We start from the raw sequence: 70,831 nt of genomic DNA on the forward strand, positions 1-70,831 counted from the left end.
AACCAAAGCCATATCTACAGTATGTCTCTCACGAACCTCAACACACATAGACCCAGCTGTCTCTTGTCACCGCCTTTACAGTATTGCCTCCACGGCAGCCTCCATGCTCCATCTTCAAAAGCCAATAAAACCCCACCTGCCCCTAAATGACCTCCTCTTCGTCATCAATGCAAGGACCGGAGAGTCTTCCACTTTATTCACCCAATCGAAACCATGCGATGAACTCCAGGTAGATCCTAATGGGATATTCAAGTTCGCTGTCGACATAGATCTTGAGTCTTCACTGAAAAAAGAAGCGATACGGGAGATATATAAAAGTCACATGGAACATTGTGTTGAGAGGTTGGAAAGCTGAATTTCATATGATGGAATCTTGTAGTGGAAAGGCCAGCCTTGTTCCAGAGGCAGAAGACTTGTTTTCCAAGGAGCTTCCATTGCCGGGGTGTTGCTCAAACATGGTCACCGCAAGCAGCCTTGTTGCTGAGATAAAGTTGGGATTTTGCAGGGAGAATTATATTGATGAGGAGGAGGGTATAAAGGATGACGGCAAGTTCAAGAGAGGAAAGTTGAGTTTGGCCATCATGAATACAAAACATTGGAGGTACCTAAGCATGGATGATGCTCTGAGACATTTGCTACACTTTTTGCTGCCTTGCATGCTTAAGTCGTTCTCATCTCTTTTCTGATCACTTCTGGGAAGCTTGCATGGTGGCTCCTCTGATCAAAATTCTTGCAGTTCTTTTTTTTTATTCATTTTAGTTTTACAAGTCTGGCATTGCATGTGTTGCCTGTGATACAATGATTAATGTCTGTTTTCTTCATCAATCAGCATTGGTTTTTTACTGTTTAATATCTTTGACGATGCTGTTTTCCCACCAATAACATCTTTGTTAGGCTCTCAAAATAATAAAAAAGAAGAAGAAAAAGGACATCTCTGACACCACAGAAAACAAGCCCTTCTGTCCCCATCGAATTCAGATATGATATAACTCCAAATAAGTCCCTTCAACTCCTGCATGAATTGCAAAAGCAACTCCAGTCATGCCAGTAAGCTCACCAGGAACCGGTGCGTGCGTGCGTGATCAGCTGGTATAAAGTATGGACAAAGCAGATACAGGCCCTGTTTTGATGAAATCCAATCTTGTTGGTGCATAACTTTGTTGCGAATAATTCAAACAAGCAGACAATCTTCAAGAAACAGAAAGACTGTCACCATCCAACAATATTGGATGTGTACTAGAGTGATCTTGGACTTATTTGGAGGTGTCAACTGTCAGAACTCCGAGATGTCTCTTGTAGCTAGGACAATGCTGTTAGATCACATGACATGATCTCAGAAATATTCAATGCCACAGAGGCACAGAGGACTTATGCGAAGATCGTTACATGGTTTTCTGTACGAGAAGACTCGAAGCGGTAACACACAGCTATCGTAACTGCTATGCGTAAACAAACAGGCTTCTATAAACAGACAAAACTAAACAGAACATTGGCTTGCCAAATGGAATGCATGCTGTGGCAAAGGGAGCAAATAATGATAACTACGGGCAAGAAAAGTGATTCAAAAGTAATTTTGAAAAAAATAAAATAAAAATTATTTTTAATTAATATTTTGATAATTTTTTATTATTTTGTTGTGCTAATGTCAAAAATAATATTTAAAAAATAAAAAATATATTATTTTAATGTATTTTCAAGTAAAAAGTATTTTGAAAAACAACTGCTACTACGTTCCCAAATACCTTTAAAATAAGTAATTTTAATCTTTTATATTGTAAACAAAAAGAAAATTACATATGTACATAAAAGAAAATAAAATGTCTTGTTTGTGTTTTTTTATTAAAAAAATAATTTTCCCTTTTTTCAGTTTTCTAAATGGAGAAATATTGCATTTAAACAATAAGTTTTGTTTTTTTAAAAAAATTCAGAAAATTCGAATATTTCTATGATAGGCTTCCATTTTTATAGAGAAAATGTGGTGGAAATGACCAAATGAGTGGCAAGGATCTATGCTGGTGTGAATTGATCATAACAAATAAATAGCTTAATTGAAAATCTTGATAGATTAGAGCTTCAATTGAGACTTGTAAAATAGTTTATGGATTCAATTGTAGTTTACATTTATTAAAAAAAACATTATTAAAATCACATAAACTCATCCACAAACAACTCCGTACAAGTTCTTATGCACTCAGCTCTTCATTTATAAAATCCACAAATGTACTAAATTGTAAAAAGAATCATAGTCAATGCACTTGATTGTAAATTTTATATATATATATATATATATATATATATATATTATTGCTCTCCACCGACTCAAGCGACCCACCATCCTTCAAAGCCCAAAGGCCCATTGCCCCAATAACGCAAGTACCCCGAAACCCTAGAGGAAGAAAGTCCCATGGGATAAATACCACATAAACACGCCCTGGCCTAATCCTTTCGCCGACAGCAGCTCTCGAGGAAGAAGCCGAGATGGTTTCCCTCAAACTCCAAAAGCGGCTTGCAGCTAGTGTCCTAAAGTGTGGCAAAGGAAAAGTTTGGCTTGACCCGAATGAAGGCAATGAGATCTCCATGGCTAATTCACGTAATGAAAACGGAAACCCTTCTTTCTTTCAGCATTTTGTTTTTTTTTTTTGTTTTTCTTGGTGAGTTTTGTTTAGTTTTTTATGGGGTGGTCTCAGTTTTTTAGGTTATTTGATGTTGAAATGAATCTTAAAAATTAAGATGAATTTAGAATTTTTTTTCTTTTTATTTTCTGAGGTTTTATTTTGTGGTTTTTTTGTTGGTATGAAATTGAAATGGAATCTATTATTTGCTTGTGTTTTTGAAGACCCTTCTATGCAAGAAAATCTGGGTTCAAGCTGAATTTATTTATGGAAATTGAAATATGTATCAGTGTTTGGTTTGATTTGATTTTTGAAGTCTTTTTTGGCTTTATTTTACTTCTTGTAGATCAGGGTTTTGCTGTTTATTTTTTATTAGTTTTTTGTTTCTGTTTATTTCAGTTTGATGTGTTATGTGAAATTGCATTCTATTGAAATGGATAATCAAAATCGAATGGAATTGATTCCAATTCTTGAAAATATTTGTAAGTAGCCCTTGATTTTTGTTGTTTGTTCAGTTGTTGAATTTGTGTTTGTGGTTTTGTAATAATACAGGCCAGAACATAAGGAAGCTTGTGAAGGATGGTTTCATTATCAGAAAGCCAACTAAGATTCACTCTCGGTCCCGCGCTCGACGCATGAAGGAAGCTAAGAGAAAGGGACGTCACTCTGGCTATGGTACTTAACTATTTTTCTTTGTTCAATTAGATTTGCTAGGATACTTGTACTCGAGCTTGTTATTCTCATTATTGTTGATTATAAAAGTATAAACAGGTTATTTTCTTTCATGTATTGTTTTGTGTGTAGGAGCTTGCATTAACTCAGTTTGTTTGAAACCAATCAGGTAAGCGCAAGGGAACCAGGGAAGCTAGGCTGCCAACAAAGGTCCTCTGGATGAGGAGGATGCGTGTTTTAAGGCGTCTTCTTCGCAAGTATCGCGAGTCAAAGAAGATTGACAAGCACATGTACCATGACATGTACATGAAGGTGAAGGGTAATGTGTTCAAGAACAAGAGAGTTCTAATGGAAAGCATCCACAAATCAAAGGCAGAGAAGGCTAGGGAGAAGACTTTGTCCGATCAATTTGAGGCTAAGCGGGCAAAGAACAAGGCTAGCAGGGAGAGGAAATTTGCTAGGAGGGAAGAACGATTAGCCATGGTAAGATATATAGTGCTTTGATGATGATGAATGAGTGAATTCATTGTTGATTTTCTTGATCAAATGATTCTTGATGGTTGAGGTTGTGGAATTGCTCAGCTCTGACATGTTATAAATATGTTTAAAGCTTTGAAACGTTTAAATTCCCTGATATAGGCCGAGTAATAGATAGCAATGGCAAACACCCCAGGTTGTAAATTAAGATGAATCTTTAGACCCTTGCTCTCCCTTTTGTGCCCATGTCTATTACTGTATGCCTCATGCCTGGTTTGGTTCTTTGGTGTCCTTACAGTCACAGAACTTGGCATTAATGATGTTCTCTGTGTCAAATGAGATTAGATTCTGTCTACTTTCTGCCTAAGTTCATAGATATCAGGTTATTCTTTATAACATGTGATGTTGACATTGTTCATTGCAATTTTGTACAGGGACCTGGGGCAGAAAAGCCAGTAGCTGCACCACCCGCTGCTGTTTCTCAACCAGCAGAGTAAGCACATATATGACATGAATACACACTTCGACTAAAGTAAGTTGTTTTAATCCAATATGTTGACTGTTCCTTTTCTTGCTTTGTTTACAGGGGAACTAAGAAGTCCAAGAAGTGATCCTAAGCTCCAAGGATTCTGAACTTTTGCTTAGTGTCTGGTCTTGTTTGTTGCTTTAGAAGATGTTATTTTATATCATAGATGGATGGAAGTTCAAAATATTGGCACTTGACACAATATGTAGCTCCTGTTTTTGTTTATTAGTAATCTATTGCTCTGTTCTTACAAGGATTGTAGTCTCTTTCAGCTCCGTTGAGCTTTTTCCATTCTACACCCCGCTAGCATGTTGATTTCTTTGAGGCCTATGTTTTTTCCATTTATTTCTTCGTTTGATGATACCAGTCGTGTAGTCGTTCTTGCTTTCACTAGGACTTGCCCCGGTAAATGCGATCTTCGAGAAAAAGTATCCATGTTTGGACTCTTGAGTGTCAGAAACTGTCTTACACTTGACTGGTGTTCATGTGAAAAAACATCGCTTTATGGAAACTCTATATGTTCCGCGAAACTGGAGAAAGATAAGCTCCTGATAGACCTCAAGCTTGTGAATGCGTGACTGAGATTTGCAGGTGCCCTTTCCCTTCCCCTTTTGCAGAGAGAGTTCCTAAGCTAGGCTGCAATACCCCTCCACCAATCTTTGATTAAAGGTGCTCCTAGTTTTGTATAACCTTGACATTTGGCCCAGTTGGCTAGTGGGTGTTCTCTGTGGATCAAAACGCTAAGATTAAGTTTTGAGAATGTAAGTTATTCGGCAAGGATGGGTTGTAATGCATGCAAGCTGGTCAATATCATTTTAATTGTTTATTAAAAAGAGCTTAAAGAAATTCATTATTGGATGCATCATAACTTCACCTAATCTAATGATTAAGCATTGCTTGTGGGTAGTTCTCTTTTGATTTAATGATAAGCATGTTCTTATACCAAATTTATGTCAATAGAAACTGAGTTTTTTTATCCGGTTTTTTTTACAAGTTCTTACAGGTGATTTTAAAAACATACTTTCTTGTATGATAATAACCTTTTGAATATTATGAGCGATTTTTTTTAATTCATTTTGTGATGCATTCAATAATTGTTTTTAATGCCAACTTCAAAATTAGAATAATAAAAAAAAAAACAATAGAGTTTATTATAGTTCTATTGATTCGAGGAAGTTTTTTAATTTGATTTTATTTGATGAATTAATTCAGTGACCATTAAAACCTAAGCCAAGTTCGATGTTGAATTAGGTAGGTATTAATCTGACTAATCTGACACAAGTAACCTAAAATTAGTTAACAAGATCAAAACTAAGATGAGATCTAGTTTAATATTTTTAAAATAGTCAAAATAATATCATAACCAAGCAGGTTTACTAGATAGATAAAACAATGGGCTGTGCAAGCTTTAAAACCAGGACAAAACTAGAAAGGCCTTATAATTGTTTTGAAAAATTCTTCAAAACATTTAAATTTGCACAAACTAATCCATGTGGGCTTTGCCTTTGCAGTGAAGAAAAAGCCAGGAACATTCTAGAAAAAAAAAACACGAGCACAAACTGAAAAAGTCAACCTCATCAGCTCAGAGCTAGCATCCTAGCACTATAAGAGAAGTAGGTTCTGTTCCTTATAGTTCCAAAATCAGACATCATGGCAGGAGTAGAGATGTTCCCTAAAGAATATGGTTACGTAGTTTTTGTTCTTGTTGCTTATTGCTTTCTCAATTTCTGGATGGGATTCCAAGTTGGTTCAGCTCGCAAGAAATACAAGGTCCCTTATCCAACCCTTTATGCCATTGAATCAGAAAACAAAGATGCCAAGCTCTTCAATTGTGTTCAGGTCCTCTTTCCCCTCCCTCCCTGCCTTTTCTTTTCTTGTTTTTGTTTGGTTTGGTTTGGTTTGGTTTGGTTTCTTGAAAGTGGATTTTGATTTATTTATTTTTTGGTTTTTTGGTGCAGAGAGGACATCAGAATTCCCTGGAAATGATGCCAGTGTTCTTTTTGCTGATGGTGTTAGGAGGGATAAGGCATCCTTGTGTTTGTGCTGCCCTTGGTTCTCTTTTCCTTGTGACTCGGTATTTCTATTTCACTGGCTATGCTACTGGAGATCCCAAAAACCGTCTTAATATTGGGTTTGTTCCCTTTCTCTCCCTCCCTCTCTATGACTGTTTGCCATATATTCTGTCTTGTTCGAGAAATCAGATACGGCAGAACATGATTTTGATCAATTTCATTCTGTTCATAACATATGTTGAAGCATATAAATGTGCAAATCACATTGACATTTGACATATAGGATTTGCGTTAAGTTTTGAATTTCATCAACTTCAGTCAGTCTATGCATGACTCGCGCACATAATCATGTGAATTTTATGTCACATATGTGTAGGATTAACAAGGGAATGGCTAGTATGAGCACCTATGTGCTATGTTTAAGCTATTGATTGTGTTGAAAATTCACTTTTTTGGAAGCCACTCGTGCACACTCTCTTGGTTTTGAAGTGTTGATCCGATGGCTGAAACATAGATGCTCACAAGTGCTCGTACCAGCCATTCCTGATTAACTATAATGTCGGTTGCAACTGTGGACATTCTTATTAAGGTAGATTCACGGGGGGAAACCCCTAATACCGTAATGGTAGTGATTTTGTTTTTCCTGGTGCACAGGAAATATGGATTCTTGGCTGTGTTGGGGCTTGTCGGGTGCACCATTTCATTTGGCATCAGTCTTCTTCGAGGATAGTCCTTTTTCTGCTCTTCACCTGGCTTGAGCCTTTGCTTTCCTGTAATTTCCATGTCCCATCTACACTTTTGTAGTGTTTTGTGTTAAATAAGCTGTACTTTCCCTGAACATTAATGGCGATGGGGCCTCCCTTGGTTTCTCAAATCTTTTGTTGCTGGTGCTGTATTATTCGGTAGCTGATAGCTCCGATATTTATTTATCCTCCACCACCTCATCGCCAGGAAATGCGTCAGATTGTTGTTGAATTGGTCCACGTCAATAGTTTATGATTTTAGGAGAGATCCAGTTAAGTTGACCTAATCAGTTTACAGTATAATATTGATCATGCTTTGAAAATGCAGCAAGAGTTGGTGATAGATTGCAACTCTCTGATTTTTTTTTACTGAAATCTTTCTGATTTGAATGTGATTTGGGGTCTGATTGTTAAGTTTATGCAATCAAACCTGTAGAATTAGATGACTTGATTCAACTTCGTCTTTAACAATTCTTCCACCTGCTATCTAACTGCATTTGATTGGATTTTTAATAACCTGGTTCAAATTCAATGGTCAATATTAAGAATTTTTTAAATAAATAAAAATATATTATTTTAGAAAAAAAAAATTCACTTGAATGGACTTGATATCGGATAATTTAGTGATTCATACATTTTTCCAAGTTAGTCTCTAGGCTTGTGTAAATTGGTTTTCTAGAAATTATTTTTAAATTTTTATATATTTATTTATCACTAGAAAAATTCATCAACAGAAAAGGTTTTTCAGTTAAATGAAAAATTAGTTTAGTTTTCATGAAAATAGTTTTTTTTTTTTAGCGGAAAACGGTTTTTAGAAGTTGTGAAAAATTTAGAAATGTCTTGTTATTTATTGATTATATTAAATTTGGTCTTTAATTTTTTTATTGCTATATATTTTGTTTTGAATTTTTTTTTCAATTTCTTCCCTTAAAATTTGATTTAATTTGATTTTTATATAAACTTTGTCTCTCATTCTTTTTATTGTTATTTGATATTCTCTTATTATTTTTTTTAATTAAAAATTTTTATCTATCATATTTAGTCGATATTTATTTGATTGCAGTTTATATTTATTTAAAATAATTTATAAAATTATAATATTTTTAATTTTATCATCTTTCAACTTTTTTATTTGTTATTTTTAATTGTTATTTATTTTATTTAAAATAATTTATAAAATTATATTTTTTTTAATTTTATATTTTAAATTTTTTATCTATCAGATTTAGTCTTTATTCTCTTAATAAATTTTAAAAAATAAAAATATTAATAAGTTATTTTTTATTTTATTTTTCATGACTTAGCCAACATTGAAAAGTTTTTTTAATTTATTTTTCAAATTATTAAACATAAAAAAAAACAATTTATTTTCCAAAATGAATCTAATTCTTGGCAAACAAACGGTCTCCATCCTATTTGAAAAGGTATGGTTTAAATTAATCAATGGGCTACAGAAGACTGTTGTGGATAGAACTTGCACATTCCATCGTTGTGGGTTTGATGTAAACAAAATTCCTAGTGATTCAACTCTTACTAAAGTAGCAAATATCCATAAAAATTCCAACCGCCAATCACTTCAGTAGAGGCTACTTATATTATTGTAGAAAGTAGATTGGTATAGGATTTGTCAACGTTTTTTTTCCCTTCAATATATGATTTTTTTCTTTTCATTTTTTTTCTTATTATGAATTTTTTAAAAAAATTATTACTTAATATTGAGATGATTGAGAATTTAGTTTTGTAATTTTTTTTCCTTTTATTTTATCTTTCTATAAGGTTACGTGGTTTGTGGGTTTGTCGAGGTAACCCAAATTGTCCCAGTTTATAGTCTATTTTTTTCTCATATTGTTAGAAAAATAGTTTAAAAAAAAACCATATTATTAAATTTTGTGAAGTAACAAAAATTAAAGGATGTGAGGGAAACCACTATTCACCTAACACTTATTCTACTGTGAATTACAATAGTAACTCACAGTGTTTTGCTTTCTTTTTTTTTTTTTGAATTTTTGCTTTCAAATCTATTTTGTCAATTTTATCTTTGAGATTATTGAGAATTTAACTTCATAATTTTTTTTTATTTTACTTTTATATGAAGTTAGTGTGGTTTATAGGTTTGTTAAGGTAACTCAGATTGTCCCGGTTTACGAGTTTAGTGAGTTGTTTTTTTTAATTGAACTTGATTTTTTTATAGTTTATTTTTTTACATATAATTAAAAAAATAGTTTTAGAGAATAGTCATGTTATTAAAATTTATAAAACAACAAAAATTAAAAGGGTGAGAAAACCATTGTTCACTTACACACTTTGCATTGTGAATGACAATAGTAATCCACAGTATTCTGCTTTTTTTTTTCTTTTTTTCTTTTTGAATTTTTATTATGATTTTTTATTTCAAATTTGTTTTTGTCAATTTCATCTTTTAATATTAGGATGGTTGAGAATTTGACTTCATAATTTGTTTCTTTCTATTTTACATTTCTATAAGGTTAGTATGGTTTGCGGGTTTGTTAGGGTAACTTGGGTCACCCTAGTTTACAAGTTTGGTGGAGTGTTTTTTTAATTGAACTTGATTTTTTTATCGTCTATTTTTTTCTCATATAGTTAAAAAAAAAGTTCCAGACAAAAATTATGTTATTAAACTTTATAAAATCCATAGACCTATTCACAAGTTTGGTTGGTTGACTTGGTTCGCAGGTTGGCAAATTTAACTTTTTTTAAATTAGTTTTTTATTCATCCTTAGATACTAGGTTGATTGAGAGTTTAGTTTTATAATTGGTTTCGTTCCGCTTTTAATGAGGTTATCACGATCTAAAAAAAATCTCGGTATTGAGTTGGTGTTTGATTTCGTAATTATCTATTTTTGTTATCATATAGTTAAATAAAAAATAGTTTTGAAAAAAAATTATAATCCCAATGGAGTCCATAACCTAGTTCACATGTTTGACATACTAGCTCGGCTTACCCGATTCACATATTTAACGACTTTACCCACTGATAAGATATGTTTTTTTTTTGTCATTTAATTGTTTTTAATCTATTCTTTTTTCATTTCATCATTTAATATTGGATTAGTTAGGAAATGGATTGCATTATTGATTTTTGTTTGCTTTATTGGGGCAATTGTCTCAAATAAATGTCAATTTTTATGTTGGTGTTTAATTTTGTGAGCATCTATTTTTGTCATATGAGTTAAATAAAAAAATAATTAAACCCAATAGAGTCCATGACCCAGGTCACCAGGGTGCCGAGGTCAATCTAATATGTCATTGTTTCAATATTGTTTTAAAAAATATCATCTTGAAGTTTTTTTAAAAATTAAGTCATATTTTTATCGATCATCAAGATTGTATTTATACCTATGAAATCGATCGATTTAAGTTGAACTAGTTCTCACATGGAATTAGTTTAATTAAAAATTTAAGTTAGACAAGGAATTGAGTCATGAGGTTTTAAAATTAACCCACTTGATCAAATTTAAAAATATTTTTAACATAAATTTCACTTAATATTTTTTTATATTTAAAAACAATTCAATCTGCGAGAAACCACGGCTCAATCTGCTAATTGTGCCCTAAAGCCTGTAACGAAACCTTGCCGGAGATTGCCATTGCCACATCTCTGCTCCCTTCTGCGAGCACATCAAGCAAGGTCTATGTTAGATGATTTTACAAGTCGTTAACATTTGTTAATGTTCATGAGTTATAATTCGACTGATATTAGTATTCTTTCTCTCCTGGAAAAATTTAATCCAAATCTTTCTTCTGTACTATATTGCTTGTAAGGGTAAAAAAACCGATTAAAATTAATTAAAACTCATCAAAATTGATCACGAATACAGTACATTTACCAACGGTAATTAAATTGAGGTGAAATTCATAAAACACGTTCATTGTGATATGCGGTGATGCATGATAGTGTTAGATGATGGTTTGGTACAATTCTATAATTAATCTAATTAGCCTACACTCTTATATACATTCAATTGATTTCATTTACGAAAATATCCTGGTTTTTAAGCTTTGATTCCGATATAAATACGGTAAAAACCATGCATTTCAACCCGAAGACGAGGACCTCCTTCCAAATAAAAACAGAAATGGGTTGAACCTCTATAAATTAAAGTTTATAAATTAAAGTTTATAAAACAGGGTTACCAATGCCACGATCAAATCACATATTCAACATACTAATCCGAATGGGCTCGGGTCAAGTTTTTCCACCCTTTATTGTCGTCAGCTTTTTTTCCACTTTATTTATTGTTGCTATATTTTTTATTCATGTTATTAAATTAAATAAGTTTATCAAATCTAATCGAGTCAATAAATCAAGTTTAAGATTTTATTTTCTTTTTAGGAACATTTTCATCATATCAGCATTTTTTTCATGCCGGGAAAAAAAAAAAGATGAACTCAATCATGGAGTAGCATGGATCACCAGTTTTTTTGAAGCTATTATTTGTTTATGGGTGTTTAAAGCGTACTCGAAATACACTAGACAGTGAGCCTAGCCCACTCCAAAGGCCAGTCAAATTACCTTATCTGAGTTGCGGATCCTTTTTTCTAGGAGAAACGTGGCTTGATATCATCCTTTGATGTTTTTTCCCGTCAAATAAATCAACTTTATATGTTAAAATCAGATTATACCAGTTGTGTGTGCAAAATAGAAAATCACTTATTGCCTTTTTTTTTATTTAGAAATAAATTAAAATAATATTTTTTTATTTTTTTAAATTATTTTTAACATCAATACATCAAAAAAAATTAAATTAAATAAAAATAATTAAAATTTTAAAAAACCTGATTTCAACCATGTTTTGAAACAGCTAAAAATCTAAATTTTACTGCTAAAATTAAAGTTTTATTAGTGTTTCGAATAAAAAAACAAATATAAATATGTTTGATTGGTATAGATAAACATTTTTTTTACTGTCTTCTATCTCTTAACAACAGTTAAATATTTCCTAAAAACCATTATTTTAAAAAAATTATCAAGCGAAACTAGACGTTCCTTCCTCTGTTATTTTTCGTGGTTACTATTTTTTGTTCAACTGAGTTGTTCTGTTTTTAAAATTATGGTTGTGATTGTTTTTTAAAATATTTTTTATTTAAAAATATATTAAAATAATTTTTTTATTTTTTAAAAACACTAAAAAAATTATTAATTTTAAAAAAATAATTTAATCTTTTAAAAAATATAAAAATAAACAGAGCTTTCACGACAATAATACCATCAGTAAAAGTAGGTAGGTAGATTCTTACACCCAAACAGTACCCTCCATCCTTTTTTGAGTGGGCCCCTCAGGGCCCAGCCAATCCAATGGAGGGCAGCTTTTTCATTTTTTTTTTCTTTAACCCCTTCAACTCCTCCCCAGTCTCCCCTCCACTACGATTAGAGATGGTCAAGGTGTGGAGGGGCAGCTTGCGCAATCACCCTTTGAATCTCCCTTGATGACGTTTGTAATTGCGTTTTAATTATTTTATATTTTTAAATTATTTTATATATTTTCAAATTAAAAACACTTACTATATATTTTTAAACATGCTAACATTGTGCAAATATCCCCTCTATCAACTTTCATGAATCACCGACCATATCTATGAACACATTTTACTTGGTAGTGGCGTTGAGTAACCATTATGCATCCATGAAGTATAATACCGTTTGGATTCTCATCGTAAAAAAAAACAAAAGGAGAGGCTAAAATAGTCATTATCTTGCATGCCATAAACTTTGGTTAAAATCATCCATTACCCTTCATTGCAATCCTCGAACCCCGGTTCGGATACTATTTCAAACGATTCGGATTATCAATCAATTATTTTTATTAAAAGAAAAGGTTTTGTGTTGTTTTGTTTTCTTTACCATTTTTTTTATGTTGATATCATGAATTTTAAACTGGATTTGTTCAGGTTAATCATATCACTAAAAATTTAATTACAACAACCAAATTTTACTAAGTTAATATCTTATTCGATATAATTAAGAACTTAACCTGAGTTATATTTTAGATTTTGAAATCAATAACTAAAATAGATAGTAATGGATGGATAAAATCCTTAATCAAAAACCCTACATTAAACTTTTGAAGAAAAAAAAGACAACCCTATCTATTTTCTTCCCCTCAAACAAACCTCAACATCCTATTACTACTTGTTTTTGTTAATTATACTTGAAAATGCCATCATCAAGCATTCAACTATTTCATTAATTCAATTCCTAGTTGTAACTCCAGGAGAATACTATTGCCTTGAAGTTCATATCTCACATCCCCTTACTTCTATTCTATAGCGTGTGCTTGGTATTGTAATGTAGTATGTGCTTAGTATTATAACAAAGAGTAATTTTCAAAAGAGGTCTTTTGCTTAAAAATATATTAAAATGATTTTTTTCAATTTAAAATGATCAAAAAATACTAAAAAAAAATATTAATTTGATGTTTTTTAAAATGAAAACACACCAAAAAACACAAGCTACTGCACTCCTAAACACTCACGTAACTTGCTTTTTAATTGAAAATGTATCAAAATGATTTTTTTTATATTTTTAAGATTAGAACATCAACATCATTGAAAATCACCTAAAAACATTGATATGATGTAAAAAATACTTTGAAAATAAAAAGCTACCACAATAACAAATACAACCATACTCAAGATAGTTGTTAAAATAATTAAAATAATCCCATATAATAGCTAAGATAAAGAGTCACCCAATTATTATTATTATTTTTTGTTAAAATGAAGTTTTTCTTTCTTTTATTATTATTTTTTTAAAAAAGTTATTAATATTAACCCGGTAAAGTTTAGTCATGTTAACCCAAAAGTTAACCGCGTTTAATCATATTAATATTATTTTTTATTTAAATTAAAATATAATCTAAATTAGATTTCAAATCAAAGTTTTCTCGGATGGAATTTAATACCTATCCTTATAACAATAGAAAAGCACAGCATGGTAAAACTAACCCTAATTACCTCCCTAAAAATTCCTACACAATAGACTATCCCACGTTGGACCACAGATGTAGAAATACAAAACACACTCGTAATTGTACCAATTTGGACCGTCCAAAAGATTGTACGTAGCAATGCTATGCCATGCATCATCAAACATAGCAAAAAAAATTGTGATGGATGGAACCCTAAACATCGCCCATGCCTAGCATTTCTCATCACAGTAAAAAAGGTTGTAAAAGTAAAAATAAGTGACCCAAAACTAGTAAAAAAAAAATTGAATTATTGCACGAGAGATGGGTCCCTCTCCCCCACTCTACACCTCTCTCTACATATATCACTCTAGAGGTTGGATTGTTTAATATTTAATTCTATTTTAAAAAGAATTCAAAAAAGAATTTTTTTTTTAAATAATCCGCACCCTCTGTCAAAGACCACTTAAGGATGGTGGCACATGCCTGCTGTCATATCATTCACACAAAAGCATCAATGGCCTAGATCTTCCATGTACGAATACATTAACGGTCAAGATCTAACTCACTCTCTCTTTCTCTTACAAGGCTCTCTCTCTTTCTCTCTCTACTGTCCTCAGGTCCAGCTTTGTCGGGTCCCCTTATAAGGCAAAAGACACTGACCTCACTCACTGCATTTTCTCTCTCTTTTCTCTCCTGTAAACAGTACTGTAAGTTGGGTAACTTGGGTGAAAGATTTGAGCTTGAAAGCCGAAACCCACTTTGGTATGGTCATTTTCATTTTCTTGGAAGTGAGGTGATAGTGAAAGTTTCTTTCTTTTCCGGGGTCTTGATTTGTGTCATGAAATTGCTGAAATGCTATGAAAGTTTTGATCTTTTTGTCAAGAAAGTGAAGGAGAAGATCTAAATGGATCAGCGGTTGGTTTTGTTACTTTTTTTGGGGTTTCGTGTTTAGGGTTTTGGAGGAGAAGAAATGAGAGAAAGGATAGGTGGGGTTAGTGAGAGTGAGAAGAGGAGTGGTGGTGTGTTTTTGCTGGATTGGAAGATGATTATTATTATCAGTATGGTAGCTGTTAGTGAGGGTTTTATATAGTAATTAATTAGTTAGACTATCTGTGTTTAGCAGTATTAATTACTATATTTTGTTATAAATAAGTGTATTTATCTAATAAAATTTTTAAAAAAGGTGGGATATGAAGCTTTCAACATCAGGGTTGGGCGGTCAGCAAGCTGGTCAAGAAGGTATATATATCTTATCAATCTTCATTTTGCTTATTAATTTTACTACTATTATGTATGTCATTTTCAGGCTCTTGTTTAGTTTCTTAGAGCTTTAAATGTCTTCAAGTTTATCCTTGAAAATTTATGATTGAATGTAAAGGAATTGTTTTGCTTACTATGTTTTGTGTATTATGATTATGATGATGGTGGGGTGATAGGGGAGAAGAAATGTTTGAATTCAGAGTTGTGGCATGCTTGTGCTGGGCCACTGGTGTCCCTACCAACTGCGGGGAGCAGAGTGGTCTACTTCCCTCAGGGTCATAGTGAGCAGGTGTTCTTCTTTTTCTCGTTGTCTATCTTCATTATGACTCTAATTTCTAGTTCTAAAAGTAATGCTTGTCTATTTGTTGTTTGTTATATATGCACATTTTGGTGGAGATTGAAAAGAAATGAACTTTTTATAGGTAGCTGCAACTACTAACAAAGAAGTTGATGCTCACATCCCAAATTATCCCAGTTTGCCACCCCAGTTGATATGCCAGCTCCACAATGTCACCATGCATGTGGGTTCGATTTGTTTAATTTAATCAGTAAAATCTCTTACATTTTCCTTACTTTGAAGTGGTTTTTGTTTTTCTAAATATCCAGTTATGATAATTTCAGGCAGATGTTGAAACGGATGAAGTTTATGCCCAAATGACATTACAGCCTTTGACACCGGTAACAACTTATAAAAACTTCAAGTATCGAGTTCATTTGTTTATTAAATTTCTTTTTAGCATGAGAATAATTGTTGGCTGTGTATATTTAGTTGTTGCCTAATCACGTTTTGTTATCATTGCACGAATAGCAAGAGCAAAAGGAGACTTTTCTTCCAATGGACTTGGGAATGCCAAGCAAGCAGCCCACAAATTATTTTTGCAAGACATTGACTGCAAGTGATACTAGTACACATGGAGGCTTCTCTGTTCCTCGTCGTGCTGCTGAGAAAGTCTTTCCTCCACTGGTAGTCTCTTTCTTGGCTTCTGTTGCTTCAAATATTTATGCAATGTTAATGACTTTCAATATGCCTATTTACTTGCCATGCAGGATTTCACCCAGCAGCCTCCAGCTCAGGAACTTATCGCCAGGGATCTCCATGATGTTGAGTGGAAGTTTAGGCACATTTTCCGAGGTAAGCTGTGGAATTTTTTATCATTACTTTGATAAGTTTGTAATTGTAGTTAGGATGTAATGGTTGGATTTTAGGTTGATGATGCTTTATTGTTATTGCTTTGTGCCACCTAGCATTTTCAATCATAATACCATTGCTTTAACCTACAACACAACTGGAGAAAAATAGGCAATCTGCATTTTTCCATTACAATAACTTTGTTTAGTAGCAGTGTGCGCTGTCTTACTCTGCATTTTGATGCAATTGACTCTGAAGCCATTATGAACATTTTGGAAAACTTTTCTGAGCTATTCGTGAGCACCTGAGAATTAATTCTAATCTTGATCAACTTTGCAATATGTTAGTTTTATCATTTATATTGATCACATGCCTCTCACCCTTCTATCGAAAAAAAAAAAATCTTTCGTTGATGTCTGATTTGTATCGAGTGGGTTTCTCTTATCCATGTAGTTGAAGTTCACAGATGTTAGTTGTCCCTTAAGATTTGGACCATCCTGCAGTTTAGCTAGTGTCTTTATGAAGGAGATGCCTAGATATTTTTTCCCTCATTTAGGACTTCTTAATTAGGTTGTTGGAATATTAATAAGAACTGGTCAGATATTTTGTTAGAATATCTGTTTAGTGGAATGCTCATCATGACTCAAATGAGTGGCCAACTTTTTTCATTGCTCTTCTTAATGTGTGAAAGAAATGCTAAATGAACAAAAAGCAAAACTGATTATATATATTTGGAGTATGTTGGTATGATAGAAGCATCCTTTTTGATGCATTAGATGTGGGATATACAAGAGCCATATTGATAGGCATGATATTGGGGCTCAATCAAGTCAGTTATCGTTGAGTACATGGCTGTAATTTATTCTGCCCCTTTCATGCAAGTTTTACTTGAATACTAGGAACTATACCTAGCACATGGGAACCAATTAAACGCTACTAAGTATATAATTTGTTTGAATTTTCATCATAGCTTGGTAATCTAACAACTGTTACAATGTTGTACCTAATTGCGGATTACTTTCCAATGAAAGTAGTTTGCAATTAAAAGCTAAAGAGGATGGCAGTTGTATTTGTGTAAAGGATATTTACATGGGGTTAATTATATCAGCACACATAGAAAAACTTATTGACTCTAATTATGCATGATTAATACACAAAATTACATTACTATTATGGTTAGTAAATACCATGTAAACATGGATAAATTATTGTTAAAGAATTATGGTTAGGAATAGTAATTAAAGTTAACTATAATAGTTGAAGTTGAAGGATTATAGTTAATGAACTATTTGTCCATTTATGTGGAAATTTGCTTATAAATAGCCATGACAAGTTCCTCTATGCGCATTTATTAACGGGAAAGATCATAAGACACATACATTGGTAAATTTATAAAGGGTTTAAATGCAATAAATAATGAGAAAAAAACAGAGTTTATATGGAAAACCCCTTGTAAAAGTAGGAAGAAAAGTCTCAAGAGAGGAATGTTATTAATAAAAGGATAAAATTAGAATTTAGAAGTATTACAAAGATACCAAAAACATGAAAACTCAAAAGTTATACTTGAATGCCTGCTAAAGAAGTCTCAGCAGAAAATGCAATGACTGAATATGATGAAAAAACACTCTTTCCATCTTATAAAATGGGAGACTAGACTTTATTCTCCAAGAACCTTCAAGTGTTTGTGTGGATTATAAGCCCAACACTGGGGAAGTAATTATTATGAAGTATAGAAGTAGGCAGGATAATCGACATACAATAATTCATTCTCTAGAAACCAACCAGGGTTAAAATCATCCATGTATGCATCTTGTAGAGTGGTGTAAGCCACCACTGCTACAGTGTAAAGTACCTCCAGTTGAAGCACATCACCTCTTAGATGGAGAAATGCTTTGCTCTAACTGGCAGTATTTTTTATTGTAGTTGTGGTGGGCCTGGTGGCTTACAAGCCAAGCCCACCCTACAATAGTTATAAAAATTCATGAAGGCTACACTTTCCTGCTGGTAACATTTGTACTCCCATTGTCTCTGTATAACCACTGCTAATGAGTTGATGCTGTAGTGTAGAATGGGATGTTCTTCTATCATGTCACTAATGATTTTTGTGCAGGCTTACAGTTTTAATTCCTTCCTCATCTTGCAGGACAGCCCAAACGGCATCTACTTACAACGGGTTGGAGTGTGTTTGTAAGTGCTAAAAGACTTGTTGCTGGAGATTCTGTTCTTTTTATCTGGTACGTAATCATTTTTCTTTCTCTCCATAAATTTTCAGTCAATACAGCTAATCTTGTTTCCTTCCATTAGGAATGAGAAAAACCAACTTCTTTTGGGAATTCGCCGGGCCACTCGACCACAAACTGTAATGCCATCGTCTGTGTTATCTAGTGACAGCATGCACATTGGTCTCCTAGCTGCTGCAGCTCATGCTGCTGCAACTAATAGCTGTTTTACAGTGTTCTATAACCCAAGGTGGCAAACATGTTTGCAAGTTTTTTTCAATTCCTGCTTTAGGTTTTCATCTGACATGTATTCTTTTTGCAGGGCTAGTCCATCTGAGTTTGTTATACCTCTATCCAAATACATTAAAGCAGTATTTCACACACGCATTTCAGTTGGAATGCGCTTCCGGATGCTTTTTGAGACTGAAGAATCAAGTGTCCGTAGGTATTATCGTAGTTGATAGATTAGTGTTATTTATATTCTACCGCCAAGGTCTTTCAACCCACATAATTGGTTATATTCTGTGAAGTCTCCCTCATGATTGATGTATTCTTCTGCAATTCCATGGTATTGAATCATATAACTGTCATATTATATCTTTTGTCGGTTTGGTAATTAGCTACAGCTGAACATAACCCTTGGGGAAGCATAAATGTTCATGATGTAGAGGTAGCATTCTTGTGTGATAATGCTGAGGGTTAGATGGCATGCACGAGTATCATCCCTTTTGAGCCACAACTAGAATCTTAAGGTATGGCAGCCACAAATCTATAAGTATCAATGTACAAGTCATTGTCTGCTAGGTTGAAACTGTAGGAAATGCCAAGTCATCACAACACAATTGGCCCTGTGTGTGATTTGGGTTGACGAGCAAGTTCTTGGTTCTGATAGCGGACAACCAAAAGCAGTCATAATGCATGCCATGTATCCCTCAACATTAAGATGATGCCAAGGAACTGCTGCTTCTACATCACTCATTTTATCTTGCCGAACTGCCATGTACGTGTGTGCAGCTATGTTTATGTGGAAGGCTTGTCTTATCCAGGTACATGGGTACGATAACTGGCATAAGTGATCTGGATCCTGTTCGCTGGCCTAATTCGCACTGGCGATCTGTCAAGGTAATATATTTAATGTGTCAGACCCTGGATCCATAATACCAGACATGTTTGTGCCATTATATTCCATACAATGTTATGTAGTTGCTCAATGCATCTCTTCATTTTCAGCTTGACAGGTGTAGGATCTCTCTTTCAGGTGTTTGTACACATCACACACACATAGAGAGAGCTCTTTTACCTGTCTTTACTTTCTTTTCAACCAAATTTAAATAACCAATTTATATTGCCTGTTTTTACATATTTGGTGCTGCACGCATATTGCAATGTAGTTTATTGTCCCATTAAATACTTAGCTTTTCTGACAGTAGGGTGGAGTTTTGTCACTTGGTCTCTGCTGGAGGTGCATGCTGTCACCTTCCAAATAAAGCAATCTGTCTTTTATGGTTTAAAATAGTATATAATACTCACCAGTCCTGTTGGAAGTACAGATGTAGACTATTTTTATGCATACACAATTATCGTAATTTGCTGAGCTTCTTATCCAAAGAAAGAAAGGTTTACTTGCTTTGAGCAAGACTAGCAAACTATTGTCAAAAGTTCTTTGGTGAGAACGCCCTCTCCTTCACATGTATGTGCATGTTTTACACCTGTATGTATACAATCCCTTTTTGATGGCCAAGTGATTCTACTTTGCCAACCAGATAGCACAAGGCATAGCCTGTGGCTGTTTTACCTAGAACTTATGAAGCACCTTTATATTCATATTTCTTTAACTTCGTGCTTAATCTTTACATGTAGGTTGGCTGGGATGAGTCAACAGCAGGTGAGAGGCAGCCAAGGGTGTCATTATGGGAGATTGAGCCTTTAACAACTTTCCCCATGTATCCATCACTATTTCCCCTCCGACTGAAACGGCCTTGGCATCCTGGGTCACCATCTTTGCTTGGTACATTCTCTTTATTTTATGGTCCTATTTTATGTTTTTCCAACAAAGCTAGTTGGATTTTAGTTTATACCAAGGATCTGAACTTAACAAAGTCTGCTTGTTATGGATGTGAAGTAATAATTGAATAACAGGGGAAGAAGATTGACTAGCCTCTTAGAGCAGAGAACATTTAGAAAAGCATTAGATGCAAGGAAAAGAAATGAATATCATACCTTCCCTCATAAATCTCCATCCAAGTTATTATTAAATGGCCTTCTGAAGTAATTGCTGATAATGAATCTACATGTGTTGGCCAAACTGCAGATTATATAAGAGACTTGCAATGGTTGGAGCTGGGAGTTTAAGTGGTTGTCTTATGCATGATAGTTGGGCAGTTGGAGTGATGTAGGATGGGAATATAAAACAAATCGAAACAGCAAAAAACAGGAATATAACGGCTAAAATTTTAAGTGGTTGTCTTATGCATGATAGTTGCAATAGTTGGAGCTGGGAGTTTAAGTGGTTGTCTTATGCATGATAGTTGGGCAGTTGGAGTGATGTAGGATGGGAATATAAAACAAATTGAAACAGCAAAAAACAGGAATATAACGGCTAAAATTCGAAGAAAATTGGTGGAACAAGAGATATACGTTAGTTACATAACTAATAGAGAATCCAAATAACAAAGGAAAGACCAAAAACAGTAAGGAAAACTAAACAATCAGCTTCTGCTTCATGGATAAAAATAAATAAAAATAAAGCTTGGTAAATTGAATATTATTCTCAATAGGTGGATTTTTGAGATGCACAAGTGTATGATCTGGATTGCCAAAATGGATGACCCAATATGTGGCTTACATGCTGCATGCAGTGGTTTTGCCATCCCAGATCACAAATGTATTATATGTATTTCCAAAACTGAAAATCCATTCCATTGCTTGAGTGAGAAGTGCTTGGGAAAAAGTAATGTGCATACTAATTTGAGACTTTACAAGTTTTCCTTGGGAGTTCTAATGATCTACTTTAAAAACTTTTAGAAGAAATCCTTTGTGGAATGGAAATTCAATGCTTATCGAAAATGAATTTGCTAGGAGGCGGAATCTCACTGACAAGGAATGTGGTTTTCTACATATAAAGCACAGTTATGTGAATTGTATCCCATTTGTGTTAAACTTGTTGCATTTTCCATATGTTAAATCATAGCTAGCCTAAAGTTATAGGATGCATGGATAATATGCTCAAGCTTAACATATAAACTACTCTAATTCGAATAGTAAAACTGAAACTGCTTGTATTGGATGATTTTTGTGTAGCATAGTCATCTGAAATCTAGTCCGAGACTCCAAGGTCTTGTGTAGGTCTAAAATCAACTGCTTGTAGTTTTCTGCTTGTGCGGGTCTAAAGTTGACAGCTCTCTCTCTCTCTCTCATTTTCATTTTTTGGTTAACCTCTTCATTTTCAGACAGCAGAGATGAAGCGAGCAATGGCTTAATGTGGCTAAGGGGTGGAAGTGGAGAACCAGGTCTTCCATCTCTGAATTTTCAAGCTAATATGCTCCCCTGGATGCAGCAGAGGCTAGATCCAACTATGCTGGGAAATGATCATAATCAGCGGTACCAGGCCATGTTAGCAGCTGGTATGCAAAACCTGGGAAGTGGAGATCCCTTGAGGCAGCAATTCATGCAGCTTCAGCAACCTTTTCAATACCTCCAACAGTCGAGCAGCCATAATCCACTGTTGCAGCTGCAGCAGCAGCAGCAACAGCAAGCAATTCAACAATCCATCCCTCATAATATCCTGCAAGCGCAAAACCAAATTTCAACAGAAAGCTTACCCCGTCACCTCCTACAGCAGCAACTCAACAACCAGCCAGGTGATCAGGCTCAGCAACACCAACATATCTATCATGATGGACTTCAGATTCAAACTGATCAACTCCAGAGACAACAGTCAAATTTGCCTTCTCCATCATTTTCAAAAACAGAATACATGGACTCAAGCTCAAAGTTCTCAGCAACTAATACCCCAATGCAAAACATGCTGGGTTCTCTGTGTAGTGAAGGGAGTGTCAATCTTTTGGACTTCTCCAGAGCTGGTCAATCTACACTAACCGAACAGTTACCCCAACAGTCCTGGGTCCCAAAGTATGCACATCAAGAGGTCAATGCTTTTGCTAATTCAATTTCACTCCCACGGACATACCCTGAGAAAGATCCCTCAATGGAAGCTGAAAATTGTAGTTCTGATGCCCAGAATCCGACTCTTTTTGGTGCAAATATTGATTCATCTGGACTCTTACTACCTACAACGGTGCCCAGATATTCTACTTCATCAATTGATGCTGATGTCTCCTCAATGCCATTAGGGGATTCTGGGTTTCAGAATTCTCTGTATGGTTGTGTGCAAGACTCTTCTGAGTTATTGTCAAATGCAGGACAAATGGACCCGCCAACCCCAAGTGGAACATTTGTCAAGGTATAAGCCAACAGTAATTTGCTTGTCTTATCGCCACTCCTGGTTGTTCAGATGTCCTGAGTAATATATCCTTATTTTTGTTCCAGGTCTATAAATCAGGGTCGGTTGGGCGCTCATTGGACATCTCCCGGTTCAGCAGCTATCATGAGCTGCGAGGAGAACTGGCTCAGATGTTCGGAATTGAGGGGAAATTGGAAAACCCTCATAGATCAGGCTGGCAGCTTGTATTTGTCGACAGGGAGAATGATGTACTTCTCCTTGGAGATGACCCCTGGGAGTAAGTACCAAGTTTCCCTTATTTGAGAATTCCCATAATTTAGCCACTTTTTTCAACCTAACACTGTTATCGTCACCATCACCTGCAGGTTATTTGTGAACAATGTTTGGTATATCAAGATACTCTCTCCGGAGGATGTATTAAAATTGGGAGAGCAGGGTGTAGAACCCTCTGGCCCAAATGCAGTGCACAGGATGAGTGGTGGTGTGGCTTAAGACCCTGCCCCCGGCTCCCCGAAACTCAGTGATCTAGAGCTGCATGGCATTCTTCATTCCACGTAGTTCATCAAATCCTCACTCCCTAGAGTTGAGATAAACTTGAACGAAATCCCATCTCCTCCAACGTGTGCACCTCTCCCGCTTTCTTTATATGTCTCCTACGTTATTATATATTACTTTGCCTAGACTAACTAGTTATTCTGAAGAATTTGACTTTTATCATGGATTAGATACATCTAAGTTCACTAGTGAGCCAAAAGAATTAGAATGTGGCAGAATGGTTCTAGGTATGTAAACTTGAATGAGCAATCATGCCATCCATGCTATTAAAATATTACACTGTGTCTGGTATTTTTATGATTATTATTCACTCAAATATTACACTGCATACCAAAGTCTAGGTTACATTGTGACATCGAAAAGCTACTTCATGCTTGCTGACCTTATTTGAAACATGTGTTTAAGGAAATATGTTCAAGCAATATTTTTGAACGAGTTGCTGGTGGATTCGTAGGCTCACCGATCATTGATGGCGCTATAATTGCTAATGTAATGCCACGGTAAACACCTTTGTCTTTACCAGCTACCGGAGCTCTGAGCCACCCAGTTTTGATCGATAATCATGATCGACTCCTCCTACAGCCAGTCTATCTCCTTGAACAAGATCCTTTAAGTTTGGTTTTTGGTTATTAGGAATTTAGGATGGGCCATTTCTTACAGATCCGTCCTCCAAAGAAAACAGGCACGATCATTTTCCATCATTTAGCTCAAGCAAGAATCAATCAATCAATCAATCAAATGGACAGAATCTACATCAATGAATAAGCTTTGGAAATTTGGTTCATGCAGGCTGTTCACTTCCTAGTTGTTTCATGGACCCCGACAATCGGCCTCTCCCCAAAAAATAACTACGTCTCTTTGTACGCGTAAAGCATTTATTTGTGACTTGATATGGTTTATTACTGGTTATATGACTCGTGGTGAATTATTTGACTCGTGTTTAGTTGTGAGTTAGATATGTTTTTTAACAAAATATTATATACAGAGGTTTTCTCAATGTGTTTTTATAGTTAAAAAATATTTAAGTGAAATGTAGATAAAGATATTTAATCTTGCAAGACGAGATATTTACCTAATTGTATTTACTAATTTTTTTTTATTAAAATAATATCTTTATTTAATCAAATAATAATAGAAATAGACACATTTAATTGATTGAGTAAAATAATAATAATAAAAATACTATGCAAGACTGCACATTAGAAATTTTATCTTAAAATAAGTATTTTTTATTTTAAAAAATAAAATTCATCTATTCAAAAGATAAAAAAAATTATAAATGAATCAGAAAAATCTCTTCAAAACTTAAACTAAAAACTATTTTTAATTTAAAAGAGATTCTATAAACAAAAGAGAGAAGAGTATTAATTTAAATATAAACAAAAAAATATTTAAAAGAAACATAAAAAATAATAATTAAAAAAAACTAGAAAAAAATAATTTAGAAAAGAAAAAAGGAAAATGCTAAGTGTTGTTGGGCCTGGTAAGTCAGGCCAGCCCGCCTAGGCCACTTTGTTAGGGCCTGCGCACTTGGGCTGTTATTTTTTTGCATCATGTCACCCACCCCAATTCTTTTTGAAAAACAAATCAGCAGAAACATTGCCTGATGAGGTAGACGATGTGTCGTTTGATTTTTCCCAGATTCTAGCCATTATAGTGGTTGAAAAATCAGGGTTGAAGGTTTTTTGACCAAAAACACATAGAAAACACAATAGGACCTGTTGTTAAACTTATCTATGGCTTAAAAAAACCCAAAAAACCATCCTAAAACTTGAAATCAACTCGAAACTAAAAATACTCTTGGACTCAGATCTTTTTTAGGTATTTTTAAGGTTAAAAAAAATCATCTAATATGAACTCCTCTTATTAAATGGAACCATTTGGCATAAAACTTGATCGTTTTGGTGGTTTAAATTGGCGCCAACAGCACAAAAATTGATTTTCTTTATCGTCAGAATCTGACGACCTTTTTTTTTAAACTAGGGATTAAAAAATAACAAAAATAAAATTTTATACCAAAATTGAATTGAAAAAAAATATTGAGGTACCAAATATCTATAGTTTTTGAAGTATTAGGACTAAATTAAACTCTTTGAGTGAACTATGAAACCATCACTCATTTGTGATGTCTAAATGAAGAAAGATAAAAGATGAAGATCAAGAAAACTTTTCTTTGATGTGTTTAGCAAAATCAAGAATCTAAGCAAGATGATTTTTTTTAATATATGGTTTGATGCAAACTTTAAAATAATAAGAGAAGAATAAACTCTTTTTTATTTTTTAAGAAACAAGACCCTAGTCAAAACTAGAAAGAAATAAAATCAAGAAACAACATAAACTAAAGATTAAAAGGATATAACTTGATAAGAACACAAGCTCTGATACCAACTAATGTAAACACTGCCTGAGATACGCTAAAATTAGATTTGAATGGCTTGCAACTTGAACCAATAAGAACTTGTTTTGGAGAACCAAAATTATATGCAATGATCACTCCCACCTTACGCCTATAAAGAGATCAAACAAGTAGTATAAAATCACAACGAAGTTGATCAATCATTTGAATAGTTTGGAAGTTCAATAAAAAATTTAGTATAGAAATCACTTAACCACATAAAAGATAACAAGAATATCGATTTATTTATTAAAAATAGTCTTCTTATCAAAAAGTCTCTACAAAAGAGTATTTATACTAGAAAGAATTCTAAGTCTAATAGGACATCCCTAATGAATATAGATAAACCTAAATAATAATAATAATCCAATGAACTCAAATTTAAATAAAAGCCATAATATCTCTAAAAGATATAATAATAACTAAAAGATAAATAAAATAATAGTCCAACTAATTTAAATAAGAGTAAAGTCATTTCCATAATCTGCTTACAAAATTGAAGCCCAACTTCAAATGCATGGTTTTCTCTCGTGTTAATGGAATAGAAGGATTTTAATATATCATCGAAAAGATATGGGTGTCTACTTTCCAATACAACTAGAATTGTATAAAAAATTTTCATGTAGCTCCAGTTATGATCAATACAATAGAGAAAGGACATGACTGATATATTTGAATCTTTTTATTCTAATCTTTTTGTAATGTATGAATGCCCACTTACTAGCTTCTCTTAAAATGAATTAAATTAATCAAGGCTTGTACTTCATTATTTCATATATTTTTGAAGTCTACCTTAGCCCATGTGTTTTAAGAAAATCCATTGAAAGCTTTTTTAGACCTCTTAACCTTAAGTCTTGCACTGGAACGCATTATAGCGAGGTGGCTTACTTATGGGTAGTTCCACGAACACACCAATAGCTTTCTGTTTTTTTTTATTGATTAAATTACCAAATTGCCCATGGGATCACATGATTATTGGAAAAAAAACAATGTGAAATGCCAAATATGTCCCTAAAGCCAAGCCTAAGATTTTTTTGGTTGTAATGGCAATAAAGTAGTTACATTGGTAAAAGGAAAATTTGATGGTAACCAAGTAATTTCACATTATTACGCATTGGTAAATTGATCAATTTTTTTTTTTGCTTTTAATGGTAACCAAGTAATTTAATTGTATAAAAATTACAAAAAGACTAAGATACTCCTGAACAATTCTAGAATAATAAATGGATCCCGTGAAAAGATTTTTTTTATCAACCAAGACCAATTCATTGATATTTTAATAGGAGGGCAAAAACATATTCTTATATTATTACAATCTACAATGAATTTAAACACGTATATAATGGTTTTTCCACATCCAAGAAGTAGAATTGGTGCATCCTCCAAATGATTTTAAAGCCAACTTGCAAGAACAATAGAGTTGTCACACGTATAACAATCAACAACCATTGTAGCTTATACTAGATAGGTTGTCCGCACGTTGTCGTGGGCTACTTTTAAAAACACGCGCTGCTTTTAATTATGAGACAATTGAAAGAAAAAAAAAAGCGCTTTCTAAGCATGCAATCAAGAGCTAGTAGCATTAAAAGGTATATGATTTGGCTTTCAAGCAATAGATAATTAATATACAAAAAAATTACTTAAACTATCTCGAATTTCATATAAGAATCAAATTGTAAAATGTAAAGAGACTTCAATTTAACATAGACATTGTTTGAGCAACTCAAAACAAAAAGTGACATGATGAACAAAAAGAGTATGAAAGCTCAACTTTTGGGTGAGAAGTGAAGTCCCAACAACTGTTAGCAAGTAAAGAGTAACAAATGTTTGTTTACTCCTTATTACTGCAATGACTTGAATAACTTAGTTAAGTGTCTGCAAAAACATTTTATGTATCTATGTGTCTAGACCCAATGTATGGTATATACCTCAAACACTCATTTTAGAAAAATTCCCCCCCGAGATAGAGCAACCTAATAACACTTAAAGCCTTTAAACTTTATTGGGTAAGCATTGGCCAAATAGTTTCCTCCACCAAATTTTGCGCGCGCGCGCTCACACACACATATAGAAAAAAAAACTCTTAGATGTAAATCGAAAAACTTACGCACACATTTAATTAAACAACCCAATAACCCTTGTGTAAAATAATGAAAAAAAAATCATCAACAATAAACAAAAATTAAATTAAGAAAACTAAGTGAAAAATAAAGATCAATATATCTAATATCGCAACACAGGTAATTTTTCTGGTTATGTTTAATGAATTCCTTTATCAAAATAAACTTGTAATAGAAAAACACATAAAATTTATAATAGAAACTGACACATAAAATTTATTGAACAATAATTATATATATAAAAAAACAATGCAAGGCTGCACATATGAAAAATCTTATAAAAAAATCAATAGTAAAAAAAAATTTAATCTATATAAAATTAAGAAAAAACCACAGATGAATCATATCTACCTCTTTAAAAATTAAACACACCCAATATCATTTAAAAATAATCACAATCTAATTAAAACATAAACCACAAGTTTATTTGAAAAAACATAGATAATGCATTAAGCGAAAAATGAAGATCAAGATATCTAATATCGCAACACGAGAATTTACATGGTTATGTTTAATGAATTTCTCTATCAAAATAAATTTGTAATAGAAACTGACACTCACATAAAATTTATTGAACAATAATTAAAAAAAAAACAATGGAAGGCTACATATATGAATGTTTTAACAAAACTTTCAACCCGTGTTACCCGAGAGTTTTACTTCAGTCTCTAAGCTTTCAATTTAATCATCCCTCCTAAAAAAAATGCTATTGAGGGTTAATTTGGGCTTAAAAAGATTAAATTGTGCAAAATAAAAATTCAAGTATCAAAGTAAAAATTATCAAAAATACACTGCTACAGTCTGAAATAATTAATGAGAAAATACACAGTATTTTTTGCTAAAATAAAAAGCTGATGAATTTTAGTTTTTGATGTCATAATGTTAGAGAAGGATTATGTTTTGCTCTTGGCTGTGTGTGTGGGTACGGGGACATCATAGTTGCCTGTGACTTTTCAAACCTGTGCAAATCTTTTAACAATCGCTCTAACAACCATACTTATTGGGGCCCTTTTGGCTATGACATAGATCTCAGACGCCACTTCTCTTAGTGCCTAGATTAACCCACGTGAGGTAATCAGGTTGCACATCACCTCTCAGATCCTCTGTTCATTGAGACCTCCTCCTTCATAAAATGGAGAGGTCCTCAACATGTTCATTATCTACCCATCATGAAAATTTCAACACCACCTATTCTAATGGCTATTATTGAACATCCCTCTCCCTAACTTCAGTCTCCTTGGTCACAAGTAGGACTACTTTGGTCAAAACACTCTTGGAATTGAAGATGTCAGACACGGGAATCCTGTTAATTGGAATACAGGCCAAGCATAACATGAACCAAAGATTTGAAATTTCTTGAAATAGATCTCAGACATCAGCATCATCTGGTTTCATAACATGTTTTCCTGTTTGTCGCAAGAAGCTGTTCATGAAACACTACAAAAACTGTAAAAATTACCATCAGGAAAGGAGCAACCCTTGGGTAAGAGCTGGAATATGCAGGAGCCCGGGTAGAAGTCAATCCAGTACACGGAAAATAAAAAGATCACTTAAAGCACTATTACTTCTGTCCCTCTTCTGCAGCAGCTTCAAAAGTCTCACCGCCCACAAGCTCTGGGACATCATCGTCATCTTCTTGTGCTGCTCCTGCATCACCAGATGGCACCTCCTTTTGAAACTGCTCCGCCAACTTCCTAAGGTTGTCCAAGTTATCTGGCCCTGAAAATTGCAGTCACAAAATATCAATGACACAACACACAAACTAGAGAAATTGGCTATCAGTTTCAATTTTGTTGATAATGAGGCATAGGTAGATTAAGCTCCTGTTTAGGATTGCTTAAAATATTTTCTTTATGTTTTCGAATAATTTTGTTGTATTGAAGTCAAAAATGATTTTTTTTTAACAAAAAACATTATTTTTATACATTTCTAAGCAAAAAATAAAGCAACCACTACCACACTCCCAAACACCCCCTAATGGATTTCCTTGCACACATTATTTAATTTCAATTTCTTTTCTTTTTTTTTAATAATGAGTGCAAGGAAAAATGCCTTGATTTGATCAAATAGATTTCAAGAATAACCAGATAATAACCTTACACCGCACAAGTGAAAGAAAATGGTTTGCAAGTACCAGCACCCACAACTACATGTGTGCTCATGTGCCCAGCTCTACAAATGTGGACATGTCTGTTTTTAACCACCATTGCCAAAATCTCCAGTTGAGTGCAGATGACAAACATTAGGTGTCCATTATATCACATGCTTGTGATATTGAGCAGATAGAAACTTGAAATTAATGCCCAAGACAGAGCCAGGCTGTTTAGCTTAATTAAAATTAAAAAAAAAAAAGAATATATCCTCTCCAGGGGTTTATCAATACTGAACGGGAGGCACTTTCATGAAATGCACTCATTCAATGTAGGTGAAAAATGTTTGCTTTTAGAAAACAAGATTAGACTAGAGCTAGGATAACTCATTTTGAACACCAAATGCCTCATGTCTAAATTCTACTAGCATGTTTCTACTTTCAGCATAGCCACTGACAGCATACAGATTGAAAAAAACTGAAATGATAAGAAAATATGCAAAAATAAAATGCAATTAACTTATTCATCCAAATATTTTTGCACCTATTTAACTATAAAAATAAGAAGAAAAAATGTAGTACTAACCAAAATTGAACTCATCAGGTGTTTGAAGCCAAAAAATCTGATGCAAGAAAAAGCTATGTACACAAAGAAAAAGTACAGGAGGAATACACAACAGCTTTGCGTGGTAAATAAAAATCTCATACTTAAACATGAGTACTATACAGTGTGGTCAAAGGCTAAAGGCGCCAAGCCTGCAAAATGTATGAGGAGCTAGGCGCATGCCCAAATGAACCAAGGCGATATGCTATAAATTAAAAAAATATATATGTATAATATTATATTATATTATATAAATCTAAAATATATATCTTCTCAATTAAGATTAGATCATTAGAAAATCAAAAGAAAATATAAAATACCATAACATAGTCATATAAGGTTATATTTTTCACCCTTAAAACAAAATATGATAATTTAAAGTAGTAAGTAGACAAATAAATTAAAAAGCAAACTTAAATATCATCATCAAATAAATTATTCATTAATCTTCAAAAACATCTTCATCCATGCTTTCCTCAACTTCACTTGAATCCTCGTCCTCCATCCATTTCATGATTATAATCCGAATCCTCAACTCTCAAAACTGCACTTGTTTAGAAATAGAACTTGATCTCTCTTTATGTGTAGTTCTAGCACTGGATGTTGAAAAAAGAGTGTGGCTGGTGTTTCTCTTCTAAGGTGTCTTTCCTTGTTTGTTTGTCTCCCACTTTAATGATTTTTTTTATTCTTATGTACCCTAATCTTTCTTTTTTACAAAAATACCCCAAAGTTGTTTCTTGTAGTCAATTAAAAATTGGACAGATAGGTCAAAACATAAAACACAACAGAAAAAGTAGGCGCCTTAGCATCTCTTGACACCATTGGTACTATATACAACAAACTTCTTGATTCCCACTTTTAAAGTACAAAAGCAAGAGAATGGTATTGTATGTAAAACAGATACTACATGTAAAATTACATACCAAGTTGGTTGATAATCCCTGGAAGAATATCTTGTAGTTCTGCAGACACAACAAATTCAATTTGTATTAGTCCTTGTCCATCTCACTAACGCATTCACTCACACATGTATATAAAACTTTAGCAAATTAAACATTGACAAAAGACAGTAGGAAAATCATGTCAAGGTTAGACACCTACATCAAATTGACAATATCAGAAGAAACAACAACATTTCATTTCACTAAAACTAGTATCAAATTCTAAACAGAACACCAGTTCAAATCAGCTAGTAAAACTGCTATTGAACCAAAGCAATGCATGAATTATTAGCAAAAAAGCTGCCAACCAAGTTGAAATAATCAACAAACAAACACTTCCAGGTTAAAAACTTACTTCTGGTTTGAGGAGTGCCTGTAATAACCCATGTGTTGGCAACAATAGAGGCTTGGACTTTAGGGTTAACAAACTGAATAACCAAATCATCCTTAAAGATGTTCACTTCTTCAATAGCTGGAATTGCATTAACCCCAATTCTCTTCAAGGTGCTTTGCAACTTCTTGTCATCAGTTGTTGATGACTTGTGCACTGCCTTCTTCTTTCTACACGAAAGAGCCAAAAAAAAAAAATTCATCAACCAAAAACACCCAGATTCTAAAAAATCCAAAAAGATAACACCTTCACGCACCAATTCTAACACAAACAAGCAAAAGAAGAGAAACCCATGATTTTTTTTGACAAATGAAAGAGCCCAAGATTTCAAAAACACAAAAAATAAAGCCATTCAACAAATAAGAATCCAATACTACCACACATGAGCCAAACCCCCTAAACTTCAGAGCTTCAAAAACACAAAAAAGATGGAATCTTTACGAGTTCTACAGTAATATAGTACCTTCTCATGGTTCCCTTGCCACCAGTTCGAACAGAACCAGCCATCTTCATGAGCTTCTCTCTATTCATCTGTATATACTTCGCAACAAAGTTAGTGTCTTTGACAAAACCCTACAAGCATTTGCCACTAAACCCTAGTTTCTCATCAAAAGAAATGAAACAAAGAAGTGAACTTGTTATGAAATTAGAAGTTAAGTAACAGTAGCAAGTACCTTGTGATATTAAATTTTCTTGAAGAGATAGAAGAGAAGGGCAGATGTGATGAGCAGTACCAGTGAGCAGAGCTAAAAATTAAAAGCGAAGCCAGGGAGAAATTGGGGTTAGCTTGATGACAAGGGTTTTGTTATGCACTCCAATGTATAATTACTGTGTTACCCTCCTTCCCTTTTCTTCTTTCATTTTTATTTCGAGAGGAAATTATTTTTTTACATAATTACATTTGTCTTTATAATTTGAAAGATTATACTTTACACTCTATAATTTGATATTTAAATAATACTTTGTTTTTATAATTTAAAAAAATACATTTTTTTTTCATGTAGTTTGATATCTAAATAACACTTTAATTTTATAATTTTATATATTTTTTTAAAAAACAAAATCAATCAAAATATTATGATATTTTTTTCAGTCCCGGAGAGGGTGTGTGCATGTTCAGAAGAAAAGGCAAAAAAAATTTTAAAGAATTTTTTAGCTGTTTAGAAGTGTGGTTGCGGTTATTTTTTAAAGTGTTTTTTATTTATAAATACATCAAAATGATATATTTTTTTTATTTTTAAAAAATTATTTTTGATACCAACGCATCAAAATAATTTAAAAATATTAAATTAAAATAAAAAATATAAAAATATTTTAATTTTTTTCAAAAACAGTTTTAAAACACAAGAGAAAAATTCTTAACAATTTTTCCCGCTATCCAAGCACATAAAAAAAAGGAGTACTTTCTTTGAGTTATCGACCAGTCTTCCTTACCTTATCTCTTTATCGTGATTTCATCTCCCTCTTTTTTATCCGCTATGCAAAACCTTCATCTCACTGTCCACCAATAATATTTTATTATATTTTTGTTTTAGGATTTTTTAATCATTTTAAAAAAATAATGATAATTTTATAAATATTTAAATAATTTTTATTAATTATTTTTTAAAATAAAATGTTATTCAGGTTTCAAACTACAAAAGATAAAATGTAATTTTTCAAATTATAAAAACAAAGTGTTATTCATGTATCAAATTACAAAATGCAAAGAGTAAAATTTTAAACTATAGAGATAAAATATAATTCGCACCAAATCATAGGATTTTATATGTAATTTCTCCTTATTTTTACCTTTATAATTTTAATTTTTATATTTTTAAATGAAAGTTTATCTCTTAATAATGTTAAATAATTCGAGTATTGTAATGAATTGCTTATTTGCGATGATTTTTTTTTTCAAAATAATTTTTAAATTATATTTTATATATATAAAAATATTTTTTTTATGTAATGGCTTGAACTTTTCATGCAATCTTTAACTTATTTATAGGATCATTTATCCCATTTCAGACCTTAAATTATACTTCACCTTATCTCTGTTCACCAGCTACATTTATTTCTTTCAAGTACTCCTATATATATATTTCATCTCAAGTATTCAATATCATTTAAAGGGAGATGAGTTCTGTGGCAGGTTATTCCACAACAGATGTCAAGTGAAAGTTGGAGGAGTAGCGTTCTCTTTCTTTTGAACAGTTTTATTTTCTGTGCCAATCTCTCATGGGGTGATATGATGACATAAATTCACAGGTCTTATTTACTACTTGTCTTCAAGACTTGTAGCCGAAGTTGCTCTTCACATTTTATGAATCAATCCGTCATGGAGCAGACACCACGGAGGAAGAAGTAGAAGTGGACCTGTCCCCATGGACCCTTTCAACAGATTCAACAAAGTATCGTCTGGTTGGCTGCGTGCTGTGCTCCCGTGAACCCAAGCTTTTGAGCAAAACAACTATTTCGGACATTGGTGGCCTTAAAGCTGGTGATGATTGAGTGCATATTAAAGCAATCTCGATGATTTTCTTTGCATTTTCTGCTTCAGATTCTTTGGGGTCTAAGCTTTCATCCACCAATTCAAGGTTTGTGCCATCCTCATAAGCTACCATTCTCTAACAGATAAGCATAAAAGTTTCGAGTTCACAGGTGGAACTTGTCACTCATGCCTGATAACTGCATGCATGAGTCATGTAAACTTCTTTTAACAGCGGCTGTGATGCAGCGAACTTCATTTTGAAAATATAATATATATATATATATATATATATATATATATAGTGTCTTAGTTAAGGTTCTAGCCTTGCGGGACTCGCCTTCTTGAAGAGGTATTCAGCACCAGGACCAGCTATCATCTCACTGCTCTTTCTGCTACTCGCGATTTCAAGGAGGGTTGTTTGTAGATACAGTGTGTTGGATTTTGATTTATAATTGTATCCACTTTAATTTTTAATTTTTTATAAAATATAACTTTAATATTTTTTTTAAAACTCGAGCAGGTTGGATTGGGTTGGGATAAATTTTTGTGAATAGTACAGATATTTGTAGGTGAATATATTAATTTTTTTATTCTTTGACGATTTTAAAAAAGAAAATGAGTTACAACAGTCGAAACTAGATAAAACCTCTAAAATGTATATATTAAAAACAACATAAAAATATCAAAATTTTCATATAACACCAAAACAAAATAAAAATCATTGTCAAATATTTTATCAAATAGTTAGAATATAATATTATACAAAAAGACAAACAAGAACAAAAAGACTATAAAATACTTTTATGTTTGTGATTTGACTAAGAAAATAAAAATTCAATATGAATTCTTGAAATTTTCATTTTTTTTCTCATGGTTTATTGGTTATCAAGTAGAAAAGATTAGAATTGTAAAATACATCATCACTTCATCATATTAAACTTAAAAAATAACAACTTTAATTTATGTGAAACTTAGGAACAGAGAGAATGGAAAAAGATAAAGGTAGTGTTTGGTATATTGAAAATATTGATTAGACTAAAACTATATAGAATTAGACTGGACAAATAATTGTCTTGTCATGTATTTGGTGCGCTTTGGACTAAATCAAACAATTTATCTTATTATCTTATTTTGTGTTTGGTTGATATTAAATGGGACTCAGCCGACTTGAGGTCTAGACTGGTTTAGTTTTTTAGAAAAATAAAGGAATGACTGATTCAACCTGACTTGGTCAAAAAACCAGGTCGACCTACGACTTGGTTGACCCGTGATAAAACACAAGTAAAAGATCTATTGATTTTTTTTTAAAAAAAATTATTGGTCAAAATGAGGTTGATTTTTGTTTAACTTGGATTAACTCGAGTTGACTCTCACGGCCCGTGACTCAAGCTTTTTCCCAAGTCGACCCCGAGTTAAATTTTAAAACTATGATAATAATAATTTTTATTCATAAGTTGACTTAGGTCAACTTGGGTTGACCCTCCTAACCTGTGACTCAAACCTTGCTCTGGGTTGATCCCTAAATTAGGTTTTAAAATGATGATAATAACCATGTTTATTCTTATTTTGACTTAGATCAACCTAGGTTGACCCTCCCAACTCATGACCCGAGTCTTATCCTAGATCGACTCTTAAGTTAGGTTTTAAAACTATAAAAATAACTATTTTTATTCTTACGTTGCCTCTGGTTAACCCGTGTTGACCATCCCAACCCGTAATTTAGGCCTTGCTTCGGGTCGACCTCTTAGTCGTAATTTAGGCCTTGCTTCGGGTCGACCTCTTAGTTGGGTTTTAAAAATATGATAAAACTAGTTTTATCCTTACATCGACCTAGGTTAGTGGTCAACCCAACCTGTGACCCGAGCTTGACCTTGGATTGACTCTCGAGGGTATTAAAACTATGATAATAACCGTTTTTATCCCTATGTTTACCCTAGTCAATGGTCATCCCGACTCGTGAACTAGACCTGATCCCGAATCGACTCTTGATTAGGGTTTTAAAACTATGATAATGATCATTTTTTCTTATATTGACCCGGGTCAATGGTCAACCCGACCTCTGACCTGAGCTTGGCCTTAGGTCGACCCCAAATCAGGTTTTAAAACTATGATAATAATAGTTTTTATCCTCATATTGACTCGAGTCAATGGTCAATCTAACTCATGACCGACCCTAGGTCAACCCCCGAGTTAAGTGTTAAAATTATAATAATAATCACTTTTATCTTTATGTTGACTCGAGTCAATGGTTAACCTGACTCATGACTCGAGCTTATCTCAGATTGACCTTTTTGTCGAGTTTGAAAACTATGATAATAACCATTTTTATCCTTACGTTGACCTGGATCAACAATCAACCTGACACGTGATCCGGGCTTGGTCCTGAGTTGAGCCCGACATCGGGTTTTAAAACTATAATAATAATTATTTTTATTATTACTTTGACTCATGTCAATCGTCAACCTTACCCATGATCGACCCCAGGTCAACCCCGAGTCGAGTTTCAAAACTATGATAATAAGTATTTTTAACCTTACGCTGACCCGACTTTATGGTCAAACCGACCTATAACCTAAGAATGGTCTCGTGTCGACTTCTTTATTGGGTTTTAAAATTATGATAATAATCATCTTTATCCTTAAATTGACTTGGGTCAATGGTCAACCCAACCTTTGACCTGGGCCTAGTCCCGAGTTGACTCTCCGAGTCGGGTTTTAAAATTAGAATAATAATTATTTTTATCCTTATGTTAATCTGGGTCAATAATGCAAATATTATAGATAAATCGGTTTTTTTAAACACCCCTAATTTCAAGGAAAACTATTCCAAAGCTGTATGTGTCAACCTTTTCTGATAACTTTCCATGGACTGAATACTCAGGTGCTGTGTATCCCCAGAATTCATGGGTATTAATTCAAATTTTGACGAGGACAGACATAAAGGCATTTAATAAGTCATTTGTGTTCTATTACAAAACGTTTTAATATGGAAACCAAATCTGTCATGACTAAACGTGAAACACTTCAATTAGCATCGAAAATAGGTATGTTTCAAATCCACCATCATTTATGCCATGTACTTCCTTCAATACAAGGGGACATTGTACAGATCAAGTAGAAGAATTCTTAACTGTTATCAGACTTAAACCTCTTCTATGTAGTGATTAGGTCTGAATAATCACTACATTGTAACTTACAATGTCCCAGCAAATTTTGTGCTAAGGTGGCTCTGATTTTCTGGAAGAAGCCTTGCCAACCCAAAATCTGCTATTTTGGGTTGGAAATCATCATCCAGGATAATGTTGCTGGGTTTTATATCTCGATGAATGATGCATACATGGAATTGCTCATGCGGATAGGCAAGACCCTGAGCTGTTCCAAGGATTATATCAAATCGTTGTTCCCATCTGAGGCCTGAGGGATCCTCGTTTTTCACCTGTTGTCCAAAGGAAAATCCAACTGTAATTTGATTTTCATCTTTTCTTTCTGAAGCTATTTCTGAAGTGGTAACATTTCCAATTTCAATGTAAATGCAGTGCAGATCTTGGCAAGTTGTGCTTCAGCTTTCAACAGGATACAAGCGTTTGGTAAAATCAAGCTTCTGTTTTTTATCTTCAACTTTCTTAAACAGTAATCACTTAATATAACTTTTTTTTAAAAGAAAAAAAACAGCCACAGCCACTAAACTTACAAGCACAGTAAGGCCACCGGAGTAGCATTTATGAGATTTTCGAGATAGGAGAACCATACCAAATAAGAATTTATTGAGGCTGCTATTGCTATGAATTCATAGACAAGAAGTAGTTCTGGTCCTTTACTACAACAGCCGAGTAGACGGATAAGATTGCGGTGATGAACATTGCTTATTTTCAAGTGTGACTTCACTTGCGAAATCTGCTTTTGCCCTGTTGGATTGGCCTAGAGTTAGTTTCTTTACTGCAACAATCTTCCCATTCTTCAAAATACCCTGTTATGTTAGATTGACACAGCAGTACAGGAAGCATTAACTAACAATAGAACAGTGAGGCAAAGAGTAGAATTGAAATTTCCCATAAAGAACAGTATCAGAATATGACCATTCTCTCATATCAGATCTGATTTTAATTCGTTATTACTGTAATCTGTGGCGCCTCGCAACTCAGTTGCGTCCAATATATTACCTGCTACATTATTTGGAGCCAGGGTTTCACTCTGCAATAGAATTACCTAAAAACTGAAAATTGTGGCCATGCTATTACCTTACCTCTAGGAGTTGCCTTCCGCTTCCTTGATAGTTTAAACCAAACAAGCAATCCAGCAATAAGCAAAACAAGAGCTACCCCTCCAGCCACCGTCGCCTGCCAAAGGCATTTCTCTTATGCTTCAGTATCATATGTAGGCTTCAGTCGCCTGTCTGCGCGTTACGGGCTCAAATGCAGATGTTTCATAGATGATCTACGGTTGACAGTATTTCAATTGCAAATGTCCATAGCTTTTTTTCTACATAAATCATGATTTAATTGGCTAAAGACACCTAGAAATGCATCAAGATGACAAATGTTGGTTGAGAGGGAGTCTCAGTAGTTTTCAAGAATGGCTTGAGGTTGATAGTCTGGTTATCAGCAAAGAAGGGTCTGTCCGAGAATCTCATAAAACATCCTGAATCAATTGCCCTGCCATCCGTATTCGGAGGACATCTCTGTATGTTGCCATAGGCCACTTCAATACAAGCTTGGTGTAATTCAAAGTTTGTAAATATATTCCACTAGTGGAGTATTTTTAAAATATCTGGAAAGCAACATCCATTCCATCCTCCATAGTGCACAGCATAGATTTGGCAGAAAGATGTCAACGACCCGGTTTCTAAGAGCAAAACAAGAGATCAGGTATCCACCATGAACAGCATTCAAACTTCCTCGCCGATGGAAATGAGCTTGTAACGTAATAACAAACTCATGCCTTGACATTCTCAAGATTTAACATACAGGCCTTCCAACCTTGTTTATGATAGCTAGCAAAGTGCTCTCACCTTGTGGAATTGCTCAACTTACTAGTCACTCCACAATTTATCCCAATTAACACAAAATAATATAGAGAGATGCAATGATCATGATCGAAGCTATTCGAAATGCTGCTTTTCCCCAGGCATTGCATTCCATTGGGTTTCGATGTCCAATGCCAGTTCTTTTTGACATGTAAGAATGCTGCGTGGAAATCTCGTGGATGATCATGCATTTCAAACAACTTGAAAATAAGAGAGATTTAAGTTCCTGTAATCTTTCATGGGTTGCTTGATTCAAATCAGAGTATGTTCAAATTCCTGCTTTCCTTGAGATCTGCCACTCACCATTTGCTAACTATGTAGGGTGGACATCTTTTAATTAACATGTGTCATTCACTTTAGTAGGGGTTTTCTTTTTTTAAAATTAGAACAGTAAATTTAAAGTTTTGGTTAAGAAAACCAGCTGAAGTGGCGAACTTTTAGCGATATTAATTAAATGTTGTTATTTTAAAAAAGTGATAAAATAAATGTTGCGTTTTAGAATATTGATATTAATTAACCGGTTGAATATATTTGTACAAACGATTTTACCGTTTCATATAAAACCATAATTTTATAAATTCTCTTTCAAATATATTTTATAAGTATAAAACCATAACTTTATAAATTCTCTTTCAAATATATTTTATAAGTAAAAAAATATATTTTTATCCACCTTATAAACTAAAATACATACTTAAATTAAAATCTTATAAATTTATTGTTCACTAGGTTTCACGAGTAATTCTGAGAAGTTAGGTATGAATCTACCATATTAAATAAAAATATGTTCCAAACAAATTACTTAGATGTTTTAGCATATGTATTTATAAATTAATAAAACAAGTCTAGGCTTAAGAAAAAATCTACCATATTTAAAAAAGAACTTTTGATTTGACTATTGAGAGGAACTATAAAATTGCTACTCCAACTGTTAAATATTAATAATTTTATAGTTTTTTTTATTTTATTTTTTACAAATCAATTGTTTTTTTGTTTTTTTTAATTGGCTCTCTACTATTTGCGCTCCTAAGAAGGAGGGTTACAGTTCAGAAAGAAGTAATATTCATATTATTTGTGGGTGTTAGCGAATGCTCGATTATCTCTCATGTTTAGTTTTTATTTGAAACGATGCAAAAGGGGCTTCTTAGGAGCACAAATAGTAGAGGAACCATCACATAACGCTGTAACTCTCTCTCTCTCTCTCTCTCTCTCTCTCTCTCTCTCTATATATATATATATATATATATATATATATATATATATGCCATCTATTTATTTTTTCAAACTGTTTTTTTATATATAAATACATTAAAATAATATTTTTATTTATTTTTTAAATTTTTTTTTAAAAACATAAAAAAATAATTTAAAAAAAACAGTAATAAATTTCGGCAAGCCTTTGAGCTGCACTCTCAAAGAAGAGCATCTCGTTATCAACCTCCGTCTCAAACAAAGCAAGGACAAAAGGCTACAGGGGGAGAAAGAGGAGACACTGCAAAGTCTTAAAATCTTCATTGAGTCCTAATACAAAGGTAGAAAAAATATTTACTCATTCAAGCCCTGAAGCCACCATACGAGTGTGCTCAGCTATGAAATGGTTGAAAAGCTTTTCTTGAAGAGCAAAACACTCTACGAATAGTGTTCTTGACATAATGCATGTGTGTAAGAAGCTGCAATATACATCTGACCAGTAAAGGAAGTCATGGCTAGATGGGGCTAAGTTTAGGTGACCCAGAGTTTTAACAAATTCCTTGCTGTACTAATAAGCATTGGTACTAGACTATAGAGATGGTGTGAAGATAGACCAATCACATGCACGCAAATTATATCAGAAAATAGATGACCACCTCTTAATCACAGAAATCATGATGTTTCCACTAAGCAAAAGCTTTAATCTCTTTATAAGACCATTCCAACTCCTCTGCTCACTTGCTCAACTCCACAATTCGAAACTCATGAATCTAAAGGATTTCAGTGACTAAAGAAAATGAAGCTTTGATTTGATTTGAACTTGTGTCATTAATTATGATGCCTTTCAGGAATTAGACTTCTACAGCAGTACTAATTCATATTCTCCCCTAGATCTCCAGCACCACTGACCAAATTAATGCATTCAGTGGAAAAATGATGCGACCTAATGCAAGTCAGCTAAGAAAATGACACACAAGGGAATGAAACAAAAAACTTACCCACAAACATCTTCAAATCACAAAAAAATTTGAAGCAGTCTCTATCTCTCAGGAGTACTCTGTTATATACTTTTCAGTAAGTCCCTAATGAGAAGAGACCAGCTCCCATCAGCAACACCTAAAACAATTTCACATCTTTATGCTTTCAGATGGTGAAAGTATATGATAGTGGACATTAAAATCTAGATGCTCAGCCATTCACTACTTGAAGCTTCAGAAGAAGTAGCTGTAGCAGTACAGGGACCTTTTAGTGATCAAAAGCTACATTGCCACTTCACCACTCATCAATGGTAAATGAAGAAGCTTGGGGTCTCAAGTTTTCTTGTATTCTATCCGTAACTAATCCTATCAGCTCTATCTCCCTATTAACATGAAAGCAGCAAAACAATCAACTAGGACAAACACATTAGCTATAAAAACTATGCACAAAATCAATGTCAACCAAACACTAACATTCATCAAATGTTCTTCCAGAAACCTAAAAACCAAGCCACATCCCATCAAATCATCAACCGAAACACGAGCAATTAACGCACCAGAGTCAACTGATATTACATAACAATAAAAGTCAGAGCCTTTCGGCAATAAAAACAACACACACCATAAAAGCATCATCATTTGTTCGTCAATAATAACAACAATTCCATAATAACATAAACATCGATAAAATGAAACCAGTTGATAATTACCGAATTCACTATCTTGATTACTATATACGCAAACCCAAATCAAGAAATTACCAATCTCCCTCATACCGAACCGCATTTAACTTGCTCCGCCTCAGGAATCTTGACATACCCAATTTTCTTCACATCCTCCTCCTCATCATCACTAAAATCTCCATCAAAATAATGACTATAGCGCGGCTGCGAAGGAGAAAAAAAAGACCAAACCAAGTACATCGTAGCTGCGGTAAGAGCACCACAACCGACACCAAAAAGCAAAGCAACCACCACGCTAAGAATATCCTTAGTACGATCACGCAACGAACTCAAATCATAACCACCAAATCCAGGCCAAACCGACCCCACCTGGGCGGTTTCTTGAAAACCCTTCTTGTCATGAATTTCTTGGGATTTCTCGTAATTATTGTTAGGGATGAAAGGGATGAATCTGCGGTTAAAGAAGTTCGAGTGGAAGGTGGAAGTTGAGGTTTCTTCGATTTCAGTAACGATAAAGAAACCAGAAGATGGGTTGTTAGGGTTAGGGTTAAGGGGTTTGATGGACAAGGAATAAGAAGAGATGAAAAGGGTTTTGCAAGGTCTTGCTGAGCATGAGAAGGAGAGGGAGGAAAGGAGGATGAAGAGGGTGAAGATGAGCTTTGAGGGTGCCATCGAGGAGAAGGGGGCAGCCCAGAAGAGAGGATTGGCTGACTTTTTTACTCTTGCTGGGAAGGAAGGTGAAGGAAATGAGGAGAGAGGGGGTACGCAAGGGAGGTTTTATTTATGTGAAGGAAGAAAAGAATAAATAAATGTCAAGAGGAAAAAAAGGTTTCGAAATTTATTATCCTATTATTTGTTTTTTATAATTGTATTAGATAATGAGTTTATGATTATTATTTTTTTAATTTTGTGGGTTGTTGTATTTAAAAGAAATTTTCTTTTAAAAAGATGTATATTTAAATAATATAAAATACTATATTTGTAAGAAAATTTATATCTATAAATAACATATATCTTTTTAAATTTGAATGTGTGATTGAATTTAAGTATTACAAGTTATTTGGATTGTAATATAAAAGGATAATTTTTTAAAAAATATATTCTAAATTTAGTATGAGTCATTTGTTCCTTTAACTAGATTCATGGCATACATTTATTCTTAATATATATAAATTAATTCAAGAATGCTATTTTATTATAGAATAAGAGAAATGAAGAATATGATTTTTTAGGTATTATTTAGGTGAAGGTAACCAATTTTTTTTATTAGAAATTTTATTTGCAAGATGCTACCATACTTATATGAAATAAACAAATTCTCCAACTAGCTTTTGAGAAAAATATTGCCTCCAACATTTTCACCAATAACAACGAGCATGGCACAAACTAGTTTTTGAGAAGAAAAAAAATCTTTTCTTAAGGTAAGTTTAAGAAGTAAGTGTATAAAGATAAGAGGCAAAATCTATTGTTAACCATGTTCATCATCTGTTATAAGAGATAAGTGTTAAACATATAAAACTCTCTCTTCATACATTTATGTCTTCACATCAACACCCCTCTTACACTTGTTAATTTACAAAGAGTCTCTATTCCAATATTAGATTTTCCTTGAGGAAATCTCATTGATCCATAGTTAAGATCAGTCATTCTACCAGCCTATGATGTAACCATGAAAAAACTTATTCCTATCTAAAGTTTTTCATGATCTCATTAGTATCGTCGTCTGCGGAAAGTGGAGTAAAAAGCTAATTTATTCACGTTTTACTTCTCATGAAATTTCTTTTTATGACTAACAAAACTCCAAGAAATAGGATAAAAATTGATATCCATACCATAGAAACTTCAATTCCTTTAGATCTCCAACAACTTTTCCATCAAGTGCAAATGCTCAATAACACAATCCTAACTATACAAGATCAGTTTCACACTCTCTCATCCCTTTAATAGAAAATGAAGTACATAGCTCTATTACATACATCAGGTGCACAAAGACAAACCGACCACCTACACTAATGCTTTTATGAGGTTAAGATTGAGATGTGATATGTGTCCCAAGACTTCAGAAGAAAAATACAAAATGTCCAGAGTACCTTATGCCAGTGATGTCGGTAGTTTGATGTATGCAATGATATGTACACGTTTCAATATATGTTATGTTGCTGGATTGGTTAATTGATATCAATCAAACCCTGGTTAGAAACAATGGATGACAGTCAAAAGGATTCTACGATATCTGAAAGGAACTTCAAATTACATGTTATGTTACCAGAAAAAGAAAGATTTACGATTAATTGGTTACTCTGATGTTGATTGGGAAGAAGATGTCGACTAGTTCAAATCAACTTCAGGATATGTTTTCTTGCTTAGTGATAGTGCAATACTATGGAGGAGCAAGAAACTATCTTGCATAGCCTTATCAATAATAGAGGTTGAATATGTAGCTTGTCCCGCAGCAACACAAGATATTATTTGGTTAAAGAGTTTCCTCAATCACTTGAAAATTATCAAATCAGCGTCAGATCCAGTGACAATTTACTTTGATAACACTACTGCAGTAGCTATGGTCAAAGATCCAAAATATCATGGAAAGACCAAACATATCAAAATGAGATATCACTATATTAGAGATGCAATTACTGAATATGATGTGATCCTAAAACACATTTATACAAATTCTATGGTTGCAGATCCACTCACAAAACCAATAGCAAGGGAAGCATTTGTTAGACATGTGAAATTCATTGGCCTATATAGAATGTAATTGGCAATATAACTAGTTTTAAGGATCATACGAAGGCTTATAATGATTGAATAATGAATAAATGTTATTAGTATATTATGTTATTCATTATTTGTTTTATGAAATATATTGTGAGTATAGTATATTACAATTTGTTAAAGTATGTCCATAGACTAAGATTGACTCACTCACATGAGCAATCACCTCTAGCTTTTGTAAGGTGAGTAGAGATGAGACTATTTGAGTTTTAAAGCTAAATAAGCGTTTTGGGCGTAGTAGGAGCAATTTTAACTCAAAGTAATTATTAAGAAGTTGCTTTGGTTGAGACCAAGATAAGGTTCTTAAATAAAAAAATCGACATGAATAAATCTCCACCATTCATGTGTCTATTATGATTAAATGTGAGTATGAAATTATTCATCTGACACTAATGACAGTGAGCAAATGAGAATTTCTGATTTGATGTCTATTTTTTTTTTCGACAAGACTAAAACTCATATGGTGTATTTTCTTTAACAAGGAGAGTAGTGACATGCATTATTTGTCTTCGGATAAGAAAAGAGTAAGCTCCACTATATCATGTATTTCATACTACATGTGCTAACAACCATTACAGGAATAAAGAATGGATCTCTGCTTCTTTATTATATGAGTCCTGGAGATCATGTATAAGATCTCAATATTTTACCGTTTGCAAGGGATGCATTTATTAGACATGTGTGATCCCTTGGCCTATGTAGAATGTACTTGGCAATATAACTAGTTGTAAGGATCATGTGAAGGCTTATATAGTGATTGAATAATGAATAAATACCATTAATATATTATGTTATTCATTATTTGTTTTATGAAATATATTGTGAGTATAGTATAGTACAATTTGTTAAAGTATGTCGATAGACTAAGATTGACTCACTCACATGAGCAATCACATCTAGCAGTTATAAAGTGAGTAAAGATTAGACTACTTGAGTTTTAAAGCTAAATAAACATCTTGGGTGTAGCGGGAGTAATTTTAACTGAAAGTAATTATTAAGAAGTTGTTTTGGTTGGGACCAAGATATATTGCCAAGTATATGATATTTTTCAATTCTGTTATAGATAAAAACTAGTAAATATCATATACCTACTAGTTTAAGGTTTCGTTTCCATATTTTAAGTTGAACTTGTGAAGACAACCTTTTTTTGTTTGTTCTAGCAGTACTTCTTTTGTCTTACTTTTACATATCATGCCTGTTTTGTTTCTGCATATGCTCAAATTCGAAATCAGAGAAGGGTTTCCTCTACCATGAGAGAAAGAACATGCTCCCTTGCATTTCTTTGAAGGGAGAGACACGCAGAGGATGTACTTCAGAAACTGATCTAAACCAAAGGGAAGGGAAAAAGGAGCAAGTAAAATGGGATTATTTTCAAACAAGATTAGAAGAGATGAGCTAAAGAAAGGGGATCACATCTACATTTGGAGGCTTGCTTATGCATATTCCAATCATGGTGATTTTTCTGCCTTTTATACATCTTTCTCTGGAGGCTTGCTTATGCATATTCCAATCATGGTGATTTTTCTCCTTTTATACATCTTTCTCCTATTTTAATTCTTCTGACGTTTTATAAGCAGTGTATGGTTTATGGTTATTTATCTTCGTGTTTGTGATTATTCGTGTCAGTTTTTTTAATCTGCTTGCGAAGGAAAGGTGATTCACTTCAGGAGGCCAAAATCAGGACAGAAGATTGACACAATAACTGACCACAGTAATATTAACAATCCATCTCCCTCTAATCAAAATCCTAGCTCAAACAACAATGTTCCATGCCCAAAATGTGGTGTCCTGCGGTCCAGTTTTCATGCATTGACTGTTTCCTTTTCAGCGGAGATCTCTACCTCTACGAATATGGTATCTCGTCCATTTTCTTTCTAGCAAAAACTCGAGGAGGAACTTACTTTACCATGGTTCCCGACCCGCCGGAACATGTCCTTGACCGTGCCTATTTTCTACTAGACCAAGGTTTTGGTGTCTATGACCTCTTCAAAAACAATTGTGAGCACTTCTCAATCTATTGCAAAACAGGCCTTCGGTCGAAGTGAGCAGGCAACATCTTTGTTTGCTCTTTGAGAGAGCTGTCGTTTTTTTCTCTGCTTCTGTTTTCAAATTCCACTTCTTTTATTGGCCTTTTTGCTCTAGGTTACGAATATGTGATGAAGTCCCAGAAATCTAGGAATAAAGTTTTCGAGTTGGATAATCAGTTAATTAATTGGTCATAACAATCTCATTTATTTTCCCTGACCAAGGTGATTGATAACTTATACTTAGTGTTTGTTAGGTCAATATGACTTATGAAGGTGGAGACTCTTCGATACTTAATTAAATAAGTATCCTTTTAGAGAGAGAATATATAATAATATTCTAGAGAAAAATATTATAAAAATATATATGCAGTAGAGATTGAATATTGTGAACTTTTGTTTTGAAGGTCTCATGATGTATTTATAGCTCATGAGTTTTGTTCTTTTATGGAGAAAAAGAGTTAGAGTATAACTTTATCTTTATGATATTTTGAGTTACATTGTGAGTTGTATTACACTCATTTTATCCAGCTAAAAGATGGAGAAATGACTAGTCATGAAGGACTGTAACATATATCTAATGGTCTTGGTATAGTATATACTTGTTTAATTAAGCTTATTGGTTGAGAAATAATTCATCTACGATTTTACATAAAAATCTATAGAATTAATGGTATTAGACTCAATCATCTCTTAAATTTGGTCAGCGCCAGACCCAACGTGCCTAGGCTAGGCACACTGCCAAGCCCCTCTGTTGTTGGGTCTAGCCAGCATCAGACTGAACGTCCAGGGCTTAGCGAAGTGCCAAACCCAATCATGGTTGGGTTTGACTAGCGTCAAACCCAACACGTCTTTCATGAAGCGTGTTTGTATTCCAGAAAATTTATACTCTGAAGTTTTTCTTGATCCGGCACTTTCGGTAAAGACATACCAATGAAATCTTGGTTCATTAGTATGTATTGTCTAAGCAGGCTTGTTTCTCAAATTGGGGCAAGTCTTGATGTGGCTTAAGTGTCGGTTGATGTGGTTAAAGTGCCGGTTGACGTCTTCTATGAACAATTCCAGCTCAAAGGAATCAATAGTTGCAAGTAGCAGCAATAGGAGGATTCCCTTGAGGAGAACAATATGTGATCGTGTACATGCACACAATTTGGTTTGCGAATAAACATAGCTTCTCTTTGAGTCTGTAATTGTGAGATCCAAGAAGTCCATTGTCATATGGGAAAGTTGCATATTGATGAAGAGTGATGGTTTTTAAAAGAGAAAAAATCATTTATTGCTGACTAAGTCCTGCAAATATATGATGCAAGTTGGATGCTGGTAATTAGAGGAATTTACGATCATCATATATCAAGCGTAGTAGGAGGGCAGGAGGCCTTGTGTGTCGCATCCCGTTGGTTTGTTTCCATTTTAATCTTGATCAATTTCTCATTTAATTTCTATATACAGATACCTTTTGACTTGCCTTACCTGGCAGGCGAAGTCCATCATCCAGACGCAACAAGTGAAGCTCTTGAGAGACAATTAATGTGGTGGTATTCCTTTGAAGCTTTGCCATGTAGATCATGGGCGTGTCAGTTTCTTTTCTTTAAGACAAGGGAGCTCCCTGTCCTATCCTGAATTGCAGAATGAATGCACTCATGATCAGCAGCTGATAACGAGATGCCAAGCATAACTGAGATCTGTACAGGTTTATGCATCCTGTGGCTTAGAGATCTTCGACTTTTATGCAAATCATTCTCTGAGAAAAGTTACACAGTATGAGGACTAAAATGAAATCCAATCGTTGCTTCTGCTTGTTATGGTTGAGAAAAAAAAACTACCCTGTCTCTCGGACCATCCATGCATGGTCCAGGCTACCTTGCCAGCCAGAGACAAATCTAGGGTTGGCATTAATTCCCACCCTAAAGTTTAAAACTTTTAAAAATTACCCTTGAACTTAAAAAAAAATTAAAAATGTAATCCTATGAAATGCCCCCTCAAAGCCAATAATTTACGAAGTTTGGATTGTTCCCTGTTGACAGTACGTAGGACTTCCCTTTTCTTTTGGCTTGGAATTGCTGAAGTACACTCTGTGTTTCTCTCCTTTTGGCTTGAGCATTAATTTGTCATTAGTTCAACTTCTAAAATATGAAAATGATGCTACAATATATATATATATATATATATATATATATATATATATATATATATATATATATATATTGTAGTGTGGTGTATGAAAATAAAAATTTGGGTGATCGTTTGGAAGTTGGAACTGCTATTTTTCTTTAAATAATTCCATAATTGGATAGTTTGTTGTTCTCTGTCACCTTTAGGCCCTAGCTTTTGAAAACCAAAACATGAAAATCAATGTGTGTGTGATAAAATGTGGTAAACCCTATATCTAGAAGGTTTAGTTTACTTTAAAAAAAAAAGAATTTATTCTTCACGTTATTATATACTGTAATCTTATAAAAGAATTTATAATATAGGATTATCTTGTTTCCATTTATTATGTTTTGGGTTTCAGAAAAAAAGTTCACTACTAGAAAATTACCAAATATAAACGGAAATACCGACATAAAAAAATATCTTCACTGAATTACAGTAACATTTATTAATGAAACATGACGTCGTTGTTGCCATCGATATTCACCGATGGAAAAAATTTTGTCGATGAATACAAAGGGAATTACCAGTGGAATTCAAATAAAAAAAATTGAACAGGTATTCCCTTATTAATTTCATCGGTAAATCTGACATATCAATATTGCCGATGAAATTACCGATGAAAAAATATTGTCACTACTTTTTATCTGGGAATCTATCTATAATATTTAAGTTATAGTCTGTCACACGAGCCCCTCTCTCTCCTTCCTCATTTCTTCTTCTTTTTCATTTTCCTTTCTACATAAAACAACACCCTCCCCCCTTATTTTGTCACAAATCAAGTTCTTATTATCATAAATTAGATCATCTCAACACTCAGTCTATTAATATCGTAAATTCTTTGATAAGGTGTATGGTTTAATATCATTCTTTCTCACTATTGTGTTCAGATATTGTGTTCGTCTAAATTGTAGTTGGGTTAATCAACCTTATTTTCACTTTGTTTCCAAATCTAAGAGATGTTGGTGATCACCACCCAATTCATCATCCCCATCACAAGCTTTGATGACTTCTATTATGACTAATGTTTATTTCATTTATTGTTAGTAAGTCTTTTAGACCTAGAAGTTTTGAATTGTCATAAAGTGCTAATTTGTTCAACCTTGCCCCTTAAATCTTTTTTTTTAAAGGATAATTATATGAAAAGTGGGGTACCTATATACCTTATAAAGAGGTTCCTCATAATTTTCTAGTGCTAATTATTTGGCATTTCTATGATCTACTGTAAATGTATAAGTGATTAATTCTAATATTTATCATGGTTAATCAAGCATAGTCTACCATATTTATCCTTTACTAAGAAGTCCTTCTGGTTTATAATTTGTTTCTACTATTGTCACTTTAAAGGGGTCTTTATCTACCTAGAATTTATTTTTTCAAGAAGTGAACTTGACCAGTTTCCAATACTATCTAAATTTCATTCCTAAAAATAACATAATTGTTGGTATCATATTGATCATTGTTTGCTGTGTTTTTTCCTTAAAGGGTCACTTTATTGAAAAAGTTATATTGTTGTCAGTCACGAATTGATTTTACTCCTGAAGTTATAAAGGCTTTTTAAACTCAATGGCTTGTTATTTAATAACTAGACATTACATGTATAGTTTGCGAAACTAATTCATTAGACCAACTCAACACCCAATGATCTTAATAACTTTAGTTTTAAATTTTCATTGTAATGATGATGACATTAATATGTATTGTATCATGTACCATACAAGGCATCACAGAGTACATCTCCACTTTGGTGCTCCCCTAAGTGTAAATGTGCCTATATTATTGTCATTTCTTCTTATTAAGTATATGTTTTAAGACCCCTCTAAATGTCATTGTATTATTGATCTTATCATTTTTAGCCTTCCATTTCCGCAGAATCCAAATGAGGTTGTATGTTGTTTATACAAGCAAATATACACCATAATATAATTGGTTTGAACAAGAATTCCTTGAGGTTAATCAAGTTAAAGCTTCATGTTTGATTGGTCTTCTTCACTCCTCATGCTACAACAATAATAATTACTACTGCATAAAAGGCGAAAGCATGAAAGTGATGTTAGCTACCTATGATAGTGAAATTTGTGTTAAAGGATCAACTTCTAATGAGTTTGAAGTTGATTATTGTGGAAAGTTAGAAGAGATGATTGAATTGCAATATCATAACGAGCAGAATAAAATCTTTTTATTCAAATGATACTGGTATGATACCATCGATAAAGGAATAAGATTAAATTTGCACCATGGTTTGGTCAAAATTAATACAAAAGACTTTGTAATATCGACGATGTTTTTATTTTTATCAAGCAGTGCCAACAAATTTATTATACATACACTTCTTCATTTAGAAATAATCATTCTAGAGTTGATTGATTATCCATTATGAAAACCAAACTCAGGGGTCGTGTCCAAGTTGTTCAGGATGGTAACGATGAAGTAACTGTAGAAGACGATGTCTTTCAACTTGATGAGTTAGTTGATCTATATCGAGTTGTTCCATCGACCGACTTAGAAGAAAATTTAAATTTTCATGTCGCTGAGAGTATTTTTGTTGATGTTGATGTTGAGAAGTTGAATGATATATTAAAAACCAGTGGATATACAAAAGTCGATAAAGATGATGAGATCGACAAGCTTTAATTTAATGAAAAAGATTATGATGGACATGACGATTATAAAATCGAAGAGGAGGAAGAAGAAGACAATTCTAATTAAAAAGGTTTTGAACTGATTTTATATGTAAAGCATCAATGTGTAATGAAATTGATATTAATATAATATTTTCATTTATTGTTGCTTTATAATGAACTATTGTTAACACAATTGGAATGTTTATTGTTATGTTTATAAAATAGTCCTTTCCTAAGCAGATAATTTACATTTAAGTATTTTAATAACTATTTTTCTATAAAAAAAGAAACAGTCTTGTATAAAATCTTCAAACTTTAACTTTTGACTTAAAGGAGCTAAATTGCTGAAATACAACTTGGATGTTGGTTTGGATGCTTTGAGAAGTACTTTGGACTTGTTTATTCACAAAATCTGTTTGCTAGTAGAATTCATGTGTCATCTTAGAAAAATCATATCTCTCTCATATGAGCTCCTTTTCTACTGACATTTGGTAGTATGATAGGTCTTCGAGTCAGAAATCCAAAAAAATTGAGTTTGCATCTAATGAACTTCTGTAGCTCAAGATATTCAAGTCGGAATGGCCGGAGGTCAACACTGGTAGAATACAAGATTTGTCTTTGAAGGCTGTGATTTCCATGTTTTTCCTCTTTTTATTTTTCTTTCCATATATGTATAGAAAAGTATGGATGTTAGCTTTCTAATGCCCACTAGAATCACTTCATTTTGATATCTAGAGCTCAAGTTCTGCATAGAACATCGACTAGAGATCAAATTTGTCAATTATCTCCAATCTACTTCTTTTTTAATCTTTCATCTAAAAATGTCTTCAAAACATAAAACAAAAAATATCAAAGCGTTTTATACATAAAACATATAGTAAATATAGGTAAAACTATTGAATAATATTTTGTTCGTGATCTTTAATTTCTTGGCAGTGGTTTAAATAAATTGTTGAAAGGTTTTCACACCACCTTTACACCAAATTGGGAGATGCTTCACAATTTTAGCCATGTGCAGTTTATGGGACATTGTTTCTTTTATTTAAATTTGAAGCACAAACGTTGTAGGCATATAGTCTAGTGGAATGAAAATGAAACTGCAGAGATGCAAAATTAATAGTATAAAAATCTGAACGTAATTAGAAAACACACAGTTAAAATATAAATTAATTAGCAATTAAAAAAAACATTGATGATAAATTGGAATCTTCAAACAACTTGGGCATGCACCTTTATTTTATAGATTTGTGCGTGTTTTTATATAGTTAAATACAAAATTATCCTAATTCCTACATGACAAATAGGGTTTGGTCTGGTTTACTACATGACAAATATCCATAACTAGAACCTCTGATAAAGACAGGACAATTTAAAAGCTATATTTTGGGGTCTGGCTCAAATGACAAATGAGTTTATTTTGTGTATGAACGAACATCTCATGTTCAAGTCAAAAACGAGTATGGGGAATAGGAAATTTATCATGACATATCCGTTTCTATGAAAAATTAGAAGAAAAGAATTCACATGATCCATATCACACCATAGTTATGATATGAAAAACTTGGGATTTAAATTCTGACTCGAGATGAGTTTTTAATTAAACTGGATAAGATATTGACCTAGTCAAACTAGCTTGATTCAGTAATGTATCTAGTGATCCTGGTCAAATTTAATATAAACCTAATTGGATTAAAAAATTATTTTTAATATTAACACATTAAAAAAAACACCTAAAATATCAATTTAATATTTTTTAACCAAAAAACAGTTTAAAAACATTTTGAAAAACAAGTTAAAACATAATGTTGATCCTCATATCGGCCTCCTACACTAATCCTCATGTCAGGGCTATTTTTTATTTTTAACATATTTTTTAAAAATATTAGTGAAATAACACAGTTGAAAAAAAAAGATAAAACAGCACAATTTGTTTATGTTGTGATTGGAAAACGTAACTTTTATAGCTTGTCGCTATTTAGACTAACAACATCTACTAAAAATATTAAATAGGCAAGAGAGAGGAGAAAGAGAAAAAAAAACCCTGAAGACAAATCGAAACTCTAATTATAACATCACTGGTACCATCGAGAAGATATTGACTGGACGAATTCAACGACATTAAGTAAAGTCATCTACAGTGATTCAAGTCAATCACATTTGCTATCAAAGATAAGTGGACCACCCTTTATCTTTGAACAACAAGTGTTACTCACTTGGGTTACTGTTGATGACTTGTTTTTATAATCTTTTTTTTTATATATATATATCTATTATCACTTTAATATTTTTTAAGTGATATAATTATTATGAATAACAATAAATTATAAAAATTATGTTTTTTAATCATGATAGAAACAAATTATATTATTTTACTCATTTGTTTTAACTATATTACTCCAATATTTTTAATTAATTGTACTAACTTTAAAAAATATATATTCTCATGTCGGCCTCCAGCACTAGTGCAATATATGATGAGGACAAGTTCGCGGGAACATTCAATCAAACGCTACAGGAATAACTGCAAATCAATCCTATCATACATAGTAAATAACAACTCAGTTCCTAACGTTATAACATTTTGCTAATTTTTCCAAATCTGCAGTTGTTTCACTTTCATGCTTGGATCGATTTCCGTTGTCAAATAAAATCCTGGAATCAGTTAAAAACCATGAAATAAGTTGAATTTGTTAACAGATCTTCTTTAAATGACTTCTGAATCATAAACTTGGAAAAATAGTATCATAGAATTTGTTAGAACAAAGAAAGCTTGGGGAGAAACTAGCAAGATTCTGAAAGGTTGAGGACTGATATGCTAATTAATATATAAATTGGTGACTGAAGTGTAGTCTTACTAAACTAGAAAGGGAATTTTAAAACCTGACTCATTAATTACTCTTCATTAATATAGGAACACGTAAAGCTACGGAAGCAAAGCAAAAGCAAGTTGGCGTTCTTTCTCCACCCATCTCTCTCTTCTTTCTTTCTTTCTTTCTCTGTAATCTCAAAGCAAAGGAGGAAACGAAGAGAAAAAGCAAAGGAAGAAATGGGACTTCTTTCGAACAAGATCGATAGAGAGGTGTTAAAGCCAGGGGATCATATCTACTCATGGAGAAACGCTTACTTATATGCCCATCACGGTCTGTCTCTCTATTTATCTTTGTTTTTTGCTTTTTCGTGTTGTGTTTGTGTAATTGGTGTTTTGGATGCCCATTGGGATCAATTTTGTAAGGAAAATGATGTCTTGGCTTGTTTTTTGGTTTCCCTTTTTGTTTTCGGTATTTTAGATCAGTGTGGATGCCCTTTTGGATTCAGATTTGTGAAGCAATTGATGTTTTGGTGTGCTTTTAGGATGCCCATTTGATTTCTCATTGGTTTTTGACATTTTGAGAGCAGGATTAATAGCCTGTGAATGCAAAGGTGGGGGCTTTCTGATTGAGTGATGGGTATAAAATGGGTGGATTTAGACCTTTACGTGCAATTGAGTTGGTGGGTAGTGATTATAACTTTGAATTAACCAGACATTAATTTTTTACTGTTTTTGTGACGCCTTTTGTGTTGGAGTGTCATGCTGCTGGTTGTTACAGGAAACGATTATAATGTCTGTTAATTAATCATAGTTTATAATGTATGTTAATTGATCATAGTTAGATGCTTCTTTTTGGAGTTTTATTGGAAGTGATACAGAAATTGGTGGGAGTAGTTAAGATGTGGCATAGAAACTTTGAGTTTAAAATTTGGGATACAGTTATGGGCTTAGAAATGTGGAATGAAATGGGAAAAGTAGGGCTTTTGTTAAGTTATTTCTGCTTGGAACAATTGACAATTGGGCCTGCAGTGGCAGAAATATTGTTCTTTTCTTCATACAATTTTCTTGTTCACCTTCTATGTTGTTTTTTCATCAGCCATCAACAAGTTGTTCTCTCAACTCTCTTTTATCATGTTGTCTCCTTTCTTTCCTTATCCTGGTAATGCGGGTACCTCAGTCACTGAATTAGTGTGAAAACCTTTGTGCATATAGTTCGATTGTCTTGTATATTGTGACCAATTTGCTTGCTCAAACCAACCATTATCTGGTTTGTGAGGTTGGTTCAGTTGTTTTTGGTATGATAATTAATGAGAAACTTTACAAGTTTGAAGAGGCTTCGCTTCTTTCGTTAGTGTTCAACCCTACTGGCCTGATTTGCATGTATCTCGTGAAATTTGTTTTTACAAGAGTAACTTGTTTTTTATCCATTCCTTTGCTCTCTTATTCAATGTTCCTTTGGGACTGGATGCATCTTTGACATTTTCAACTACATTATATGACTTGAATTTGATAGAATTTACTGCTTTTTTGTTGTTTGTGCCTTTTTCATGCCATTGAATGCTAGCAAATGTATGTTTTTTGTCCCACTGGAATTTGGATGTTAATGATATTACCAAAGAATACCCACACCATATAGAATATAATCGTTATAATTTACAAGACTTGTGAGAGATAAAAATCAAAATTGGCATAGTATCAATAGAATTTAAGTGTTATGGAGTCGTGCTATCCATGGGCAGTGATGTGGTTCTGCAGGTAGCTTTTACATCTCAAAATAAATTTTAGCTCACGGGGAGGTGATTTGATTCATGCATAAGTATCTTGTAACTGCTAAAGACGCCTCTCTGCCTTTCATCAGATTGTCGTTGTGGTACAGCTCCTCAAGGCCTTTTTCAGGTTTTTTCATACATGTAATTTTTGTTAAAATGTGTAGAAGAGTTGTAATCTTTTCCATATATACTGATGGATAGTTCCCATTTATTTTCTGCTTTGTCATACTCTTTTCTCAACTTTTAAATTTTGGCTCTACGACTGTTTGTTTACATTGAGAGAGGGAGAGGGGGGGGCTTCTTCCATTAACTCTGTAGGAGATCACGTGGAAGTCAAAGTTTAACTTCTGTTTCCTTTCCAGTTTTGGAGTTGCTATATTAATGACTCTACTCATTTCTTGCATTTTAGATTTTTCTTTCCATTGACCAAAGTTGTCTTTATTAAGTATCTGAATTCTGTGCTATCTGATTCTGGTTTATACACTCAAGACGTAGCATATGCTCGTGTGCATCTAGCTATTATTGTGCAATTCTGAGTTATGGATATGACATTAGCATTTTGAACTTGCTTTTCTAATCAGTTCCTTATATGAAACTAGGCATATATGTTGGTGATGAAACGGTGATCCATTTCACTCGGGGAGCGGGCCAAGAAATTGGCACAGGAACTGTGTTAGACCGATTTGTTTTCAGCTCATCTCCCTCTCATCCTTCAGATAATCCATGCCCAAAATGTGGTGATCAATCAAGGCTTGATGGTGTCATCTCGTCCTGCATTGACTGTTTCCTCTCAGGTGGCGATCTCTATCTTTTTGAGTATGATGTCTCACCAGCTCTCTTCCTTGCTAAACCTCGAGGTGGTACCTGCACCCTTGCCAAATCTGACCCACCAGAAGACGTCCTTCACCGTGCTTCCTTCCTCTTGCAGAATGGTTTTGGTGGATACCACATTTTCAAGAACAACTGTGAGGATTTCGCAATCTACTGTAAGACTGGTTTGCTCATTATTACTAATATTAGTGTTGGCCGAAGTGGGCAGGCTGCTACCTTCTTAGCTGCTACTAGTGCTGTTGTTTCTTCACCACTTCGATTTTTGACAGCCAGCTTTAGCGGCCTGGCAGTTGTGGGATATGGGATGTATTGTGTCGGTCGGCTAGTTTCTGATATCGGAGTACGTCGTGATGTGTGCAAAATCCCTGTTGAGCAGCTTGTTGCCAGTTCTCGCCGAAATGAGTCAGAAGTTGTGGCTGACCTGGCCAAGGAAAATTAACCTTATTTACCAAGAACAATTGTGAAGTGTGGATTTAAAAGAAATGTTGTATTGTGGGTAATTCCAACTCCAGCTGCTAAACTCCCATTTTCAGTGATCTCCCATCGGCCTATTCATTGATGCCCTAGGGAAATATTGTGTATTTCGAAATGTTTGTTATTGGAGTGAAATTGTTGATTCACGGACAAATATTTTTGTTTGTTACTATTGGGAGCTTAATTTGGTGTCTGCTCCTGCTAGGCTATCCTCTGCAAGCTATTGAAATGCTTCATGCATGAAAATATATACAAATTTACAAAAGAAAGATATTGCTTGCAACCTCTATCTTGTATGGATAGTCAATGTTTGAGGGCTGACTATTGGACAGGACAGGCTCCCCCATGTCTGCTTGTCATGGTTTAGTTAAATGACTTATCCTTGCAATTGGGTTTAAAAGATGTAGTTGCATCTCAAATATAAGTGATTAAATGGGAAGGGGCACTCTTCATTTTTAATTGAAAACACATCTCCTAGTGCTCGTTGAAACGCGGTTGCATCTCAAATAGAAGTGATTAACCTGTGTTTTCAAATTAAAATGTTTTTAGTTTTGGAATGATGTTGCAAATCACAATCGTGCTCGTGTTTTCAAAAGGAGACTCGGTGAACAACAAAGGTCCGGCATGCATAATGGGTAAGAAGTAATATCCTTGTACTCATCGTCAAGGACGAAATGAAGTGATTCCTCCTTCATTTGTAAAATCATGGAGAAACCCTAGTTTCAAGACATGCCATAAAGACGTAATGTTCAACTCAGAGCAGCTGAACGCCTGATTTGGCAAATTTTAATAGTTGCAGAGAGAGGTTCCAATGTTCAGGATATATATTTTGACAGTGTAAACTCCTTCACAAAAACTGGAAAAAACAGTTTTCTTTGTGCGGAGAAAACTATTTTAAAAAACAGCATGGAAAAGGAAAATAACCCTAAATTACTAGTGTTAAAACCTTCTGCTATATTGTGAAAAATTGCTTGCTCGGACCAACTGTTGTCTGGTTTTTGAGGTTTAGCTAGGGTTTAGTTGTTCTAGGCACGGCATCATGGAGAAACTTTTAAGAGTTTGAAGGATGAAGCTTGGCTCCTTGCTCTAGGAATTCTAATGGCCTGGTTAACATCTATATCTCTTAAAACTTGTTTTTACAAGAGTAACTTGTTTACCATCCATACCCTTGCCTGCAGGAAAAATCTGTCATTTTCAACTACACTGTATGGTTGTTCCTGTGTTTGTTTTTCAAAAAATAGTTTTTTAAAAATTATTTTTAAATTTTTTTTATATTTATTTGCTATTAAAAAAGTTGGTTAATAGAAAACACTTTCCGGTCAACGAAAAATTTAGTTTGGTTTCCAGAAAAGTGTTTTCCTTTTATTTTGAGCGGAAAACACTTTCCGGAAGTTGTGAAAAATTTAGTAATGTTATATTATTTGTTGATTATATCAAATTTGGTCCTCAAACTTTTGATTGTTATATATATTTTATTTTGAATATTTGTTTTTCAATTTCATCCCTTAGAATTTAATTTTTATATTAATTTTGATCCCTATTTTTATAATTGTTATTTGATTTTCTCTTATTATTTTTTAATTGAAATTTTTTATCTATCAAATTTGATCCTCACTTGTTAGATTGTTACTTATTTTATTTGAAATAATTTATGAAATGTTAATTATTATTATTATTTTAATTTCTTCATATTTCAATTTTTTTTATTTTTTAGATAATCTCTATTATTTTGATTATTATTTATTTTATTTGAGATAATTTATGAAATTATATTTTTTTTCAATTTCATTCTCATTCAACTTTGTAATTTGTAAGATTTGTTCCTCATTATTTTAATAAACTTGAAAAAAATAAAACATTAATAAGTTGTTTTCCAGCTCATTTTCCATGACATAACCAAACACTAGAAAGTGTTTTGCAACTTCTTGTCCATTACACTACCAAACATCGGAAAATAATTCACTTTCCCGGATCTGTTTTCTAAAGTTATTAAACCCGGTACAAGTTATGTGATATGAATTCGGTTAATGGATTGAGTTAATTAAAACTGTGTTGTTTTGGAAGAAAAATCTAAAATTAAACTTGGTTTTAACTTAGCTTCGAGTTAATTTTTTTATAAAAAAAAAAACTTAAATGTTTAATAACTATGTTTTTTTATATATAAAAAAATATGGATATTCTTGCCTAATGACTTGATTGCGTAGGTAACTTTTGCATCTCAGAATCAATTTTAATTAACAAAGGTTGTTCTTTGATTGATGCATAAATATTATGTAACTTGCTAAAGTCAAGTCCCTATCTTTCATCACATTGGTCCTTATGGTACAGCTCCTCGAGGAATTTCTCAAGTTGTACATTCATGTAGTTTTTCAATTATTATATAATTGAGGGAATTAATTGCAAATTAGGTCACCAAATTAAGGGAATAACAAAATAGAAAATTGTGATGGGGTTCTTCTTTTTGCATTTTTAAATACTTAGATTTCATTCTCCATGTTTCAATTATTCCTAAATAAATTAATCTCCATCCCATGTCTGTTTATGATTTGGATTTGAAGCAAGATCTTTGAAAATATTTTGGAAACTAAACTTCCATGCATAATCATAAATATAAAGTAGTGTTCGGTTATTGTTTCGGAATGAAAAAAATAAAAATAAAAATATTTATATGTCATTCATATTTTAAAAATACAAAATCACTTTCAAAGATTAACATAGAAATAAATTTATTCTATATTTTTATGAATATCTTTTCAACTAAATATATTTATATATATTTACTTTATATGTCAATTCTACCATGAAAATTTAGATGCAAAAGGCACGATAAGGAGAAGTTGAAAGAGGAAATCAAATTCCCTAAATTTTTTTAATCAGATTATCTTGTAAAATAAAATATTTAAAAAAAAAAACCATTATATCTTGCAGTAAGAGGATAGAAACCAGCCGACCTGGACATACATTATGATCATTTGCTATTGCCTTTTAGCAAAGAATAATAATAATAATATGGGCTATGGCTTGAAAATGAAGGTTTAATACAAAGTTTTGAAGGATCGATACCCTTCCAAAAGGTCAGCCAGCAGCGGCCATAAATAGATCGCCGCTTGCCATGGTGACCCACTGTGACTCATTCTTTGAACCTAACTGGTTCGCTTCCTGGTCATGCTCATGCCAGTCTTGTTAATGGGATCATGAAAAGGTGCCTAACTAAATACCAGAGTTTAATATTAGACTCTTCACATGGGCGACGAGAAATTAGTCAATTTGGGTTCATCTTAAAAGGAAAACCCCTTAAAAAACAAACGATAAAGGTTGCATATAAATAGAATATGCCCGTTTGTAATCTTATTGACGAGTTAACCTAAATCGATCTAAAATGATGTTGTCTTAAAAAATATTAAAAATATTAAAACAACATTATTTTAAAAAAAAAATTAAAATTAATTTAGGTTTTAACTTGATTGTGGGTTGATCCATAAAGTTAACCAAGTCTGATCGAATCAACTCCTGCATGATTAAATTTAAAACTACTAAGTGGGGTTTAATATTTGTTGTTTACTTGACCTACGTTAGAGATTATGAATCCGAGTTCTTTGTTATTAAAAAAATAAAAGTATTTTCTTCAACATGTAAGCTAACAATTTTTCTCTCCGCTACGAGTTGGAGCATATTTTGTTACACAAAATCAAAAAATAATGTGTAGGCATTACCGGCGCTTGTTACAACATTTAAGACAACTGAGATTGCAGAACAAAAAACAAATGTGTATGTTTACTAAAATAAATTGAGAAAGATATGCGTCAAAAAATTAGTTTTTTTTAATAGATTTCTTTATCTAATTAATACCTAAGCCGACTTGATTTAATGGTAACATTTTTTTTATTTTTAATATTGAGGCGAGGACCGATTGGACTGACCTGAGCAACCAGGGTTAAACGCTGAATTTATGACTCGGGCCATGGACACGATCATAATGTGCTAACCTAATGGGCCAACTATCACTTTCTTGATTTTCCCTCTTCCCTCCTTATGTTGAGCTTTCATTATACTCAGTTTAGATGAAATTCCAGATTAAATTGAAGAAATCTTAGAGAATCAAAGACTAAATTGAAAAAAAAAAAAGAGCTTGGGTGTTGGACGAATTGAGAATCAGTAAGAAGTTGTCATAGATTCATGAACCAAAGTGAATGAAAGCGAAGAGAAAATGTTGACGTATACGAACCAAGTGTCAACAAGTGGTAAATGTCGTCTTACTTTGGGTAGTGCATAAGAACTTAGACAGCCTCTATAGGCGGTCTTTTTTGGTGTTATTCGAATCTTCGCATCGTCATCGTTCTCTCAAAGTAGCATGTGTCCAAAATGGAAGCCTGGTGTGGCTTTAATGACTATTTTTTCTTCCTTTTCTTCTTTTTTTTTCTCCCTTCTTCCCTTGTTTCTAGCTTATGAAATTCCTTCTCCATACATTAAAAAAGACTAGCTTTTTTGTTTGGAAACCAAAAAACAGTGTCGCATGTGGCCCACGCGGCATGGAAGGATGTCTAGGAGTCGCCACCTAATTGTTTGATTCATGGTCACTAGGAAACTCGAGTGCACTGGTCTTATCTGAATTTTCAAGGTAAGGGATTGGTTGGGGCTAGGAAAGGTATTGGTACCCCTAGCGCACCTTACATGAGATAAGCTGTATTGTGTGGTCTGGATATGGTTTAAAGGTATTGATGGCTTCCTAACCAGTAGTCCGTCTATAGCTCAGAACAAAGATTTATGCTCATGAATAAATTTTTTATTTCAAATTTATTATGGACTCGATTACCCAGGTAAATTCTTATAAGAAGAATTCATGTAGACGCCTTGACAGGGTTCACCTATCCAGGGGTGCGAAAAGGGTTTTCTATAACTCATATGTTGTGGTGAAAATACTCCCAATTAAAATTAATAAATATTCAAAATAATTCTGAAAAACATTTCTAGTCAACTCTTGGTACTTAAATATCAGCTTACTTGTAGATACAACATTTATACCAAAATATTGATCATTAATTTTCAGGAATTTAAATTTTTAGAATTATTGAAATATTGGTCAAATCCTTAAGGAATTTACAATCTTATTGTAAATTCCAAAAATACAACAAAAATTTTCTGAAACAATGCTAAAAACATTTTTTTTTCTCTATTTTTTAAAATGCAATTTTTGTAAGGATTGGGTCATATGCAACAAGCAAAAAAATCATTGTTTTACCCGGCCAGATTGACCCAAAACTTTTGGTTAATTGAACCAAAATCCACTGGTTTGACCTGAAAAACAAAACAAAACTTAAACGAGAATCCAAAACGAATCAAACTAAAAACTTTGCTTTTTAAAAAGAAAATGATCTCATTATCATGGGTGACATGCTTTTTTTAAAATTCAAAAATTGGTCTATTTTCATAAGCGACTTGTCTCTTTTGAAATTAAAAATTAGTCTATTTTCATGAGTGACCTGTTATTTTTAAATTCCATAAAAGAATTCTAGCAAGTCTCCAAGATTTCCTGAAATTAGTTTATTTTCATGGGTGACAGGTCCATTTTGAAATTTAAAATTTTATATATTTTCACGAGCGACCTATCTTTTTTCAAATTCCAAAAAGAGTTTTGGTAAGCCTCCAAGCTTCCCTGAAATTGATCTATTTTCACGGGCGACCTGTTCATTTTGAAAATAAAGAAATTGGTCTATTTTCTCGGGCGACCTACCCTTTTTAAATTCCAAAAAGAATTTCAGCAAGTCTTCATGCTTCATTAAAATTGGTCTATTTTCACAGGCGACCTACTTTTTTTCTCAAATTACAAATATTAAGATCTATATTGGATCCTTCCAAAACTTTTCTAAAACAAAATACCCTCCGAGAGTAAACTCTTAAAACGAGCGTCTTGTCTTATGGCCTTAGTTATCCACACCCTATAAAAGTCTTTTTCATTTCTCGGCTTCCATTCACTCATGCATATTTCACTGCCTTTTCTCTTGATTGGTGAATCATGTGTCAATATTATTTCAAAGTTAAGGTTAAACTATATGCAATGCATGCCTTTCAAAATATACTTCTCATTTCTTAATAATCTTTTTTTTTTAATGATCGAAAAAAAAACTCATAACTTAAAAGATAAATATAAATAAAACTGATTAAATAAATTCACGCTATAAAAAAATATTATGCAAGGTTGAACACATCTGTAATATTATTTAAAAATAAAAATTTTATTTTAAAAAATATACTTTGTTTATATAAAAAAAATTAGAAACGTGTTTTAATAATCTCTATTATCTTTGCTTTTTAATCAAGTTTTTTTAAAAACAAAATGTACAAAGTTATTATTTTACTTAAAGGGTTCAAGTTGCATAAAATTACTTGAATTAAATCTCCAATTTGAGGAAGGGAGCACATAAATAATTATTAAAGTTGAAAAACTCTGCGCGTATCTCTTGGCCACTCCTAACATGCACTGCTACAAGATTGTTTCCAGCTTTTAGCCACCAATTTAAATATCACGTGGGCCTCACGATTATCTGCTATTAGGTAAATCCTGATCATTAATCAGTATTCACGGTGACTGAGCAAATCTAACGGTTCTGATCTGCTTAACAGCCATCGTCTTGTCAAGTTTAAAGAATGGCTAAAAGTCCTTGTTTTTCTTTTCCCGGAGATGCGGCAGTCGGCACCACAGTTTGGAAGACAAACCTCTTACTGTTACCGGCTGCAACCGGTCAACTAAAGGGATTCTGCCTCTTTTCTTTTGTGATGAATATTATAAGTATAAGATACTTGTTTCTTTTTATTTATGATTATTTATAATTTATATTTGTATACGTGGATGTTCGCATTTGTTTGCCTATATGGGAGGGGGGGGGGGGACCGGGGGGGCCTTATTTATACAAAGAGTCTTTTTTTTCTTTGCCGTGTTAGATCGTTTTTTTATTAGATTTTAAAGGGGTTGTTTATATTTGAGGATATCATCCTATATTAAAAAAAACAAATAATCAGATCATGCTAGCAAATGGTTAAAATCAATGGTAAATATTCAAAATACAAGAAATTTTAGAAATGTCAGTCTTTGGTGATTAAAATGTGTTTGGTGATGCGGTTTAAATCATTTTTTGAAAAAATACATGGCTGACTAGTCAAGAATCCAACTTGACTCGATGACTCAAGCATGTCTTGGCCATCATTTAATTATCTTGTTTTTATTTTTGGGAATAAATTTTGGTTGAAATGATGTCATTTAAATTTTTTTTAAAAAAACAAATTATGATTAACCTAAATTGACCCTGATGGTTTATGACCTAAACTTTATCCCAAGTCAAGTCGTGTTGGGTTTTAAAACTATAATTAAATGAGCTTGGAGTTTTATGACACGCTAATTGTTAATGTAGTTTGGAAGTGAATAAAGAATAAAAAGATTTTTACCCCGAATCGAAAAGAAACATTCATTCTTAGATGTTTATAAGTGTGAGTTTTTATTGTCTGATAAATTAAATGAAAGTTATAACGAATGAGCTCTCCTAATGGACTTTATAATACTATTATATGAATATTTATAATATAAAAAAGATTACACTTAATACTTGAAACTTAATTTGTTAGTGAGATTAATTATTTATTGAGTTAATTTCTTTTCATTTCCATGATTAACTTCGATATTCATGACTATTCAGATAAAAATAAATAATAATTATTCAGTTTATATAGTTATCTTATTAACAGTCATATAGTTTCATTAAAATATTTAAAGTCTATATAAAATCATATATATAAAACAACATATTTTCTTTTCCTTATTTTTTTTATATTATTTTAGAAATTTGTATAGTTTAGTGGTGTTATCCCTGCATGACACTTTTAAACCAATTAATTTTATTTTTTATTTATTTCCGTACCCAAATAGTCAACTATCACCGGAAAACGGCAGCACCTGTCTGAATCACACTATCAGATGACATCTAAAGGGGTTTTTATTTCCACGTGTGTCTCTTCGAATTTTAATTCTTTTAGGCTTGCCAAAATCTTACTTGTATTTTTTAAAGCAAAATTCTCAAAACAATACTGTTTATTTATTTTTATTAAGAAATTAAAACTTTATTATTTTTTAATTAATTTAAATTTACTCGAGTTAATTCATGATTTAAATTTTAAATCAGTACTGGTTTAATAACGTTACTTTAAAAAGAAAAAAAAAAGAATTAAATCTCCGGTTTGAGGAAGGTAGCATAAAGTTATAAAAGTTGAAAAGCTCTGCCCGTATCTCTTGGCCACTCCTATTATGTAACTGCCACAAGATTGTTTCCAGCTTTTAGCCGTCACGTTAGCTAACTATTAATTAAATCCTGACCATTAATCACTGCACACGTGTGAGTGACCAGATCTTTTGAGTAAATCTAACGGTTCTGATCCGCTTAGCAGCCTCGTCTTGTCAAGTTTGAGAAAGGCCAAAAGCCGTTTTTCTCTTTTATTGGTGATGCGCGGCCCACAATTTCGCAGACTAACCTCTAACTGTTACCGGCTGCAACCGGTCAACAAAAGGGATGCTGCCTCTCTTCCTAGGAAGTTCTTCTGGTGTCCCGATGTTTTCTGGTAATTATTTTTTAAAATATTTTTTATTTAAAAATATATTAAAATAATTTGTTTTATAAAATAAATATTATTTAGAAAGACTAAATATGGTACATGCTTGATTACTTCGCATCACAAAAATAACAAACAAGAATAAATTCACACAAAGCATGAGAACAAGACTACACCCATTCATTTATAGAGAATTTATTCTATATTAAAAAATAATTAATAAACTGAATATGCTAGCAAATGGTAAAAGATTCAAATTACAAGAATATACTTCAACGAGCTTGAAGTTTTACGACCGATCTTTGAGCTTGAAGGGCCTCGTATTTGACGTATAAAGAACAAAGTTACGTGGCAGAAAATATCTTTTTACTTATTTTTATTATTATTAATATAGATGTCTGAATAAATTTACATTCTCATTGATTAATTTTATAAATATTAAAATTAACGATAATATAAATTTTTAATAATCTTAAAATTTATTAAATTCAAATCAATATCTTTTTAAAAAAACAAATCTAAAACTCCTCGTTTCAATCCAGAATGAATGAATGGAGTGCTGGATTGGAACAGAAAACGTTGGTGACGCAACGGGAAACGGCAGCAGCTGTCTGAATCACACCATCAGATGACAGCTTAAAGGGGCCCACAATTCCATGTTTTTAATTTCCACGTGTATCTCTTCGAATTTTATTTTATTTACTAGAAAATGAAATGGACTCATGGAGCATGTTTCTCATCGTTGATATTGCGGATGAATGAGGTTTGATAAATATCCTGTATTTTTACTAACCAGTCCTCTTGTTTTTTTTCTTAATTCAATATTAAGTATATTTTTTTTTAAAAAAAAAAAAAAAAAATATTAAGTATCTTGATTAATATATTCATGATCTTAAATGATCCTGGATCTTAATTCAATTTGGTATTAAAACAATTATTATTATTATTATTATTTATTTTAAATGATTTACATTAATTATACTTGTTTGAGTTAAATAGAAAACTAAATGTATTTAATCACATCAACTAAAGTAATATGATTGGTATACAGATTCATACTTTAACTAGAGCTAATTGTGGTATAAAAAACCATGTAGACGTAGAAATTTCGAAAAAAGAAAAAGAAGGAGGAATAACATTGGGTTTGGGTGGGGCCGTGGGGGTGGGGGGGTTTCAAAAGGGACCGATGATCTAATTAACAAGTGATTTGGATATAGCATGAATGTGATCAAGACATTGTACAAGAACTGGTCCCTGTTGTGAGCCGAAAAGCGGCACCGAACAAGGACTTGATACATTTTGCACATCCAAATAATTAATTCCAACCACAAATTGCACACAGCCATAGCTTGCAGATAGACAGATTGATGCAGCCTCCCAGCCTGAAACCCCAACTATAAATCAATAAATAAGGCTCGAAGGCTTTTTAATATATCTATTATTGAATTTTAAATAGTATTTAATTATTGTTTCAAGATAAAAAAAATATAAATAATAAAGATATAAACGACATATTTCTTCGAGGATGGAATTGAGGATGCTATCTTGTGATCCAAAAAAGGGTTTTGGTATATAGTTTTGTCATGAGATTATATCCCATGTTGCATCATCAAGAGATCATCATGACTAGGTTACAATGAAAATACCTATAAATAATTAAAACAAAAAAAGGGCCATCGAGAATCAAAGTCGAGCATATACAATACATTATGTGGCTCTATTCTTGGCATCTTATCATATGCTAATTAATATTAAAATCAATTGCGATGGACCAACCTAGCTATCGATTGCATTTTCCATGTGCAAATGTTGAATCTTTGCCTTGTAACTAAGTTGGGTTTCCTTTGAAACCTATTGCATGTAGTTGACTGTATTTTTAGCCGCTAGCATTTTGATCTTGCAACACAAGCAAAAGCTTCGCATTGAAAAGAAGATGAAAACACTGTTTTTAGAAACGCAGTTAAAATCGTGTTTTTTAAAAAATTAAATTTTTAATTTTGTTTAAAATTATTTTTTATATTTTTAAATCATCTACTTGTGCTAAAAATAATTTATTTTTAATAAAAAATATTATTTTAATATATTTTTGAAAAAAAAATATTTTAAATCATAACCAACAAAAAAAAAAAAACTTCCAAACATCAAGAAAACAAGAAAAACAGATATCTACCCTTCATGATATGGATATGGGCAAGTGGGAATGCAATTTGGACAAACCCTAGATAGTCACCATCTAGATTGTATAATGCAAGCAAACCCATTAACCAGGCATAAGTTCAGCATTAAACGATGTAACCGTCACAATTTTCTCTGTTGTTTTACCGGTAACCGACAGAAATTAATTCTCAATTAAACTAATTAGTCTTTTGTCTTCTTGTAACCTCCTTAATTAATTTTCAAATCTTTTTTAAATCGTGTCTAGTTAATGTTTCAGGACAGATATAACATGTATAAAAAAGATAAAAACATGTATGATTAAAGATATAAAATAAAAATATAAAATAAATTTATTTATAAAATAGTTTTGAAGTAGGTTTTTGCATTTTTCAAATAAAAAAAAGAATATTTATTGTTGTTGTCTTATATGTTCCGAGATAGTAATCAAATATAATATATATTATTGTTTCAAATTCAAAATAAAATTTAAAAACAAACCCATTGATACATGCACATGCATGTATGATAATTAATCTAAAATCTTATTGGAAAAATATTTTAATTTCATCATCTAGAAATTACTGAAAATACTTTCACCATACATTATATATATATATATATATATATATATATATAGAGAGAGAGAGAGAGAGAGAGAGAGAGAGAGAGAGAGAGAGAGAAACTTAGCATGTGCATGTATCTTGAGTAGTTTTGAAAGAATGTTTTTTATTTATTTGAACGAAAATGTTTTTGCTTCTGGGAAGCGAGAAAAATAAATAATAACATGACAGGAGTTGGTAAATTACCAGTCAAACCTCAAAAAGAGAAGAAAATCTAGCAGACAAGTTCTGTGGGGGCGGGGCGTGGATTTCGTGTGGCATCGATAGCGTGTGAGCGTTCACATAAGTAGAAGCGCGTAGCCTCATCAAACCAACCCCTTACACTTAAAAAATATCACTCCCCGTCGGCGCTCGTGGATTCCTATTGTGAACCGGTTATCACCGGTTAAGCTTCCAGTACTCCTTAACCAAACAATGGCCCCACAAATATTGTTCCCATTTTCCATGATCACACCAGTTTAGTTGTCAAACTTCGTTGAAAATCGTCTCGAAAAAATATTTGAATTATTAAAATCAACTCCCATATTACTGAATTAGTTCTCTTTTATATATATATATATATATATATATATATATATATATATATATATATATATATATATATATTTGTAGATGGATAGAATGGATTTAGATCGGTTTTACATGTTAATCAAGTTTAATAAGATTAATATTTTTTTTAATTTAATTTTAAACTCGATATAAATCAAATTCTGAATTTTTAATTTTTCTGAATTTTTAATTTTTCATATCAATTTTTTTGACCAAGTTTAACGCTTATGACTTTTATTCATTAATATTAAATTTCCCTTAACATAATGTAATATTCAATTTAGTATATTTATAAGAATTTTTTAATCAAATTTTAAACAAAATCATTATACTCAAATTAATATGTATTTGATATTATAGTAATTGTTGTGGTTACAACTTGAGAACATAAATTTAAAAATATATATAAAGAACAGTTTTTTTCTCTTAACTAAAGATTCAAGAGAGAGGTATAGCAAGTGTGAATTAACCAAACACTTTCAAAACTGGAAGTTTGACGAAACACAGCTTCAATTAATGTGAACACTATATATGAACAATATATATGAACAGCAAATTAAGTCATTTGTCACATGAACCAGATTGAAAAACACAAAAACCTGATGGTGTAGTATTATAATCGCCCTGCGAATAGCATGAGTTAGGAGTGATTCGTTTTCTGTTAGGCAGTCTCCACCAACTGATCATAACACAGACGACGGCTACTAGTACTTTAGTTTCTAGTTCAAGCAACAGGTGTGTCTGAAATGACCCAACTGGGGTGTTTTTTTATGAGATTAGTTGTGTTTTTAGGTTGTGGTGGTGGGTGCAAATCATGGGAAGCGTTCTTGATGTGCATTGATACGCTGTGCAAGTTGTAGTTAGATAGATTTAATTTAATTTAATTAGGGTTTCTCTCTGTTGTTTTCTGTCCAGAAAACAATAGGAAAAAAACGAAGGGTTCGGTTATGCTCACATGTAAGTCATCG

General features: G+C 32.8%; 7 protein-coding genes across 10 annotated transcripts; 4 read left to right on the top strand and 3 right to left on the bottom strand.

The window, feature by feature from the left end:
• Positions 1-2,421: 2,421 nt before the first annotated feature.
• Positions 2,422-4,540, top strand: LOC7493602 (60S ribosomal protein L19-3). Its single transcript, XM_002305883.3, has 5 exons — positions 2,422-2,590; positions 3,165-3,287; positions 3,454-3,767; positions 4,196-4,254; positions 4,348-4,540. Exons 1-5 carry the CDS (start codon positions 2,479-2,481, stop codon positions 4,370-4,372), a joined length of 633 nt encoding a protein of 210 aa, XP_002305919.1. The 5' UTR covers positions 2,422-2,478; the 3' UTR covers positions 4,373-4,540.
• A 1,272-nt stretch (positions 4,541-5,812) lies between these two features.
• LOC7493601 (uncharacterized) lies at positions 5,813-7,411 on the top strand. Its single transcript, XM_002305882.4, has 3 exons — positions 5,813-6,126; positions 6,246-6,418; positions 6,954-7,411. The coding sequence occupies exons 1-3, from the start codon at positions 5,938-5,940 to the stop codon at positions 7,027-7,029; spliced, it is 438 nt and encodes a 145-aa protein (XP_002305918.1). The 5' UTR covers positions 5,813-5,937; the 3' UTR covers positions 7,030-7,411.
• Positions 7,412-14,497: 7,086 nt separating this feature from the next.
• On the top strand, positions 14,498-23,887 carry LOC7487430 (auxin response factor 8). Of its 2 annotated transcripts, XM_024599197.2 has the most exons (15): positions 14,498-14,733; positions 15,155-15,210; positions 15,408-15,520; positions 15,654-15,752; positions 15,853-15,909; positions 16,040-16,195; positions 16,279-16,363; positions 18,504-18,594; positions 18,665-18,829; positions 18,902-19,024; positions 19,626-19,701; positions 20,440-20,587; positions 22,029-23,041; positions 23,128-23,318; positions 23,407-23,887. In XM_024599197.2, exons 2-15 carry the CDS (start codon positions 15,162-15,164, stop codon positions 23,531-23,533), a joined length of 2,493 nt encoding a protein of 830 aa, XP_024454965.1. In that variant the 5' UTR covers positions 14,498-14,733; positions 15,155-15,161; the 3' UTR covers positions 23,534-23,887. The 2 variants fall into 2 exon arrangements, with proteins under 2 accessions (XP_024454965.1, XP_024454964.1); XM_024599196.2 differs by having other exon boundaries at positions 14,498-15,210.
• Positions 23,888-29,440: 5,553 nt separating this feature from the next.
• On the bottom strand, positions 29,441-32,976 carry LOC7487429 (nascent polypeptide-associated complex subunit beta). Of its 2 annotated transcripts, none has more exons than XM_002305212.4 (5): positions 32,811-32,976; positions 32,600-32,667; positions 32,101-32,306; positions 31,728-31,766; positions 29,441-29,830 (listed from the first exon to the last, which is right to left on the bottom strand). In XM_002305212.4, exons 2-5 carry the CDS (start codon positions 32,665-32,667, stop codon positions 29,673-29,675), a joined length of 471 nt encoding a protein of 156 aa, XP_002305248.4. In that variant the 5' UTR covers positions 32,811-32,976; the 3' UTR covers positions 29,441-29,672. The 2 variants fall into 2 exon arrangements, with proteins under 2 accessions (XP_002305248.4, XP_024454545.2); XM_024598777.2 differs by having other exon boundaries at positions 32,600-32,676; positions 32,811-32,909.
• A 1,478-nt stretch (positions 32,977-34,454) lies between these two features.
• On the bottom strand, positions 34,455-39,300 carry LOC18097563 (cysteine-rich receptor-like protein kinase 3). The gene is made up of 6 exons (XM_052452278.1): positions 39,244-39,300; positions 38,847-38,945; positions 38,498-38,575; positions 37,806-38,044; positions 34,947-34,998; positions 34,455-34,745 (listed from the first exon to the last, which is right to left on the bottom strand). The coding sequence occupies exons 1-6, from the start codon at positions 39,298-39,300 to the stop codon at positions 34,455-34,457; spliced, it is 816 nt and encodes a 271-aa protein (XP_052308238.1).
• Positions 39,301-42,347: 3,047 nt separating this feature from the next.
• On the bottom strand, positions 42,348-43,275 carry LOC7493600 (uncharacterized). The gene has a single exon (XM_002305211.4). It carries the CDS (start codon positions 43,152-43,154, stop codon positions 42,570-42,572), a length of 585 nt encoding a protein of 194 aa, XP_002305247.1. The 5' UTR covers positions 43,155-43,275; the 3' UTR covers positions 42,348-42,569.
• Positions 43,276-54,955: 11,680 nt separating this feature from the next.
• Positions 54,956-58,225, top strand: LOC7493598 (protein LEAD-SENSITIVE 1). 2 transcript variants are annotated; one of them, XM_002305879.4, is made up of 2 exons: positions 54,956-55,199; positions 57,237-58,225. In XM_002305879.4, exons 1-2 carry the CDS (start codon positions 55,106-55,108, stop codon positions 57,905-57,907), a joined length of 765 nt encoding a protein of 254 aa, XP_002305915.1. In that variant the 5' UTR covers positions 54,956-55,105; the 3' UTR covers positions 57,908-58,225. The 2 variants fall into 2 exon arrangements, with proteins under 2 accessions (XP_002305915.1, XP_024454480.1); XM_024598712.1 differs by lacking the exon at positions 54,956-55,199 and adding an exon at positions 55,893-56,027.
• Positions 58,226-70,831: the final 12,606 nt, after the last annotated feature.

The sequence above is a fragment of the Populus trichocarpa genome, chromosome 4 (assembly GCF_000002775.5).
Source record: "Populus trichocarpa isolate Nisqually-1 chromosome 4, P.trichocarpa_v4.1, whole genome shotgun sequence".
Taxonomy (NCBI): domain Eukaryota; kingdom Viridiplantae; phylum Streptophyta; class Magnoliopsida; order Malpighiales; family Salicaceae; genus Populus; species Populus trichocarpa.

What these genes read in the sequence shown, in the direction of transcription:
- LOC7493602 (XM_002305883.3), top strand. Translation starts at nt 2,479, where the DNA reads ATGGTTTCCCTCAAACTCCAAAAGCGGCTTGCAGCTAGTGTCCTAAAG. An exon ending in GATCTCCATGGCTAATTCAC is followed by an intron (nt 2,591 to 3,164) that starts GTAATGAAAACG and finishes GTAATAATACAG; the next exon opens with GCCAGAACATAAGGAAGCTT. An exon ending in GGGAAGAACGATTAGCCATG is followed by an intron (nt 3,768 to 4,195) that starts GTAAGATATATA and finishes AATTTTGTACAG; the next exon opens with GGACCTGGGGCAGAAAAGCC.
- LOC7493601 (XM_002305882.4), top strand. Translation starts at nt 5,938, where the DNA reads ATGGCAGGAGTAGAGATGTTCCCTAAAGAATATGGTTACGTAGTTTTT. An exon ending in AGCTCTTCAATTGTGTTCAG is followed by an intron (nt 6,127 to 6,245) that starts GTCCTCTTTCCC and finishes TTTTTGGTGCAG; the next exon opens with AGAGGACATCAGAATTCCCT. An exon ending in AAAAACCGTCTTAATATTGG is followed by an intron (nt 6,419 to 6,953) that starts GTTTGTTCCCTT and finishes CCTGGTGCACAG; the next exon opens with GAAATATGGATTCTTGGCTG.
- LOC7487430 (XM_024599196.2), top strand. Translation starts at nt 15,162, where the DNA reads ATGAAGCTTTCAACATCAGGGTTGGGCGGTCAGCAAGCTGGTCAAGAA. An exon ending in AGAAAGTCTTTCCTCCACTG is followed by an intron (nt 16,196 to 16,278) that starts GTAGTCTCTTTC and finishes CTTGCCATGCAG; the next exon opens with GATTTCACCCAGCAGCCTCC. An exon ending in CGCACTGGCGATCTGTCAAG is followed by an intron (nt 19,702 to 20,439) that starts GTAATATATTTA and finishes CTTTACATGTAG; the next exon opens with GTTGGCTGGGATGAGTCAAC.
- LOC7487429 (XM_002305212.4), bottom strand. Translation starts at nt 32,667, where the DNA reads ATGAATAGAGAGAAGCTCATGAAGATGGCTGGTTCTGTTCGAACTGGT. An exon ending in GGCAAGGGAACCATGAGAAG is followed by an intron (nt 32,307 to 32,599) that starts GTACTATATTAC and finishes TCTTTCGTGTAG; the next exon opens with AAAGAAGAAGGCAGTGCACA. An exon ending in AGGGATTATCAACCAACTTG is followed by an intron (nt 29,831 to 31,727) that starts GTATGTAATTTT and finishes TGCAATTTTCAG; the next exon opens with GGCCAGATAACTTGGACAAC.
- LOC18097563 (XM_052452278.1), bottom strand. Translation starts at nt 39,300, where the DNA reads ATGGCAACATACAGAGATGTCCTCCGAATACGGATGGCAGGGCAATTG. An exon ending in ACAGGGCAAAAGCAGATTTC is followed by an intron (nt 38,045 to 38,497) that starts GCAAGTGAAGTC and finishes TTTGGACAACAG; the next exon opens with GTGAAAAACGAGGATCCCTC. An exon ending in CTGAATACCTCTTCAAGAAG is followed by an intron (nt 34,746 to 34,946) that starts GCGAGTCCCGCA and finishes CTTATCTGTTAG; the next exon opens with AGAATGGTAGCTTATGAGGA.
- LOC7493600 (XM_002305211.4), bottom strand. Translation starts at nt 43,154, where the DNA reads ATGGCACCCTCAAAGCTCATCTTCACCCTCTTCATCCTCCTTTCCTCC.
- LOC7493598 (XM_002305879.4), top strand. Translation starts at nt 55,106, where the DNA reads ATGGGACTTCTTTCGAACAAGATCGATAGAGAGGTGTTAAAGCCAGGG. An exon ending in TTACTTATATGCCCATCACG is followed by an intron (nt 55,200 to 57,236) that starts GTCTGTCTCTCT and finishes ATATGAAACTAG; the next exon opens with GCATATATGTTGGTGATGAA.